At 45.4% G+C, this 71,316-nt stretch overlaps 1 protein-coding gene across 4 annotated transcripts; it reads right to left on the bottom strand.

Moving 5' to 3' along the window:
* Window positions 1–18,424: 18,424 nt before the first annotated feature.
* On the bottom strand, window positions 18,425–42,789 carry ATCAY (ATCAY kinesin light chain interacting caytaxin). 4 transcript variants are annotated; one of them, XM_032203464.1, is made up of 13 exons: window positions 42,420–42,789; window positions 40,379–40,508; window positions 35,664–35,728; window positions 35,091–35,312; window positions 34,107–34,292; window positions 33,325–33,427; window positions 32,659–32,790; window positions 32,184–32,270; window positions 31,598–31,696; window positions 31,290–31,325; window positions 23,755–23,790; window positions 22,894–22,929; window positions 18,425–22,289 (listed from the first exon to the last, which is right to left on the bottom strand). In XM_032203464.1, the coding sequence occupies exons 2-13, from the start codon at window positions 40,453–40,455 to the stop codon at window positions 22,280–22,282; spliced, it is 1,089 nt and encodes a 362-aa protein (XP_032059355.1). In that variant the 5' UTR covers window positions 40,456–40,508; window positions 42,420–42,789; the 3' UTR covers window positions 18,425–22,279. The 4 variants fall into 4 exon arrangements, with proteins under 4 accessions (XP_032059355.1, XP_032059356.1, XP_032059359.1 ...); XM_032203465.1 differs by having other exon boundaries at window positions 22,894–22,926; XM_032203468.1 differs by lacking the exon at window positions 42,420–42,789 and adding an exon at window positions 37,868–37,939 and having other exon boundaries at window positions 40,379–40,417.
* Window positions 42,790–71,316: the final 28,527 nt, after the last annotated feature.

The following is a 71,316-nucleotide window of genomic DNA, read 5'->3' as shown; positions in this document are numbered from 1 at the left end:
CTAGTAGCTGGTAGGGTGCCATGTTTTAGATTAGGACGAGAAGAGGGCTGATAACATGCTGACATGATGGGTCCTGTCATATTGTGGGAAAGCATCCGAGATGGAAAGCTGCTGTATGGAGTCCTACACGACCAGTTGCAGAAGCTGCTGAGGGAGAAGGTGAATCGAGTCAGTTCGCAGAAGTGAAAGCCATCCAGCCATCCAGCTGTCTTTAGATATTGCTGAATGAGAGAAGTGGCCAGTCCTCTATCTCTACACTGATTCATGGATGGTAGCAAATGCCCTGTGGGGGTGGTTACAGCAATGGAAGTAGAACAACTGGCAGCGCAGGGGCAAACCCATCTGGGCTGCTGCATTGTGGCAAGATATTGCTGCCTGGGTGGAGAACCTGTTTGTAAAGGTACACCACATAGATGCTCTTGTGCCCAAGAATTGGCCTACTGAAGAATATCAAAACAACCAGCAGGTGGATCAGGCTGCTAAGATTGAAGTGGTCAGGTGGACCTGGACTGGCAACATAAATGTGAATTCTTTATAGCTCAATGGGCCCATAACACCTCAGGCCATCAAGGTGGAGATGCAACATACAGATGGGCTCGTGATGGAGGGGTGGACCTGACCATGGACACTATAGCACAGGTTATTCATGATTGTGAAACATGTGCTGCAATCAAGCAAGCCAAACAGTCAAAGCCTCTTTGGTATGGAGGATGATGGCTGAAATATAAATAAGGAGAGGCCTGGCAGATTGATTAAATCACACTCCCTCAAACCCACAGCGGCAAGCGCCACATACTTAGAATGTCAGAAGAAACCAACAGATGGCTGGAAACATATCCTGTGCCTCATGCGACTGCCCAGAACACTATCCTGGGCCTTGAAAAGCAACTCCTATGGCGACATGGCACCCCAGAAAGCATTGAGTCAGACAATGGGACTCATTTCCAAAACAACCTTATAGACACTTGGGCCAAAGAACATGGTATTGAGTGGGTGTATCACATCCCTTATCATGCACCAGCCTCCGAGAAAGTTGAACGATACAATGGACTGTTAAAGACTTAAAAGATCTTGTTAAAGATCCGAGTTTAGGATCCAGAAAGAAAAAACCTCACTTGGAGGAAGCCAAAACTGTTGCAGAAGCATGCCAAGGTGAGAAGACAAGGGTAGCTACCAGGCATACACCTATCTCTAAAATTGGTGTCTTAAACTTCTCGTGCCTTCTCAAAGCTGGTGAAGGGTCTGGAACACAAGTCTTATGAGGAGTGGTTGAGGGAACTGGGGTTGTTTAGTCTATGACTAGTGATAAGACAAGAGGGAATGGCCTCAAGTTGTACCGTGGAAGTTCAGGTTGAAAATTTGGAGACATTTTTCTCAGCAAGAGTGGTCAGGCATTGGAAAGCATTGCCTAGGGAGGTGGTGGAGTCACCATCCCTCGGGGGATGTTTAAGGAAAGGCTGGATGTGTTACTTAAGGACATGGTTTAGTGGATCATATTGGTGTTAGGGGGATGTTTGGACCAGATGATCTTGGAGGTCTTTTCCAACCTTAAATATTCTCTGATTCTATGATTACAGGCAGCTCTACCATATGCATCCACTGGACAGAGCAGAGAGCCCTCTGTCTCTGCAGAGTCCTGACCAAGGCATTAGATGAACATGGGAGAGACACATTTATCCAAGAGAGATGAGTGGGATTGGCAGCACCCGTGCAGAGTTCCCTCCAGACCCTGACTGGCAAGACCAATTTGGGATAAAAGTCTCAGAAAGAATTTGTGTCTCTGACAGCCGTTCAGGAGCAGTCAGTCAGCCATCATGTGCTGTCTCTCTCCTCTGGTATGAACTGAAATGGCTGCACAGTGAAAGCTGCCACATCTTGTGGCATATTGTGACCCACAGTGCTGCTAGGCAACTGCCACATCCCACTGCAGGGCTGACTGCTGCAGGTTCAGTCACCCTCAAGCCAGAGCTGGCCCCAGCCCAGACCTGCTACTCCCAACAGAGTCCTGGGGCACCAGCTCATGTGGGCTCGAACTGGATGGTCTTTAAGATCCCTTCCAACACAAGACCACTGTCTGACTCTATTCTTTCTGGGGTGCCATGTCGCCATAGGACTTGCTTTTCAAGGCCCAAGATAGTGTTCCAGGCAGTGGCATGAGGCACAGGATAAGTTTCCAGTCATCTGGTGGTTGCTTCTACCATTGTAAGTACATGGCGCTTGCCATTGCAGGTTTGAGGGAGTGTGATGTAATCAATCTGCCATGATTGCTATATACCATAGATTAAAATGGTGATTAATTAGAATGTATTGCAAAGAGTGTAACCTGAGCATGATATAAATGGTATGGAATAAGGGGTGGATATATGTCCTGGTTTCAGTTAGGACAGGGTTAATTTTCCTCCTAGTAGCTGGTAGGGTGCTATGTTTTGGATTAGGATGAGAAGAGGGCTGATAACATGCTGACATTTTAATTGTTGAAGAGCAATGCTTACACCAAGCCAAGGATGTTTCAGCTTCTCGCTCTGTCCTGCCAGTGGGCAGGCTGTGGTTGCAGCAGGAGCTAGGAGAGGACAGACCCGGGACAGCTGACCCAAACTGGCCAAAGGGGTGTTCCATACCACCTGACATCATGCTAAACAATATATAGGGGTGGCTAGCCTGGGGGGAGGGCCAGGCTGCTCGGGGTTAGGCTGGGCATCAGTCAGCAGGTGGTGAGCAATTGCATTGTGCATCACTTGTTTCGTACACATTATTAGTAGTAGTACTATTATCATCATTATTGCTATTATTATTATTATTGTTATTAATATTTCCTGTCTTAATAAAATGTCTTTATCTCAACTCACTGGCTTCACTTTCCCATTTCTCTCCCCCATCCCAGAGAGGGAGGGAGGAGGGTGAGTGAACGGCTGTGTGGTGTTTAGCTGTCAGCCAGGTTAAACCACAACACCATCCTATGAGCGAGGCACCACACAAGGAAAATGGGGTGGGGTGCTGATGTCTGACAAAAGCAAAGAAACCAAAAAAACAAAGAGGAGGATTCAAACTAACAAAACTAGTAGGATTGAAGGAAAGACCAACGAAAGAAAACATCCTAATGAAAACAAACAAACAAACACAACCAAATCAAACAAACAAAAAATGGCTATTCCATTGTTGCAGGGTTAGGAACCTACACCGATAGACACAAATATACTAGAGCAACAGCCTTGGAGGAGTCTGAGGCAGCAACCTGAGATTTCACCTCTGTTCAGAACATGCCAAGAAGAAAGGCTCCATGACGTATTTGGAAAGAGCCATACGGGGCAAACAGGACCAGACTTCAACAGATGGAGAAAAAAATGGGAACCTCCGTGCAATTTCAGCTAATCCATGAGAGTTACAGGACATGCAGAGACACACAGGTAACAAATAGCAAAAGGCAGTAACTAGAAAAGAGACATAAGCTTCAATCCTGTACGAATCTGCACTTTCTAAGCAGGATTTCAGCTTCTGATCAGAAATTGCAAACTAACCTCCAGAAGAGCCAAAAATCCTCAGTTAGCACAGCTTTGATGCAAGCTAATAATATACAAAACATAATAATTAAGTGATTCCTATCAGTGTAGCTTGCAATAAAGAAGGAAGCCAACCTGACAGTGAGAATTCTAATCCATGCAAGAGTTTGTTCAACCACCCTCCCTCCATGCTTTCTCTAAGGTCTCTACTCACTTTTGCCACATGCTTCATGCTATCTAGTTGTTCGTTAAGGTCTTGCGTCACATTTAGTATACGAATACACTGACTGTTGTTGGCCAAGTTCAAGTATCCACACACTCCATTTTCATGCAACATTAACAAATCAAATGTCACTCTGTTTTGTAGTGCCACGTTCAATATGCCCTGTAGCTGCATGTTGAATTCTTCCAACCCAACCCAAGTTGCACTGGCCAGTGCTTCAGTCTGCCCAGTGAGGTTATACGACAACCTTTGATCCTGGAATGCTGTGACCTCAGGTGTGAAAATTGATTCCAGGGCCCATCCAACTCCAGTCCCTGTCTAGGGTTATTGCCAAGGGTCTTTGGATTCCCTTTTGCTTAGTCCCCAAGGAGCTTGGTGGGATTTCCCTTTTCTAAGCAGAATGTGTAAGGGACAGGCAATGACAGAAAAAAGAGGGATATGTTTACACCAATAAGCTAAAACTCCCCGAACTTGTGTAGATCCTTTGTGCTAGAGGGACTCTGCCTCTTCTCTCTGTTTTCCAGATTCCCATTAAAGATACACTCCGTCCCTTTCCAAGTAAAAGCAAATTGAGCCTTATCATGTTCCTGGGGCAGAATCATGAAAAACATACCTTTAAGGTCTGAAGTTGCCATCCATGGGTGTGATGCTCCCTGAATTTGTGTTACCAATTCCGTAATATTTGGTGGAGTGGCAGTTTAAGGTGCGGTATTGGCATTCAGTCACCTACAATCAATCGTAAGCTGCCATTGTCCATTTCTCTTTTTTACTGGCCAGACAGGAGAATTATAAGGGGAATGTGTGTGAGTGATAATACCTTTTTTTTCCAAGTCTGATACCACCTTTTCAATACCCAAATGTGCAGCTGCTGGCAGGGGGTACTGCCTCATATTAGTAATTTTTGATGGGGAAAAAGGCATAGACATCTGTAATAAATCTGTAGATTTAGGCTCATCCTCTTCAAAGCATGTTATTTTCCCCATCACCTCACCCACCAAAACTCCAGACTGGCCCATCAGGGAGTTTCCATGTTTTACTGTACAACAAATCAAACCCTAAAATATTGGTATTAGTAGCAACACTTCAGCATGGGTCAGCATGGGTCAATTTCTTTTCACCTAGTAGCCACAAGGTGATTTTTGCTGTAGGACATTCCTTTATGACTCCATCAATCCCTGTATGCTTTACCTTCTATATAAATGCTCTGATGTTTCATTAGTAACTACTGACATCTGTGCCCCTAAGTCAATAAGGAAACCTACAGAAATCTTCTTTGGTCCTATCGGGATGGCAATGACAGATTTGTAGTGTTTATCAAAGAGCCATCATGTAACTAACACCCACCGAGCAGGGTGACTCACCACCCTGCACAGGGATGCAAGCTCTTTGTCTGGGTATTCATTAAATCAATTAGATCCTGCTGCAGGGCTGAAGGTATGGGTTTAATTGGAATTGATCTATTTTCCTTCACCTGACTTCTCCCTATCGAATCAATTCTTTGGCTTAGCGATTATACCAGAGTTCGGAGGTTGTACCATACAGTAGCTGTCGTGGTACTTCCAAAACCAAGGCTCTACACCCCAGGTCATTCTATTCCTTGTAGAATTTTGGTATGAACTCTGGCTTGGGCTCAGTGGTATGGAGCTGGCCAACCCACTGGGGAGGTTTGGGTGGTTTCCCAGTGGTCGATTCCAACCCAACCCATACAACACCCATGATCTCTTGCACAAATTCACTCCAGGTAGTTACAGAGACCTGCTTCAGTGGGAGCTGTGCAGCATCCAGGGCAGCATTCGTAGCACAGGCCACAGATAAGGGGAGTTAACATTGCCTGATCAATCAGGGCTAGCTTTGGGGATCTCTGTAACACATCCTTCTCCTGCTTTGCTTGTATGCAGGCTGGTTTTTGAACAGACGCAGCCAAATCGGAGAACCCTGAGGTCTTAATAACAAGGGGATCTCCTCTTTCTTGTGGATCTATGCCACTGACCCACTGGGCAGCTCATGCAGTCAAGGAATAATTTTGATCACTCAGTGCAGTGGTTAAAACCATTCCAGGGTCCCAATAGTCTCCATTCTGTTCCTCACTTAAGAGGATTCAGTCCCCCCTCCAAGAAGGAGACTTACCACACGTATTCCATCTCAGATTCCTCTGAGTGCCTAGAATACTTTTCCTGCAACTTTGCTAATTCAGCCAGAGACCATAGGATGGTTCATATTGTAGTATGAAGAATGTCATCTCCTTCATTTGCAGTTTTGGTTTTGACTAACGGTTGTATAGGTACAGGTTCTGGGGTACTATGGGGTAATCTCCCACCAGTTCATTGTTATCATTACTATACCAGATGTCTCCACCCCATGTCTTGGGATTTGCACTCTGTATTACTTTGCAGATTTGTTTAGCAGAGACCAAGGATGGCACCTGATTGAGTAAGAGATCTATTTTTTCCTGTAGTTATCTTTCTCACCTTTCAGCTGAGGCCAGCAGCATTTCAAGTTCCATAACTTCTGTCCCTACTCTCTTGTTTTTCCTTTTCAAAGGCCAACAATGCTTTCAGCATCTTTAATCAGATTATTTAATTTCCTTCTTCATGCAAGATAAGCAAACTCCCAATACTGCACAAACAGTTCCTTTGCCTTTACCCTTCCAAAAATTTTGCTCACTTCTATGTTATTTTATCTTCTCTATCGCTTTGACCGCAACTTTCCAAAACTTTTGTGCCCATTCTGTTCCTACTTTGGGTGGTGCACACTGGTATTTTTACAGCAGTTTAACCAAGTCAATCCTGCAGACTACACTAATTTAACTTTCAGGTTAAAGGGGACTTATCCAGAGTCCAGAGTTTGCCTGTGTCAGAACTCTGCTAAGGGCTTTCACCAAGACAGTTTCAGAAAGTTGAATGTGTTTATAATCCAATTTTTGCCTTTTTCAGAGCTCCGCTAAGGACTTTCACTGAGACAGTTTCATAAAGTTGAATGTATTTCCTAAGGCAGCAGATATAACAGGTTTGGAATTGCTGTTGATAAATACACTTACTGCAGTAACACTACTACGATAATAGTGCTAGCAAAATGCTATCCCAGGTGTCCAAAAGGAGAAGGTTCAGAGCTTACCAAGGACGTATCCCTGTCACGGTGGAGAAGTGAAGTGAAGGCACCAGTCAGGTACCACCCTCCAAAGCTGGCCAAAGGTCTCGGGTGCCTAGCCTGAAGGGGACTGTGGACTCAATCTCAATCTCTCTCTGGAAGTGGCCAAAAAAATTCACAAAGTATGCCTGGGAGGAGGCATGGGTAGCTACTGCACATGCACCTCATTCCCATTTTCGACAAAATTCACCTAGCATCCCAAGCCGGCAAGATGCTTTTGACCAGAACTAAGGCAGGTATGCCATAGTTTGAACTTAGTTTGAACTTTTTCCTAAGTACAAACTGCTTTCAGGAAAGGCAGCTCCTGGGCATACAGCAAGCTCCAAAATTGTCTACAGTTCTTGGAGACCTCCCCTAGAGGTATCCAAGTTTAGCATCCACAAACAAAAAACATATCATGGAGGAAGACAAAATTTTGGAAAGGCATGCCAAGTTGAGAAGGCAAGGGTAGCTACCAGGCATACACCTCTCTCTAAAATTGGCCCAGCTTCTCGTGTCTCTACTGTGAAGGGCTTTGCAGCTGGTACCCAGAACTAAATGTCTCTCAGGAAGAATCCCCAACATTTGCAGAAGCTTCCCTGGAGTAGGCAATGGTAGCTCCCAGGCCTGCAGCTCCCTCCAAAGTAGGACCAAAATACTTAGGGACCTAACCCGCAGGGGTCTTCAGCTGCCACTGACAAGCAACTCTCTCTTTGGAGCTAGCCAGAAATGCTTGCAAAACATGATCTGCTAAGGGAAGTGAAGGCACCAGTCAGATACCGCCCTCCAAAGCTGGCCAAAGGTCTCGGGTGCCTAGCCTGAAGAGGACTGCGGACTCAATCTCAATCTCTCTCTGGAAGTGGCCAAAAAATTTCACAAAGTATGCCTGGAAAGCAAATTCTTGGGGACCTACCCAAGCAATAACGGACATTAGAATCTGTTCAAGGATTTTTGAAACAACAAGGATGCCATGACTTTCTTCAGCTGAGCAAACCTAGCAACCAGAATGACTACGAGAAGTTCCCAGTATTCCCATATCACCCAACTGAGGAAATAAAAAATATTGTTGCCAGCAGCTGTCTTCAAAGACAGGATCTACATGACTGCTAATCACAAGGGGGTCATTTTCTTGCAGGTGGGGTTGTTTTTTTGCAGTTGTTTTTTCTGAGTGCTTTTGACCAATAATCTTGTGTGAGACACTATCCGCCCCTGTTAAATTTGCTATAAAAGTCAGGCTATTCAGGTAATAAAGGGAGAGCATGATCTGACTATACTGGTGTCTGTCATGTTTTTGGCCGTTCTTCCTGGAACAAATGGCGCCCAATCACGGTGAGACCCGATGAGACACGGAGAGACACAGAGAGATGCGGGACGTAGAGAGACGTGGAACGTGGAGAGATGCAGAGAGACCCAGAGAGACTAGGAACAGGGATGCAATAACACGCGGGACACAGAGAGACTCGGAGCACAGACCCGGACGGACACGGACAGACACGGTGAGACGCAGAGTAGTGTCGCGGTGAGACACAGAATAGTGACGTGAAGAGATGCGGGACATCGGGGGCTGAGTTTCTACGGGAGATCAGAGGCACCAGTGAAAATGGCAGAAGAGCACCGCTGTGATGCGAGTTGGCACACAGCAGAGGTGTGGACATCATGACCCTGTAATAAATGGCTCAGTCTTCAAAATAGGACTATAATCAAAGTTTACAATTTATTAAAGGAATAGAGGTAAGCAAACAGCGCTGGGTGTGCTGGGAGTCTCTGCTCCACCAAGATACACACCAGTTACATCAAGTAGCTGATTTTTATGCTCCTAGGCTAATACATATTCATTACTACTTCTAAAAAAAAAACGGGGTTATAATTAGTTTCCGGAATCCAAACCCTCCTACTGGAGCATGTGTATTAGTCTCCAGTGGTCCCTCTGGGGGTCTCTCATGCTGAAGGCTCATAGTCTTCCTCCCTCTTGTCCTTCTCCTTTGTCCAACTTGGCTGTATGTCAGAGACTTGTGCAACGTCCCCTGCAAGCTTTGTCTTTTACTTGTTCTTCAGCTCTCCCCGTCTCCTTAATCTCCTGGCCAGATATCAGAGACTTGCATAGTGTCCCATGCAATGGTCATAATAGTTAGCAGTTATTCTGAACCCCCCCCCAGTATCAAAGACTTCAAGGAAAAGCCTACAAATACATTTCCCTTCAAGCCCTCTATTGACACAAAATGCTAAAACATTCCTTTGCAGAATACAAGAATTATATACATTAACTACTCTGTTTTTCTTAGACTTGTGGTTATACAAGGGTATGTAAGACAGAAGGTCACATTCATCATACCATGCAGCCCTAGCATTGTTCCATACTGACACGAATCAGATGAAAATATCTCACAACCCTGCAGCTCGTCCAATGTAACCATGGAGGAGGAAGCAGCTATCAAGCTTCTCTCTAGTATTCTCTCTAAGAGAGGTGTATCTTGCAACGTAAAAAAGATCAAATTCTTGGTGCACTGGGCTCAGAAGGAGGGTTTTCTGAAGGAAATCCCTCTAACGTTTAGCCCAGATGAGTGGCGACACGTAGGAGGTCGCTTATGGGGTAATGCCATCTCAAGTGGAAAGCTGGATAAAGATGTAAGTGCAACCTGGCGCACAGTGATTAATGCGCTGTGCGGTATGAAAGCCGAACAGCAGCTGGTGATGGCAGAGGTGCAAGCTTTGTCAATACCATTTGGGACTGACAGAACACTGAGTGCAAAATCTGAGACCTCAGGAACGCAGCTGACACGATTCTTTTCGTCGGTTCCTGCAGCCACCCCGGTTCAGGGTATGACCTCTTCAATAACAGAATCAGTGGCAGAAATAACTAAGGGACTATCGGAACAGAGTGCTGATGGGGAGTGGGAGTTGCCCTCCCCACCCCCCGCACTGGAAAATCTTGTTGAAGCTGTGCTGCCAGCATCCGTGCCACTGCCAGGCAGCAATAAATCGACTCGGGATGCTTCGCCTATGAAAGGTGCAGCAGCAGCTTCCAAGAATCAACCTTCAGTGGAGGAGCTGTTCCAAGAACTGTTAGAGAAATTGGAGAACTTAAAAATTGAGGATTCGGAGGAGCTTCCTCTCTCATCTGCCCCACCAGAGCTGACTCCCTCATTATCCGCCGCTACAACACTGTCGGCACCAATGAGGGACAGGTGGTCCGGCGTCATACGTGATGCCATCGTAGGACATTGGAATGTTACATCTTTGGCCTGCCCTATTATTATCGACCCCGTGCAAGGCACCAGGTCATGGTAGCCGCATGACTGAAAGCTTTTACAAGCTCGAAAAATGGTTACGGACTACGGTTTACAATCCCAGGCGACTCAACAGATAATTCAGTGCATTTTCCAGGCAGACCTAATGTGTCCACTTAACTGTCAAAACTTGGCTCGTTTATTGTTAACTCCTTCCCAATTGTTATTGTTTGAAAGGGAATGGTTGTGGTTGGCACAGGTAGAAGCGGGTCGACTGTGTCAACCGGGGGACCCTCTGTATGCGATTACTGCAGAGATGTTAATGGGGATGGCTCCTTATCTCAATACCCAGGTTCAGCTGCAGTTCCCTGCGATTATTCACCAAACAGCTGCACAGCTTGCACTGAGGGCTCTTCTTAGTCTTGCAGGGGAAAAGAAAGCACCTCCATTTGCATCAGTTCAAGAAGCCCATGGGGAACCATATGCTAAATTTATCAATTGATTGTGGGCAGCAATCACTGATCATCCTGATCTAACAGTGGAGTCTAAATGGAGTATGTTTAAAATGCTTGTGTTTGACAACGCAAACGCAAAAACTCAAAACATCTTAGCCACACTGCCGAGAACCGCACCCGTAGAAGAGATGTTGGAAAGAGTAGAAAGAGTTGATCAGTCCAGGCAAGCAGCTGTGGTGGCACAGGCTGTAATAACAGCCATTGATGATCCCTTAACTGCTATACCGACGCAAAACAATGGGGCACCCCTAAGGCGTACCACCCCCCCAAAATAAGGTAATATGTTATAGATGTGGGAAACCTGGTCATATGAAAAACCAGTGTATGACTTCTGTCTGGTGTGACAATTGCCAATCTAACACGCATACTACAGTGCTTTGCAGGTGTGAGGGAAACTCCAAAAGGAGCGTGAACAGGCATGCAAGGACAAGAGTAGCTGCAGTTCAGACAGAGAGGGCAGATTTCTCGACAAAAATGCTCCAGCCACCAGAGGAAGCCTCGAAGTGGATTTGGCAACAGCAATAAGCATAACGCTCCCCAATAAGTCTGTGGTAGTAATTCCGACAGGAATCAAGGGGCCACTATCAAATACACTATTAGGCAGCTTGTTATTAGGGAGATCATCTGTGGGACTTAAGGGATTAATTGTTATTCCAGGAATTATTGACTTTGATCACGTAGGGGAAATCAGAGTTATGGCATACATGATCAACCTGCCATTATTTATCCCAAAGGGTACCAAAATAGCCCAACTTATTGCACTAAGAAACTGTCAACCATGTGCAGGAGCACAGGTAAACCCAGAGGGAGGTTTTGGTTCCACGGACCAGGTGGTGTGTTTTACCAGATCCTTGACCTCCCGACCTATGATGAATGTGGTATTATCGCTAGGATTACAAAAAAATATTGTCATGTGTATGATTGATTCCAGGGCGGATGTTACTATCTGCAGCTCATTGGTATGGCCAAAACATTGGCCTTTAATATGTCCAGGTGCTGGGATTACAGGCATAGGTGGCAGCTTGGCAACATATCTCAGAGCACAAGTCGTGACATTAAATTTAGAGGGAAAAACGGCCTCTATTAAGGTGTATGTGATGGCACTACCTGCAAGCCTTCAAATGCTTATTGGGATGGATGTCCTTTCTCAGCTCGGGGTGATGATCACTACTGAAGGATTTTCCTTAGTGGTCACTGCTGAGCAACCGACCACCCTGGCTTTGACATGGCATTCTGATCAACCTGTCTGGGTGGAGCAGTGGCCATTAACAACAGAGAGGTTGCAACAGGCAGAGAAACTAGTTCAAGAACAGTTACGGGCCATCCATAACTCCTTGGAATACGCCTATTTTCATAATTCGCAAAAAATCAGGGAAGTGGCGACTCCTGCAAGATCTAAGGAAAGTAAATGATCAAATGCAAGCTATGGGAGCCTTACAGCCTGGCTTGCCATCCCCAGCCATGCTTCCTGAAAATTGGTCCCTACTGATTATAGACTTAAAAGATTGCTTCTTTACGATTCTGCTAGCAGATAAGGACTGCCAAAGGTTTGCTTTTACAGTACTGTCCATTAACAAACAGACCCTGGCAAAGCACTATGAACGGCTAGTGCTTCTGCAGGGGATGAAGAATTCCCCTACACTATGTCAATTATATGTAGCCTGGGCATTAGAACCAATTCGGGCGACATGATGTGATGTAATTATTTACCATGATATGGATGACATATTTGGTAGGCCAGAATGCTTCCAGGATTCAGATCTAAAGTTTATTCAGGATACATTGGAAGCAAAAGGGCTGAAGATAGCTCCAGAGAAAGTTCCACGGAAACGGCCATGGCTATACTTAGGATGGAAAATATCAGACTGTACCATTCATCCACAGAAAGTTGATATATTTATGGCGTTACATAATTTAACAGATGTACAAACATTCCTGGGTAATATTCAGTGGGTTCGGCATATTGTGGGGATTACTAATGACGATTAGCTATATTATTACCTTTATTGCAGGGCAGGAGTGCAGAGCAAGAGATTACACTAATAAATGAGCAACGGCAGGCTCTTTCACAAATAGCTTCTAAGGTTACAGCTGGTGCTGTTTGCAGACGTACAGCAGAAGTTGCACTCTCCTTACTAGTAACCAATCATGTGTCTCATCCACTTGGTCAGTGGCAAAAAGAAAAGGGGGAGAGTAAGGGACGCCAAAGACAGAAACAATATCAAGAGGATGCCACTGACATTAACTGGAAATAGGAATGGCATAAATGAAACAAGTGATAGCAACGGTGGAATGATAGGGCAGCATTTTCGAGTCCTAGAATGGATTTTCCTACCGATTCAGCCAAAAACGAGTGTTCAAACACAGGCAGAAGCTATTGCAGAGTTAGTACGTAAGGGTCGCTCTCAGAGTATTGAGATCAGTGGGCAGGAACCAGGAGATATTGGTCTGCCGATGACTCAGGATCATTTGGAATGGTGTTTACAGCAATCCATACCACTACATGAAGCAGTGTTAGGTTACCCAGGATTGGTACATTCCCAGACTCCAAAGGGGCCTCTCTGGCAAGTTATAAGATCATATAAATGGCAGGTAGTACCACGGCTTTCATCCCAACCAGTGGTGGGTCACACTGTATACACTGATGCAGGTACAGCAAGTAGGAAGGCTGCGTGTGTGTAGTATGAGAACAGAAGCTGGGAAAAATACTTAATGCCGGGGAGACAGGGGATTCATTACAAACATAAGAATTGTCTGCAGTTGTTTGGGCTTGTCAATGCTGTATGCATGTGCCGATTAATATTATCTTAGGCTCTCTGTATGTTGTCAACGTGGTAAAACGGATAGAGGATGCCTTGATAAGGTCAACTAAGAGGGACAGATTATTTCTGCAGCTGCGAGATGCCATTCAGGGGAGAACTGCACCTTACTGTGTTATCCATATATGTAGCCATCAGTTCTCAATTGGGTTAGCAGAAGGTAATTCACAAGCAGACAACTTGGTGAGTATAGTCACAGCGGGGCCTGAGACTGATTTTGCATGTGCATGAGTGTTGCACGAAATGTTCCATCAGAATGCAAAGGGTGTTCAGAGAATGTTTGGACTTACTTGGATACAGGCAAAAGGAATAGTAAGAGCGTGCCCTTCCTGTAGTCATCATGGACCAGGGTTAGGTTTGGGTATTAATCCACAGGGTGTTAAGGCACTTGAGATATGGCAAATGGATGTAACGCATGTAACGGAATTTGGTACTAAAAGATATGTGCATGTGAGTATTGATACTTCTTCAAGATTCATGTGGGCAACAGCGCAGGGCAGAGAAAAAGCACTCCATGTTTGTAGACATCTGACGGTGTGTTTTGCCATTATCGGAGCGCCACAGCAGATCAAGATGGACAATGGTCCAGCGTATGTTAGCAAAAAGGTTAGAAAATTTATGAAAATGTGGGGAGTAAAGCATATCACAGGTATTCCATATTCTCCCATGGGCCAAGCGATTGTCAAACGATCACATCAGGTTTTAAAGGAACAATTAGTGAGATTAAAAGAAATCAAGAACATCGATAAGCGATTGTCCAAGGCATCGTTTGTCTTGAATCACTTATGTTTGACTGGTGACCAAGAAGACCCTCCTGTGAGTATTCATTTTCAAACAATAAACAGAGCAGCACCAACTGTGTTACCACAAATGAGTGAATTACCGAGATCCTGCAATCCCACTCAAAATATGAGAGGTACATATGAGGTACACGACTGAGTACTGAAAAATCTTAAGACTAGGCAGCACCGAAGTCAACTGAGAAGGGAGGATGAGTGTCTCTGGATGTTCACGTAACAGAAAGGAAACTCAGATTTTAGCCCTAAGCAACTATTTTTAGAGACAGGCTGGGAACTGGTTCTTTTCAAGCCAGGGACCATTTCAGCATCCTCAAAGCTAAAGAAACAGTTGACTGCTGTGTCAAATCATGTGCCTGGTGAAAAAGATCTGGGGACCAGATCTGGGGACCAAGGCATCTGGGGGCTCAGTGGGAGTTGGCGCACGGGGTCCATCGAAGGGTCTGTGGCCTCAGTGGGAGTCCATGCATGGTTCCACCACAGGTTCTGGGGTCTCAGAGGGATGTGGCGCCTGGGGTCTGCCATGGGGTACAGGGGCTTGGCGGGAGTCAGTGCCTGGGGTCTGCTGAAGGGCCCAGGGCCTCAGCTGGAGTCAGCGCCCGGGGTCTGCTCCCGGGTCCTGAGGCTCAGCGGGAGTCGAAGTCTGGGGTCTGCCACGGGGTCTGAGGCCTCAGCAAGAGTTGGTGCCCTGGGTCCACAGCGTGGCCTGGGGACTTGGTGGAGAGTCTGCACACAGTGTCCACAGAAGGCTCTGGGGCCTTGGCAGGAGTCGGCACCCAGAGTCCACCGTGGGGTTCAGGGCTTGGCAGGAATCTGTGCCCAAGGTCAATTGCGGGGTCTGGGGCCTCAGCGGGAGTTGTCGCCTGGGATCCACCACAGTGTTCCGGTTAGGGTTACTTTTAGGGATGTTTGGAAAGAGAGAAGGTGCAGAGTCCTGTTGTATATGGGCCTGTGTAAGGGCTCCCCAAGGGAGTTCAGGTGTACCCAAAGGCTTCCCTTGGGAGCACTTTTTGATGGGAGAAAGTGGCACCATACATGTTTTTTAGGGTCTAACTAAGGTTCGGCTTATTCTTTTGCTTAAGTTACATTTAGCATTCTTTAGAAATAGAGAAGGTGCAGAGTCCTCTTCTGTGTAGGGTTGCGAAAGGCTCCCCAGGTGAGTTCAGGTGTACCCAAAGGCTTCCCTTGGGAGCACTTTTTGATGGGAGAAAATGATGCCATACGTGTTTTTTAGGGTCCTAATTACACTTAGGTTTAGGGTTATGTTTAGGGTTGTTTGGAACAAGAGAAGGCGCAGAGTTGTGTTGCATGTGGGGTTGCGTAAAGGCTCCCAAAGGGAGTTCAGGTGTACCCAAAGGCTTCCCTTGGGAGCACTTTTTGATGGGAGAAACTGGCGCCATACATGTTTTTTAGGGTCTTAATTAATGTTCGGCTTAGTGTTCCTGTTAGGGTTACGTTTAGGGTTGTTTGGAAAGAGAGAAGGTGCAGAGTCCTGTAGCATGTGGGGTTGTGTAAAGGCTCTCCAAGGGTGTTCAGGTGTACTCAAAGGCTTTTGCTTTCCTTTGGCCATCTCAGAATTTTTCTGTTGCTGCCACACATAGCTTATTGTAGGATAGCTGTGCTGAGTCAGTCTCTGGAGTTGCCCCTTCTCCCTGTTGCCCATAAGCCACTACACTGACCTTGAAAATTTAGCCTACACGTGTTATTCCAAGGTGGTTAAGATTAGGGGAGAGACATCCTGAGCAGGGAGTAAATTCTGAGTCAATTAATCTGCTGCAAAGGCATTTTACATTGAAATTTAATTCCCTTGGAGTTTTACTGATGTGACTAACGTGTTTCTAAGGCTATTTATACAGATCACTTATTCTCATTACCAGTCTTTTTCTTTTTTTTTTTTTTTAAGTTGGTTAAAACTTGGTCACACACATAGTGCCCATATTTAAATTTTCAGTGTTGAGTGACTGCCTCAGTCTAATGGGTTTTGATAAGACATTGCTAAAATGACTCAGGTGCTTGATATAATAAATTTACCCCAAATTCATTGTTTTCATTAAAGATATATACAATTTATTTTTAGTTTACTGCAGACAAAAAAAAAAAAATGCTTAAAATTAGTCATACTTGAAAAGCTACACTAAAAAAAATAACATTGTAAAGCTGACATTGCGTTTAGACCTAGGTGCCTAGGGGGCTACGTGGCCTGTGTGAAAGAATATTTTTCATTTATCATGTAATAAAAAACTACATTGCAATGCACAAACAGAAAGAGTTGATAGCTTTTAAATTCTTTAAATAAATTCTAAGAAATATTCCTTAAAATAGGTTCTTGTGGCTGTAATCATTTCTAAGAGGCTATATTTGATATTTAGAACAAAGTTCACAATGGTAGAATTATTAATCATTAATCTTTATCGATTTGATGACAGAATGACAAATTAATAACAATCAAAACAAAATAAATGAGGAAATATAAATTTTGAAGGCTTTAAAAATGGAAAAAAATGTTGAAATTGAATATATTATGCAAGAAAAATGACTGTCCTTTGTCTGATGTAAGGAGTAAGCCAGACTTGGGAAAATGTAGGTTGGAGGAGGATGGGGGGACATTGAGAACAGAATCAAGTTTATTTTCATGCAGTGTTGTTTGCTTGCAATAACAGTAAGAAACAATGTCTTTACATTCAAGCCCAGTGAGTCTTTAACTCCAATGCTCTCACAATTTGGTTTCCTCAAAGCAATATTCTGAGCACTTATTAGCAATATTGTTTAATTTCTACCAGTGATTTATCCTTTTCTTCCATTCCAGATACAAAATCTTATTCTTACAGCTCATATTGGACATTAACTTTTATCTAAAAATTGATTAAAATTTTAAAATTGATAATTTTCCATTTGGGCTGTTACATGAATGAATAAAAAGAATAAGCAACCAATTTAAAATGAACTTGAACTGGAATGTAGTGGCTTTCCTGCTTCAAACCTGTTCTTAAAACTCAGCTCTTCAGCTAGCATTCCCTTCTTAATCTCCATTCTTATGCTACTCAGTGAAACTGACTGCTTTTGATCATACTGAATTGTTAAACAAAAGATCAAGTAAGCAAAGACTCAAACATTCTCAGAAGTTAACCTAAGGTAACAAGTTGAACGATCAAAGTACTAAACTTCTGTGTGCTAAAAAAAAAAAGGAGGGAATGGTTGATCACTTTCTTTCTCTTTGACTTGTATTATCACTTCATTTTCTTCCCCTAGGGTATGATTCATTTATCCGTGCCATGTAAAATATATGTGCATGGTGTGAGGCTAGATATTTAGCTGAAAGGCATCACCACGGAGTGACATCCAGTCCTGACAGATGAAATCATCTCTCTTTCTCTTTTCATCAGCTGTAGAGGGAACATAAAACTAAAATTTAGACTCCATATTTAATTTTTAGTTTAATAAAATTAGGTGAAATGAATCTCATGCATACTGTTGAGATTAATTGTTTGGAGATAATTCTGATTCTTTTGAGTTGAGAACCTTATTCTCTTATCTGTGGTGCATCATAATTCAACAATGGCAAACACCTCAGAACAGTCTATGCAGTAATTAGTGCTTTGCTTAGTATTGCTTCATTCAGGAACCTCAGTCACTTTAAAGTGAAGAACAGATACGTAATGCACGTGTGGGAGACCAGATTTTCATGTGGGTAGCAGTGTAGTTTACGACTCTTAACAACAGAAGAGATTTCAGGACAGAGAAGGGTACATATTTTTGCTTAAGTGTTAGTCTCTTTTTAATTGAATATCCATGGATTCTTACAGAACCATACAAAGCAAAAAATAATACATATTTAACAGCAATCTATGTCTTCTAACATAAACCATCTAATTACAAACACTTTAGAAAAATGACAGTTCACACATTTTTACGTGTAGGTTTGGGTTAAAAGGTCCCACTACAAAGGAAAAAAAACTGAGATAGATTATCTTATATTGCCATGGTGACTTTTTAAAATTCACTTTATCAGTAGCATGCTGTATTTTTGACTGTCAGTAAATATGGAATTACAAAAGAGAGAACATGTGCTTTTGTTTTACAGCAATTTTGCCTGTATTTTTCATCTGCTGCCAGGCCAATCTGAGTTAAATGCCACCAGCATTTTATTAACTCTTTCCTTTTTTAATTCCTAGATATGTAAAATAAATAATGTGTTGCTTTTAAAACCATTACCACTTAGGTTTTCTCATACACATGTATATATATCTGGAACCAAATAATCTTTGGAAAAAGTAGATGGAAAAATTGCAATGAGGTATACTCTAACCACTCACATTTCTACAGTACTGTACATAAGAAATTATATTAACTATCCAACTTGAATATAGAGAGCAGCATCTCAGTTTTATTTCCTATGTCTTCCTTGTGAATCAAAATGAAAATTATTGGTCAATTCCAAAACTTGGTGATTTGTAAATATGCCAAAGTGGTTTGACTGTATAAATATGATGGTTGCTGCATAATATATTGAAAAGTGCTCACATTTCAGAAGGCTAGACTGACCTCTGTTACTACCTTAAAGAGATGGGAAGGTATTTCCTAGTCTGTTATTAATATAGGAAGGAATCTGATTTTTCTTTCTGTAGGTTGATGCTGGGAGGATGCTGAAATTGTTATTAATTAGACTGTGAATAAGAATACAATGATTTTTGTGAATATGCCATCATAGGGATAAAATCAATTTTCTACAGCTAAAATATTGCTATATATGGATTCACTATTAGAACTAAGTAAATCTCATGAAAGGTAAAATCCAAGGCAAGAAAAATGTTGATAATACCTGCTGTTTGATATAATACAGTGCATTAATTAGTCAAAATATTTATCCTTCAGAGATGTTTTTATGAGACAGAAACAACGTCTGGTCTACATTTGGAACATTGACTAGTATACCAATGTTGCAATTTATTTCATTTTATTTTTTAGACATACGACTGGCAAAAGTCCTAATGTAAATGCACTTGTAAATGCACTTTCACTAGCAAAATTTTTTGCTGGTACAGCATATTTTCTTTGAAGATCTTTTATAAAATGCATCTGATTTTGCTTGTAGCCCATGCTAGTCTATCAGACTCAAACTTAGATATCTTGCTGCATGATCAGTAAAGGGACACTGCCAACATGATCACTGTGTTTCTTTCAAAGAATTTGCAGCTACTTTGGTTTCAAGTAGCATCCGAAATCACTGTCTGAAATAAGTTAATGATGCTTTTCTTTGTTGCTATAAAAACACACTTTTTACTTTTAGCTATATTTTATCAATCATGGGTTCAAAGTTCTTTTCTATGTTGAAAAAACTTATAGCCATACAGGAATAAAAATAATTTCATATTCATAAAGGTTTTTTAAAAATTAAAACATAGTGCATACTATTTAGAGTGCCCTATCAGAAAGTGCACTTTTTGAAAAATTATTTCAAAGAAGTTACAAATTGACTTTTGTATTCAAAATCCTACCTTCATAGGAGTTATACAATTATAAAATTATAATGAAATCAGTGATATGTACATTTTCACAAGTGAACTATTAACCTTGGCCTGAAGGAATTACTTGAGCAAATAGGAAGTTACATCTCCAGGTCTTATTATTCTGTAGTTTGTTTGTTTGTTTGTTAAATGTAGACACAGTGTCTTTTCTTTGGAAAGGAAAAAAAAAATCTTCTGGTATAGTTACTGCCCAGGATCAAGAAGTAGTCTGTTTCTTCAGGTCCCGATGCTAAATCTAATCTGGATTTCTTATTCTCCATGTCCACATGTTCCATAACAGCAGTATTTTCTATTATGTTGTGAACATTTTTCACTGAAGTGTTCAGAAACTAAAGATGCAAAAAAGATTTTGAGTTGTACTTTGAAACACTATTAAATGTCCTACTAATTTTGTTCACTATATAATTGTAGATTCCCTTTTCAGTGTCCAATTGCATGGCATTCTTTTTTGGAAAGCATAGCAATTGCATTTTGTCTAAATGCATAAAAACAGTCTCAAAAGGAAAATCTAGCTTTAAGTATTACCAATGGGAGATAGTGAATTCACATACTCTGTGCTACAAAGAGATCTGTGATTATTTATAGTCTGAGCTAAAATTTGTTTGATCAGAATAGACCTTTCTTCATTTTTTGTTTGAGTTTGTTGAGTCCATCTGACAGACTCTATGAAAAAGGCTGCCCAGCTTTGCAGATCAATTTAACATATGAAGATTTCAAAATTTCTGACTCCTACTTCTGTCTTGAAATGTATGTCTGCTGTCTGGAAGGCTTACTACAGAATGTTTTTTGATGGGCATAAAACATAAACTCAAAAAGTGCTGTTTTTTCCTTGTAGCGTGGAATTCACATTGCCAATAATGGGCTCATAATAAAATTTCTAGAAAACCTTGTCAGTTGATGCTTGTTTGGTGCTTATTATAAACATGCCAGTGAAACAAAATATCAAGTTTTCATCTTCAGCATCAAGGGGTAATGTTAAGGGTGCAGTTCTCTCTTTTTCATGTAAAGGCCTGTTTGGTAAATACATCTATGACCGAAGAATATGAGAAAAAAAACATACATGTACATTAAATGAGAAGTAAAGTTAGCAAACATATTTGGTGCTTCTTTGTAGCATTCAGGAAAATAAAGATCTCATCTGCAACAGTATTATGCACTGAGAAGAAAAAAGACAATTTTTAGGAATACAGAGAAGCCATCACTATGTTGAAGAAAATCTTGCTTTGCCAGAATTGTCCTCTGGGGGATTTCACAGCAGAGTGAAGTTAATTTTAAATAGCCATGGATTGAGGTTGCCAGCCTGAAATATTCTTTAAGTGGTGAAACCCGCAGATAATTCTTCATCTTCATTTGTCTGCAAGGGGTAGATATGACAGATTATGTATGCTGGCTTTGATGAAATCAGGAGTTTCCAAATGATTTTGCCAGTTGGTTGTTTCCTAAATTTTCTTCTCTCTTTGGTTAAAGAATCCTCATGGGTCCAAACAACAATTTTCAGAGTCTCAATATCACATCTGCATCTCTTGGATAACTGAGAAGCTAACCCAGATACAATGTCCTGCAGCATTCTCCCCCCAGGTTTTTCCCAGGCATGTATATTAATAGATGAGACCCTCATTACCCAGGGACAGAAAGTAGGAAATTTCAAACGTTTAGCAGCTTGACTCTGCAATAGGAGGTATTAATACTGAATGATTGTCCGATGTCATGAAATCAATATAAAGACAAGGCATGAAAGACTTCCCTGTCTATAAGGCTCCTTCTTAAAACCTTTTAGCATGTGTGCATTGACTTTAGCAGATGCTCATAAAAAGGTTCTGCCATATGGGACCCTTTTTAAAATTACCAGTGCCTTGCAAACCGAGACAGAACAAATAAGAAAAATCATGGCATTTACTCATAGGAAAGGTTCACTATGAGTTAATCAGAGGAACTGTCAATAGATTAACTGAGGAGGTCAAGGCTGGAAGAAATGTATAGACCAGAGCACTTGGGATTTACAGGAAGAAACATACAGTGAATAGAGGAAGGAAGAAAATGTACTTTTTTCATTTCCTGCATTAGGTATTTCCTGGGGCAATGGCTGTTGTAACACCTGTGCAGAGGAAACTGGGTGTACAGTTTAAAGAAAAATGTCTCAGTGCTGGCCAGCAGCAAGTTAAGGGAAGGGTTTATAATTTAAACAAAAAATGTTTCTTTTTCATGCTGATAGCTAATGGGCTACAGGATGCCCTTAACTTACTTACAGGAAATATGTTACCTATTTGCACTACTTAGAGCTCTCCACAGACCATTGTTGAACACGCTGGAACCTGACCTGAAAAGTGCTATTCTCTGCTTTGTTTATTTATTCTTTCTTCTTGTTGTTTAAAGCAAAATGTTTCCAAAATTTTGAAGAACTTGGCATCTTGGAGATGGGGGAGGCACGCTCCATGATCTTTCAGAACTCAGAATAAGATGATGACAAGGTCTTATACCAAAAGGTCATTTACATAGGTGACTGCCAGACTGCATCATTCTTCTGCTCCATTTGTTCAACTGTCCTTTGATTCATGACATACTGTGAAGGAACAGAAATAGAGAGTTATTTTTAGAAAGTAAATTGCAGTAAAAATTTTCTTATCCCCATAATATCTAAAAATATGAGTATGTTTGGATGTAAGCCTCTACCAAATACTATCAGGGCCAAAGATAAAGCCATTCATAGCTTTAATGGGCACTCATCTTCTCTGACTATATAGGACCATGAAGAAGTTACTGTAGGGTAATGGAAGGCAGCTCTGCAGTAACTTCCCGTGCACACATGTTTATCGTGTAGCAAATGCCAGGTAATTTACTCCTTTTATTGAGAGGCAACTTTCCCCAAGTGACTGCGTAGTAGTTGCAGTTCTGACAAGTCAGTGCTTTGGGGCAAGCTGCAGTCTGTGGTTGTGGTTGCAACTGCAACCACATTGCAGTGGGGGTGAAGGTGTTAACAGCTTCCCGATTTGTACACGTCTGCTGCAAAATGGATGATGCCTCTGTTGTGTTTGGTAAATGGCACTGGGCTAAAGAGGTCTTGTGTTTAGCTCAGTCTTGCCTTTCCTGTTAAAGCATTACAAATGCAACGGAATCCATCCCATAGCAGAGACAAGACAAATAAAAGAGTGAGGTACTAGTCAAACCTGGTTTCTTGATCCTCTGCAGAGGGCACAGTCCTGCTTGGAAGAAAACCATCAAAGCAGTAAGTGAATCTCCACTACAAATTTATCATCCTGTCTTTTGGTCCTGAGGTCCCATGTGGTTCTTTGGAACAATTCAGATTGCTCAAATGGACCCTGGCAAATTTGATCAAAGCTCCTGCTGCTCTGCGAAGAGAACAGCAGAAATATCCACCGTTCCCCCTCAGGAGCTAGTTAGACAGAATAACGAAGACAGGCTATGTCAACAGCAGAGCCAAAATCAAGCCAAATTATCCTGGCATGGCATTTTGACAGTGTTTTCCAAACCTTCCTAGTATTTTCCTTCCCATCTAATGTTACAGTCTTGTATCTAGCCTTTATGTACACCCAAGATGTGCTTGACAGCGATATTTGGCCCTCTGCATTGCTCCAATGCGCAAATGCAAAAACTGAGTGTCAGGAAAATGTTCTACAGTGCTGCTGGCTCTGTTCCATGACCCAGTGGATTTGCCAGCTTTATGGAGGTTAAAAGCAGAGTCAGGAATCCATTCACATAAATAAAGGTCAATAACTAAGTAACAAAACAAAAGTAGGGCTCTCTGTGATCACAGAAGTGATGGCACAGTGAGATCCTAGGGAAAAGAGGGTTTATCAATTCCCAAGTACTTCAGAAATACCCTGTTGGGTCCAAACATCTCCTGAGAGTGGAGAGCCTGGCTCTCCAGAAGGTGCTGCCAAGCAGTAAGACCATTCTTGTGACAAAAGATTGTTCCAGGTATTTTGTAAGTGAAGGATATGAAATATATCCTTAGGATATGAAATATATCCTAATATGTTTCATATAAAATAAAAAAGAATAGTTACCTTTCCTTTTCAGCCATGTCTTGTTTGTCTTCTGCCCTGCAAAAACAAATTACATTTGAAGCCTATCATCTAGGGTTTAGCAGCGTGAAAGAGTGGAGTATCTACGGCCTTTGTAGGGAGATAGCTGGAACTCAGAGTTTCACATCTGATCAGAAATGTCTGCATTAGCTTCTCCACAGAATCATCTAGGTTGGAAGAGACCTCCAAGATCACCTAGTCCAACCTCTGACCTAACACTAACCAGTCCTCCACTAAACTTTTTGCCGAGGTGATCGGCTCCGGGACAGACGCGTTCTGCAGCACAGCGGGGGATCGGGCCAGGCAGGGCTAATTTTTCCGGCATCGAGCCTATTTGAGGGAGCCGCCAGGACCCGGCAGCCCTCGTGAGGGAGGCTGACGAGGCGTAGGCGGAGCCAGCAGCGCCCCCTCCCCGGCCGTTCAAAAGCTGCCCCTAGGGAGCGCAAGCTACCAGGAGCGCGCCAGGACGGGCAAACAGGGCGTGGCGTGGCAGTTCGCGCAGGCAGAGCGAGCAGGAAGGGCAAAGCGCTCCCCGCGCCCATACGAACACCTCCTTAACGACAGCCGTTAGCTAGGTGATAATGGTCTCCACCAGGCACGGTGCGCTCTCCAGGAAGTCGGTACACACCCAGACCGACTACCCGTTAAAAAATGCAGCAGTTCAGGTCACCGGATGCAAGGAGTGTCTGAGCCTGTTCCTGCCATCGGCGGGAGGCAGAGAAACTGCGTGCGTGAGGTGCGAGCAGGTGGATGACCTGGTCCGCATGGTGGAGGAGCTCAAGGAGGAGGTGGAGAGGTTGAGGGATATCAGGGAGTGTGAGAGGGAGATAGACTTGTGGAGTAACTCCCTGCAGGGCCTCAAGGAGAGGTATCGAGGTGAGACACCCCAAATGGGGGTGGACCCCCTGCTCTGTCGCCATCGGGCAGAGGGAGGGGATCTGGGAGTTGAGGAGGAATGGAAACAGGTCCCTGCTCAACATCGCAGGCGATGCCCTCCCCTTCCGGCCCCACCTTGCCAGGTGCCCTTACGCAACAGGTTTGAGGCCCTGGAGCTCGAGAGACCGGTGGGTGAGGATGAGGTAGCAAGTGTTCCCAGGAGGATGCCTAGGGCGAGGAGGTCAACTCCACGCCTCAGGACTGCCTCCACCAAGACAGAAAGAAGGGTTATTGTTGTGGGAGACTCTCTTCTTAGGGGAACAGAGGGCCCTATTTGTTGGCCTGACCCTACCCGTGGGGAAGTCTGCTGCCTCCCTGGGGCCAGGGTCAGGGACGTTGCCAGGAAGCTTCCCAACCTGGTTCGCCCCTCTGACTATTATCCTCTTTTGATAGTCCAGGCAGGTAGTGACGACATCGAAGAGAGAAGCCTGAAGGCTATCAAACAAGACTTTAGGGGGCTGGGACGGTTAGTGGATGGAGCAGGAGTGCAGGTGGTGTTTTCATCCATCCCTACGGTGGCAGGGAGGGGTACAGAGAGGACACGGAAAGCCCACCTGTTAAACACGTGGCTCCGGGGCTGGTGCCAACGCAGAAATCTTGGGTTTTTCGATCATGGGGCACTTTACTCGGCACCCGTCCTGATGGCCACAGACGGGATCCTTTTAGGGAAAAAAGGATCCTAGGCCAGGAGCTGGTAGGGCTCATTGAGAGGGCTTTAAACTAGGTAAGAAGGGGGATGGGGCTGAAGCAAGGATTGTTGGAGCTGAGCCAAGGGGAACAATAGCAAGGTCGGGGGATAAGGCAATGGCCCAGCTGAAGTGCATCTACACCAATGCATGCAGCATGGGTAACAAACAGGAGGAGCTGGAAGCCATCGTGCAGCAGGCAGGCTACGACTTCGTTGCCATCACGGAGACGTGGTGGGACCAGTCTCATGACTGGAGTGCTGCAATGACTGGCTATAAGCTCTTCAGAAGGGGTGGTGGTGTGGCTCTCTATATTAGAGAGTCTTCCGATGTTGTAGAACTCGAGACTGGGAATGACAAGGTCGAGTCCCTTTGGGTTAGGATCAGCAGGGACAACAAGGCTAGCGTCCTGGTCGGGATCTGTTATAGACCGCCAAACCAGGATGAGGAGACAGATGAGGAGTTCTACAGGCAGCTGACAGAAGTTGTGAAATCTTCAGTGCTTGTGCTCGTGGGGGACTTCAACTTCCCTGACATATTCTGGAAGCACAACACAGCCCAGAGAAAGCAGTCTAGGAGGTTTCTGGAGAGCGTGGAAGACAGCTTCTTGACGCAGCTGGTTAGTGAACCTACCAGGGGTGGTGCCCCGCTAGACCTCCTCTTCACAAACAGAGAAGGACTGGTGATTGTCGGGAGCTGTCTTGGGCAGAGTGAACACGAAATGGTGGAGTTCACTATTCTTGGCGAGGCCAGGAAGGGGACCAGTAAAACCGCTGTACTGGAATTCCGGAGGGCTGACTTTGTGCTGCTGAGGACACTGGTTGGTAGAGTCCCTTGGGAGGCAGTTCTGAAGGGCAGAGGAGTCCAGGAAGGCTGGGCGCTCTTCAAGAGGGAAATCTTAATGGTGCAGGAATGGTCTGTCCCCACGTGCCCAAAGACGAGCTGGCGGGGAAGAAGACCAGCCTGGCTGAACAGAGAATTGTGGCTTGATCTTAGGAGAAAAAAGAGGGTTTATAATCTTTGGAAAAGTGGGCAGGCCACTAGGGAGGACTATAAGGATGTAGCGAGGCTGTGCAGGGACAAAATTAGAAAGGCCAAAGCTCATCTGGAGCTCAATCTGGCTACTGCCGTTAAAGATAACAAAAAATGTTTTTATAAATACATCAACACAAAAAGGAGGACTAATGAGAATCTCCATCCTTTACTGGATGCGGGGGGAAACTTAGTTACAAGAGATGAGGAAAAGGCGGAGGTGCTCAATGCCTTCTTTGCCTCAGTCTTTAGCGGCAATACCGGTTGTTCTCTGGATACCCAGTACCCTGAGCTGGTGGAAGGGGATGGGGAGCAGGATGTGGCCCTCACTATCCACAAAGAACTGGTTGGTGACCTGCTATGGCACTTGGATGTGCACAAGTCGATGGGGCCGGATGGGATCCACCCAAGGGTACCGAGAGAACTGGCAGAGGAGCTGGCCAAGCCACTGTCCATCATTTATCAACAGTCCTGGCTATCGGGAGAGGTCCCAGTTGATTGACGGCTAGCAAACATGACGCCCATCTACAGGAAGGGCTGGAGGACTGACCTGGGAAACTACAGGCCTGTCAGTTTGACCTCAGTGCCAGGGAAGCTCATGGAGCAGATTCTCTTGAGAGTCATCACGCAGCACTTGCAGGGCAAGCAGGCGATCAGGCCCAGTCAGCATGGCTTTATGAAAGGCAGATCCTGCTTGACGAACCTGATCTCCTTCTGTGACAAAGTGACGCGCTGGGTGGATGAGGGAAAGGCTGTGGATGTGGTCTACCTTGACTTCAGCAAGGCTTTTGACACCGTCTCACACAGCATTCTCCTCAAGAAACTGGCTGCTCTTGGCTTGGACTGGCACACGCTTTGTTGGGTTAGAAACTGGCTGGATAGCCGGGCCCAAAGAGTCGTGGTGAATGGAGCCAAGTCCAGTTGGAGGCCAGTCACTAGTGGCGTCCCCCAGGGCTCGGTGCTGGGGCCGGTCCTCTTTAATATCTTCATCAATGATCTGGATGAGGGCATTGAGTGCACCCTCAGTAAGTTTGCAGATGACACCAAGCTAGGAGCATGTGTCAATCTGCTTGAGGGTAGGAAGGCTCTGCAAGAGGATCTGGATAAGCTGCACCGATGGGCTGAGGTCAACTGCATGGAGTTTAACAAGGCCAAGTGCCGGGTCCTGCACCTGGGGTGCAATAACCCCAAGCGGAACTACAGGCTGGGAGATGAGTGGTTGGAGAGCTGCCAGGCAGAGAAGGACCTGGGAGTGATGGTTGATAGTCGGCTGAATATGAGCCAGCAGTGTGCTCAGGTGGCCAAGAAGGCCAACAGCATCCTGGCTTGCATAAGAAACAGTGTGACCAGCAGGGCTAGGGAGGTGATCATCCCCCTGTACTCGGCTCTGGTGAGGCCACGCCTCGAGTACTGTGTTCAGTTTTGGGCCCCTCGCTACAAGAAGGACATTGAGGTGCTTGAGCGGGTGCAGAGAAGGGCAACGAAGCTGGTGAGGGGCCTGGAGAACAAGTCCTACGAGGAGCGGCTGAGGGAGCTGGGCTTGTTCAGCCTGGAGAAAAGGAGGCTCAGGGGCGACCTTATTGCTCTCTACAGATACCTTAAAGGAGGCTGTAGAGAGGTGGGGGTTGGTCTGTTCTCCCACGTGGCTGGTGACAGGACGAGGGGGAATGGGCTTAAGTTGTGCCAGGGGAGTTTTAGGTTGGATCTTAGGAAGAACTTCTTTACCAAAAGGGTTGTTAGACATTGGAACAGGCTGCCCAGGGAAGTGGTGGAGTCACCATCCCTGGAAGTCTTTAAAAGACGTTTAGATGTAGAGCTTAGGGATATGGTTTAGTGGGGACTGTTAGTGTTAGGTCAGAGGTTGGACTCAATGATCTTGAGGTCTCTTCCAACCTAGAAATTCTGTGATTCTGTGATTTAAACCACATCACTAGCAGGTTTGCTGGGTCTACCCTCTGGCCCTTCTTGTACATCATGTTTGCTAGCCGCCAGTTGACTGGGACCTCTCCTGATAGCCAGGACTGCCAATAAATGATGGAAAGCGGCTTGGCCAGCTCCTCCACCAGTTCTCTCAGTACCCTTGGGTGGATCCCATCCAGCCCTGTCAACTTGCGTATATCCAAGTGCTGTAGCAGGTTGCCAACCATTTCCTCATAGATTATGAGAGCCACATTCTGTTCCCCATCCCCCTCCACCAGCTCAGGGTACTGAGTATCCAGAGAACAACTGGTCTTGCCGCTAAAGACTGAGGCAAAGAAGGCATTAAGCACCTCCGCCTTTTCCTCATCTCCTGTCACTAGGTTTCCCCCCACGTCCAGTAAAGGATGGAGATTCTCATTAGTCCTCCTTTTCATGTTAATGTATTTATAAGAACATTTTCTGTTATCTTTAACAGCAGTAGCCAGATTGAGCTCCAGATGAGCTTTGGCCTTTCTAATTTTGTTCCTGCACATCCTTACAACATTCTTATAGTCCTCCTGAGTGGCCCGCCCTCTTTTCCAAAGATCATAAACCCTCTTTTTTTTCTATGCTCTAGCCTCAACTCTCTGTTCAGCCAGGCCGGTCTTCTGTGCTGACTTGTCTTTGGGCACGTGGGGACAGACCACTCCTAAGCCATTAAGATTTCCTTCTTGAAGAGTACCCAGCCCTACCATAGAAACATAGAATATCCCGAGTTGGAAGGGACCCATAAGGATCATCAAGTCCAACTCCTGGCACTGCACAGGTCTACCTAAAATTTTAGACCACGTGACTAAGTGCACAGTCCAATCGCTTCTTAAATTCAGATAGGCTTGGTGTGGTGACTACTTTACTGGGGAGCCTGTTCCAGTGTGCGACCTCCTTCTCAGTGAAGAACCTTTTCCTGTGTCCAGCCTAAACTTCCCCTGCCTCAGCTTAACACGGTTCCCACCGGTCCTATCACTGGTGATTACGAAGAATAGGTCACCTGCCTCTCCACCTCCCCTCACGAGGAAGTTGTAGACCACAATGAGGTCTCCACTCAGCCTCCTCTTCTCCAGGCTGAACAGGCCCAGTGACCTCAGCCGCTCCTCATATTTTCCCCTCTAGGCCCTTCACCATCTTTGTCGCCCTCCTCTGGACACTCTCCAACAATTTAACATCCTTTTTGTACTGGGGTGCCCAGACCTGCACACAGTACTTGAGGTGTGGCCGCACCAGTGCAGAGTAGAGCAGGACGATGTCGTGCTTGATGCATCCCAAGATACGGTTGGCTCTCCTGGCTGCCAGGGCATACTGCTGGCTCATATTCAACTTGCTCTCAACCACAACCCCCAGATCGGAGCCTTCTTGGACTCCTCTGCCCTTCAGAGCTGCCTTGTCCCTGTAATATGCAGCCTTAATAATTATAACGCTCTTGGTATACTCCTGTTGGTCCCATAAGGTGGTAGCTGAATGATTTTGGCTGGGTGACTTGTTTTTCAGCAGCTAATGCTGAACTGAATGGAATCCCCCAAACTGGCATCTCACATTCAATTCAGCAGCTTAAGGATGGTGAATTGAATGTGAGATGCCAGTTTGGGGGACTCCATCTGGATGATGTAGTTACCAAACCACTTTTTGTCATAATTGAAAAGTCATGGCAGTCAAGAGTGAAGTTCCCAGTAACTGGAAAAAGGGAAACAGCTATTTTAAAAAGGGTAGAAAGGAAGACCCTGAGAACTACAGGCTGGTGATCCTCACCTCCATGCCTGAGAAAGATCATGGAATGAATCCTCCTTGAAACTGTGCTAAGGCACGGGAAGATGACTCAAGACAGCCAACATAGCTTCACCAAGGGGAAATTGTGCCAGACCAAGCTAGTAGCCTTTTATGTTGGTGTGACTACATCAGTGGACAAGGGAAGAACTGATGTCATCTACCCAGACTTCTGTAAGGCTTTTGACATGCTTTCATGAAACATTCTTGTCTCTAAAGTGGAGAAAGATGGAACTGAAAGGTGGACAACTTGGTGGATTAGGAATTGGCAGGATGGCAGCATCCAAAGAGTTGTGGTCAATGACTCAACGTGTAGGTGGAGATCAGAGACAAGTGGTATACGTCAGGGGTCTGTATCAGAACTGGTGCTGTTTAATATGACATAAAGAGCAGAATCAAGTCACCCTCAGCAAGTTTGTGGATGACACTGAACTGAGTGGAGGAACTGACACAAGAGAATGAATGGATACCATCCAGAGAGACCTGGATGGTCTTGTGAAATGGGGCCCACGTGAACCTCATGCACATCAACAAGGCTGTGTTCAAGGTGCTGCACCTGGGACAGGGCAATTGCAAACATCTGCACAGACTGAGGGATGAATATCTGGAGAGCATGTAGTGACAGGACAAGGGGTAGTGGTTTTAAACTAAAAGACGGTAGGTTTAAATTAGATATGAAGAAAAAATTCTTCTGTCTAAGGGCAGTGAGGCCCTGGCACAAGCTGCCCAGAGGTGTTGTGGGTGTCCCATTCCTGGCAGTGCCCAAGGCCTGGCTGGATGGGGTTGGGGGCAGCCTGGGCTGATGAAGGGGTTGTGCCTATGGCAGGGGTGGGACTGGGTGGGCTTTGAGGTCCCTTCCAACCCAAACTATTTGATGATTCTCTGAGCCCATGATGTGGACTCATGGAGTTAAGAGGAACAATTCTATGGATAAATAACCTTTTAATCAAGCTTTTTCTTCCTCCTATAGCTTTTTCTTATTTTGAGAAAATAAATAGAAAATAAATGTAGACTGTGTGGAATAGGCTAGGAGGAACACAGGATTGACTGGTTATAATGCATAAATAACCATGTGAGAAAGCAAAAAGGCAACAATATTCTGACAAAACAAACCAACCCTCCTTCCACCCAATAAATTAATTTTACCTTTCCTTTCTGGCCTTGATCCTCTCTTCTTCATATCTGCAATGAACAGGAAACATTATTTAAATGTTACCCAGCCAAAACTGTTCTCTTTCAATAAAATGCAGTGTTTGCTCTAAATATGACAGAAACTGCAAGTTAGCAGTTTGCAGGCTTTTGCTTGGCACAAGTGTATGACTCAGATATGGTGTGCCCCAGGATCTGTGTTTTCTGTGCATGGATTTTGATTCAATATAATATTCTGCTACACAGGATTTTTGTCCTGGGCCTGCTGAGATCTATATGTGTTCCAGGGTCCCTGTGATACTTACTGTAAGACACAGTCTGGAATCTGTACATGCTCCATTGGGATAAGCTGCTCCAATTCCTCCAAGCTGTGAACATACTGGATCTTACTGATAAACTTCACACTGGCAAAGAAAGGGAAAGAGTGTGCGCTTGAGGCCTTGCTTTGATTTCCTCTCCGTAGGAAGTCAGACTTTTCCTGATGGGAACAGGGAGTTTTGCATCTCTGTATCCTCTGCAGTCTTAGTGCACTTATATCCTGCCAGTGCTAATATGCTGATGACTAAAAACTATGGTGAGATACTACATCACTGTACCTCTCAATATATGCAGTGTGTTTTACAGGAGAGGCCCAGGACCACCATTCCTGCACTTCCCAGTAAATTTGGTCTCTTTCAGTGTTCTTTATACACTACCCACTGGGACAAAGTCTGCTCTGTATCCAGATCACCATACTGTTTCCTAAAACCATCTTTAGAGTTGTCCTTGGAAGTATTAGACACAGGACAAGTGATGAAGTTTCACCGTGGTCCCTACTATTTAAAAGATCTGATTAAAGAGGTCAAATTTCCATTCCAAAACCAGCTGAGTATGGGAATACATTATATTTACCTGATGAAGGGCCTTGATATAGCCAGCACTGTCCGGATGAACCATGAAGGATGCACAATTATCAAGGCTTTGAGGTTTTTACGCAGCCTGTGGAAAAGTCATGGGACAGAAAGTCAAACTTGAATTATCTTTTCTTAAACTCACCTGTAATCTGTCTGGGCTCTGAGGGCAAACTTAGGCTTTAATAATGCTCAGCAGCCACACCTCGGGGTCTCCAGCCGAAAGCCCTGACCTATTTAAGCTCAGGGCTGGGCAGTTGCAGGAGTACTGCTTTCCTTGCTTGAGTGCTGTATTAGTCAGATGTCTGTGAAGGGAGCATGTCAGGGAGAAGAGGAGATGAAGTCAGAGAGCTGTGACAGAGGAAGAAATTATAGATTCTGGAACTGGTGGGAAAGGCTTAGAGAAAGCAGTGGAAGAAATGTGGAAAGAGGATAGAGAAGAAAAAAAAAAGAGGCAATACCAATAGGATTCTCACCTTCTGTCTATCATTTGATAGCATTTCTTTAGCCAGCCAAGGCCTGGCATCCTCCTCCGGGGTGTTGCTCCATTTAGGTACACAATCATGTAGTCCTCAGCCACCAGCAGCTCCAGACTACTGATCACATATCTGTTGGGTGATCAGAAGCAATGGGGACATAAGACTCGGAAAAAGTACCTTGACGTTTCTTAAGGTGTCTTTCTATGAACCCCAAAGTACTCCAAGTCTTTTCTTTGTACACCTTATAATATGTTTCAAGCTCTCTTGGCATCTCTGCAGAATGCAGAGGGTATTTCTCAGGGTTTGCCTACACTTGTTAGCGTAGAGTGTATATTGATGGACCAATTCCTGCACCATTTTTCTGTAGTAGTATCTGCAGGCTGTTCAGCATTGTATACATATGGTCTAGCCTGATTGTGAGTCCACTGCTGGCATAATTAACACCAAATATTTGAATGCTTTGGCTTATTAGACTTGTTTGTGAATGCGGTGGACAGTGATGTTCACTCCAGTTTGCAGCTGCACACTAGAGATATTTGGCCTGGATTCAAACTCTTTCCAGCTGAGGTTTCTGATGCAATGGGTACATGGAAACTAGTTCCCCAGGACCCAAGTTACCTTCCTTGCCCTCCTCTCCCTCATAGACCTTGACCAGACACTTACAAGAAGAGGTTCTCCATTATGTAGTGGTAATCATCCAGGTTACTGTCTGGGAGATAGCAGGCAGCAAAGACAATGATGGCATTGAGACCTTCTCCATAATATCCTGGGAAAGAAAGACAGGTAGCATCAGTGACTCTTTCCAGTGGGGGACACGAGAGTTCATGCAAAAATGCAAAGATGCATTGCTAAGTGTGGGCCTGTACTGCTTTTTGTGCCTCTCTTCTGCTCTAGGCAAGTATTTGTCCCTTTCTACGTACCTTTTTCAAAACTGGATTTGCTTCTTTTCCTGGTTTTGCCAGTAACATGTACGTGGGGTTCAGAGAAGGAATATATGTGTGTCAAAGCACAGAGCTAAGAGTTTTGCCCTGGGTCTTTGTTTGCCTATGATCAAATTTCAGAAACGGTCACCAACTGTGGGCATCTTAGCCTTTAGATATGCATCCAGAGACAGGTCAGATGCTAATTTATGGAGGGATTAAGCAGCTGCAGTCACTTCAGCATTGGCAATGTAGCTGCAGCATTAGCCTGCAGCTGAAGAAGAGGCTCAAGGTATATTTGTGCTCACTCAGAGCCAGTCTTATTATTGAGTTTGTTTATTGAAACCTTGCTATTGTGGCTATCTCTCCTTTAGCATAAGCAGGGTGCTTTTTGTGCTTATCTGCCACATAGAAGTATGAAAGGAATAGCAGATTTTCCCTAAAGACAGCCAAAACTGTCAGGTCATCCCTTCCAGCTTGACAAAGATACTGCAAGAAATCCACCTGGCTAGGATTAGGCCTCACCTCCATGTGTCACCACTCTCATGTAAGGTTTGATCATCTGGAGGTCAATACGGTGCTCCTGCTCTCCAATGATGACTGTCCTCCAGAGCCGTCCATTGGTAGCACTCCCATCTTCTGTCCCACCATCCCCAAAGAGATCTGCACTGTCCCCAGGCATGTTCTTGGCTGTAGCTACAGGAGTGTCATCTGGAAAAAGGACAATATTTCTGCCACTAATAATGTGTATGAAGAGGCTCTGCGATAGCTTTGGTGTTCAGTAACATCCACAGACAGGATGATCTCTTTCATGTGCTGTTTTGATTTGTGTATGTTTATGGATCTCAATTTTTTTCAATTGTCAAATTGTAATAGAAATAAGTTTAACATCTCACGCCTGCAGTCACAGGTAGTTCACAGGACTTTTTGCTGGATCTTCCTTCAGATCCATTTATACTGACTGAAGAGGGCACTACCTATATCAGGGGATCTCTTCTGATCTGCTACCAGAGCTGCTTGAGTGAGTCCTTCTTAGCACAATTCAGTCAAAATCATCCAGGTTAGCAAAGACCAGGTTATTCAAGTTGTTTAAACCAATCTGGTTTGGTTTGAGCATTCACATGACAGCTCAGCCTGCAGAGCTGAGTAGGTAACACCTTCCAGCCTGGGGTTGTGGCCCAGGTACTGCTGGAAGGGAATGTATGTACAGAGCCTTACGCTTTATCCTGAATTGTGGTTAGACTGGTGTTTGATTGAACTATTTCTGCCCACACTGTCCACTGGTGGAAATGTTGAGAGAGCACTCCTGGACTGTTGCTGGTGTCTTGGTGGGGCAGATATTGTACGGAAGATGGGCTGTGGTTGTATGTGCTGTGCTTTGCTGCTGGGGAAGTCAGTCCACAGCTGCTGATGATAAGTGTTATCAGAAGTGGTTAAAATCAGTGTTAAAAAAAAAAAAAAAAAAAAGCCCTAGCCCCTGTAGAAGTCCACCCAAAGTTATCCTTTTACCTTCCCATTCCAGTTCATTCCCATTTCCCAGGAATTCAAGGGAATCTGTTTCATCAGGAGTTTCAATGTCATCCACATTAATATCCAAGTCATCTGGTGTGTCCAGGAAGTCATCGGAGAGAATGGAGCCTTCACTCTGGTCCAGGGAAATGTTGATTTCAGGTGCAACAAGTGTCTTCCGTTTACGATGCGACCCATTAAAGTTTAAAGTATTTGGGGGAGCTGGAGTTAAAAGGAAAATAACTGACAGATTGTCCTTGTACTGTATCCTTAGTGCAAGAGATGGTGGTTTCCTTATTTTTATTTCAGGATATGGTCTTGGAAGCTAAGGGTGGTGGGCAGTATCTAACACATGCAGGTATGGCTGGATAAAAGTGCCTACACTTCCAAGATCCCTATTTCCTCCCCCAGCCTCTTGCAAAAGATTAGCAAATTCAGATCTCTGTGGCTTCTTCTTCCATATTAGAGTTTTTGTGGAGACTCCAAGGGAACTGAGTTTTGCCCTAACTGCATGCTGTCACTCCCTTAGGCTTGTTTTCCTTTGAACTCCTGATAAGGCAGGCTGGTACTTACAGGATGTATTCTCATCTTCTGTAGGGCTGCCCAGTGACTCCATTCCTGTCTCTTCTGGGAGAGGTCTGCAGGCAAGCCAAGGTGTGGATGTAAAAGATGGGAAACAAGTGATATTTAGAAGAAAGTCACACGTGACAGACATGAGAGAAGTGAGGATGTCAGGGAAAAACATACAACTCTATGTGTGCGTTTCATTTTTCCTTTTGTCTGTGAGCATCAGCCCGGTGATAACGTCAGATTTACCCAGGAGCAACCCAATAGCTGTGCTTTCTTACTGGAGAACAGTGCAATCCCAAGAAATTTCCAAACTATCCCCCCAGTATGTCTCTTATCCTGCCATTCAACCAAAAGTCTGGAAAATCTAGCCAGTGACACTGGAACAAATACTGTCCTTGGGGAAAAAAAAAAAAAGAAAAAGAAAAAAAAATTGGAAACACCCTCCTTTTCTCCATATTATCCCCATTTTGATCTCCATCAAAAAGTTGAGAGGCAGTGCCAAACTCTAGGGCTCCTCATCAAGAATACCAGTGAACATCTGCAGCTCGTACTTTGATACTGAACCCTGCATAGTGTAGGCAATGCAGTGGGCTGTAAAATCTGCATTTGGCTGTTTACAAGCTCAGAACGGAATGCTCTGATCTCAGTAGCAGGTGAGCTAGCAGAGATGGTTAGAAAAGGAGCATTTGCCACTGTCCACCAATGTTTTCTAAACAGTGCATCCTGCCTTTAGGCACTGGCCATGGCTGAAGTGGAGAAATGTTTTTTTCAAAGCACCCTCCACAACCACCTCTTGTGAAAGGCCGTTGCCTCCTTAATCTGTCATGACTTTGCTCTTTTAGTTGTTTTCTTGGTGTTCAAGGCAAGAATTCTAAACCTTAGGTGTGATCACAGAATCATTCCCCCATCCTCACCTCAGTCCCCACTTGGCAATAGATGACAGTGATACCCAAACCCTACTGAGGTCTGGAAGCAGATTCATTCTGAGCTAAGATCCAGGTATGAGCACTCAAACCAGTATCTTGGATCCAAAGGCTGACCCACTGCTCTCTTCCTTGGGCTCCATGTCAGAGGCCAGGATTTTCGTCTTCATCCCCTTGGTATAAATCACCATGACAGTAGCTGGAGGCTTAGAAATGTCAACTGAATTAAAAGTTTGGCTTTCCTTTACAGGTGTTAATGCCAGATCTCACTATGTGGCTGTTGCCCTTTGCAAACTGTTAAGTTGCTCCCAGCTCATAGGGGTAAGTGAAGTAAGAATCTGCCCCCAGTTCTGTTGTGAGTAACCCTAGCTGGCAGTACTGAACAGCACACTGCCCACCCTGAGCTGGACACTTTTCTCGTTAATTTGAGCTATAATTTGTGCCTTTCCCTGGCATTAGCTAGGGGAGGCAGTTTGAAACTTTCCACACACCATGACCAAATCCCACCAACCCCATGACATGTCATGATGTCAACAGACGGTTTAAAAAACAAACAAAAAAAGCAACCTTCTAAGCTATCCTTGTTTTACCTGCCAATTGCTGAAAGCTTCCCCACAACAGGGAAACTGGCCAGGCATTCAGGTATAAAATCCTGGGTTCTGGGATGGCCCTGGGGTGAAACATGGAGGAAAACCCACCAGTTTTAAGGCAGTAAAGTAAGAATTGGGATGGGACCACAGGGTTGCCTTCTAGCAGCTGCTGGTGTTAGTCTGACCATGACAGCGAGAGATCTGATAGGGACTGGTATCTCTGAGTTGGCAGAAGGATGCTGTTTGGCTCTGCCCTACAAAGGCTTCTCTTTGTGCAGCCCTAACACCAGAGCTACCAGCCAAATGAAACCACATATATATTTAGATTAAGGGATAATCCTCTCCGAGCTGGTTGTTGTATATTTATGAGAGCTAGAGACCTGATCAAACGTGCTTGGTCCTTGCTCATTTGGGCAGCCCCCTGTATTCCTGAGCAGTCAGAACCAAGGGCCTTCTGCCCCCCTCCAGCCTCTCCTCCTGCCTTTTGCTTTCACCTTGAACAGAGCCTGTCTGATTCTTTATCTGGCTGTGAGCTGGTGCCTGGCACAACTTCGTGATACAGCATCAAAAGGAGGGGGGGAAGGCCCAGCTGTACCCAAGTTTGTGCTGCAGTGAGGCACTCTGCTCTATGATTTTAAGATTTATTAAAGAGAAGCAATTCAAAAGTCTGAGGCAAAGAAAAGGTCTTTCTTACCTTCCCAAAGGAAACTTGAATCACTACCTCCCAGTCTCCCGTGTAAATCTTCCTTCCCACACGCAGCTAGACCTAGATGCCAAATTTTCTGAATGAAGCTGCTTTTCTAAGGGTTAGGTGCCACCATTTTTCTCTCTGCTGATAGTGTGATGCCCAGCTTTCCTGTATCTCAGGCCCCAACCAGCCCAAGCCTTCTCTGACTGTAATCTGATAGATGTGTGACGGAGTGAGCATGCTCCTGCACCCCCCCCCTGCTGCAACGCTACAGCATCATTGCAGGAGGACACTTGCACAAACAGCTGAGACAGACTGTCAGCAAGAGACTCAGCCTTCAGGGAGCAGCAGGAAGGGGGGGCCCTTTCCTCTCTGCTTCCTCGCTGCTTGATTTCTCTAGGAGATGTCTCAGTGTGTTGGCTTTACACACTTGCAGCAGAAAAAGGCAGAAGTTTGTTCTGCAAAGGAGCTTCTTGGGGAGGGATGGGAATGTCCCCTTGTGTTCTTAATAAGAAGATGAGTTCAGTTCTTCAGCCAAGATCTTTGTCTGGGGTATATATTTTTTGTAGCAAGATTGGTTAATCACAGATAAGCAAAAATAGCTATGCAGCAAATCATCTGGTAGAGAACTACTGTCCCACATGCAGTAGCCTCTGTCCTGTTATTTTAATGCTTCTAGGGGGGAATTAATTGATTTTTTTTATTTTTTTTTATTTTTTAATGCAAGTGAAACACAGCTGGTATTAGTGGATATTTGGGTTGTATTTCACTTGCATCATTCCTGATTTAATCCTTCTGCAGCAGTCTAGTAGCAGGCTGTGGAGCTAGTTCTCTGGGCTTTGGCCTTGTCCCTGCCACTGACTTGCTGCCCAGCCATGGTCACATTACTTTGCCTCTCCCTGGGCTGTGTTTGCCAGTCAGGAGTGATGATGCCCATGTTACGTGGGCACGGGGGCTCTGCAGAGCCCCCTTGAAGGTTTGACTGTTGCTAGGGTACGTTTGCTGGTTGCACGGCAAGTGCGAAACAGCCTGACTCCTGCTCCAGCATACTGCATGGGTGTCCAGGTGCTAGGCCAGCTTTATCCCCAGATTTTCTAGGGAGCATTGGGTGTATAATTTATTTCTATACCTTACTTCCCATTCCACTCAACTAAAAGCTTGTCAGCGCAACACTCTAAAGGAGCTTTATGTTGGCAGAGGTCTGTCAGCCCAAAGCTTTGGCTAGCCCTGCTTTCAGAGGAAAGAAAAATCTGCACTAGAAACCCAAGGCTTGGCTGAGCACTCTTCTGGGACCAGTGGAAGGACAAGTGATGTCCTAGGAGCCGGGTGCTGGGCTGGCAGACAGAGGTGCTTAGATTAGCACTGCAGCTGGGCCTGGGGTAAACAGAGCTAAGCTCATCCACCGGTGCCAAGGGACACAGGAGACCCTTTCTAGTATGGCAAGGGTTTGTGTGCGCCTACCCACATAGCACACTGAGCCACTGTCCTGCAAACACGGGGACCCTGTGGGTTGCTGTGGGGGATTCAGCTGCAGCTGGGATGGGGTGAAACAGCTCTGAAAAGCCCCTCAACTTCCCAGGCCCCTGTGCGCCTGGGGCTGGCTGTGCAGGCTGCAGCAAGGCTTGGTGTTGTCTGCACTGTGTGCCTCAGCAAGCTGCTGCTGGGTGATGGGCTTTAGTCCTGGATGTCTGGGGCAATACTTGAGTGGCTGCATGGAGTTAAGAGCTCACTAAGCTTACAAAGATTTTTGTCAGTTCTCTGTGCAGTTAATAAGGTGTCTGTGAAGTTGAAAGTTGTCACCCTGGCACCTTTTCTTGCCCACACATCATTTCCTGCAAGGTTTGCAACCACTGTTGCGACCAGTGCTCTATTGTCTCAGGCCTGAGAAGAGCAAAAACCAGGTTGCCCATGTGGGTGGAACAGTCTATATCTACCCTGTCCTGGAACAGGTAATTATTTCGGGACTGAGAAGCTGTCCAGGGAGAAGGGAGAAGGAAAAGAGCAGTGTTATGCTCATTTATTCATTCATCCAAGCAGCTGGCCCATGGTAGGGTAAGATACTGCCACTCAGCGTGTCAGTGCCAGTGGTCATTGTATCCCAGTGACTTTGGGTCCTGTGGCAAAGCATTGTTGCTTCATTTGGGGAGACATTGCTTTATGCAGAGACTGAGATCCAATAGCCTCTCCTTCCATCCATCCATCCCTATAGGTATGTATTTATCCTTGTTAATCTCTCTCTGTCCTCTGCACCCTGTTCCTTACCCTCCTTGGCATGCTTACAGAGTGCTGCCAGAAACCACCTAAACTTTTCTAATCATTGAAAGTAGCCTTGCTGCAGAAGCCCTGCTTTCTGGCCAGAGTCATTCTACTGGAGTCAAGGTTTCTGTTGCCTTTGGGGCTGGTAGGAGGGACCAGAATGCTCCATGCTTTGCTGGTTTCTTACAGGAAGAAATAAAGCTTTCCCTGTATTGTCTTGATTTTTTTTTAATTTTTTTTTTTTTTTTTCAGGGAACGAACCTGGGGAAGTCCTCATCTTGCCATTCCTCCTTCACATCCACATTCTCCATCCGCAGAGTGGCTTCTGTGGTTCCCATTGTGCTCAGAGATGGTCTGGATGCACAGTGTTTTCCTCGAGGAAGGGCTCAGGCTGGAAAATGTAAGGCAGAAGGGCTGGCACTGAGCATCACTACAGGGGAGAATCTAATCCAAGCAGGTTCAGAGCAGGTATGCTAATACCAATCTCGACAGAGAAGCAGTGAGATAGCTGCTTGTTGCACAAAAGGGATAAGACAAGAACATGGAGGTTTGTGGCTTCTTGACACATTTTGGACAAGAAAAGAGGAGGTGAGGCTGGCCTTGAATCAAAGCAACAGGTATATCTCTGAACTGTTGTGGTCTTAGCTCTTCTCCCTGTAAATAAATACCTTCTGGGCTGACACCCTCCTATTTTCCCTTACTACCTTTCTTGCCATAGTAATCTCAACATTAACCTACACCTCTGCTGAGGGAAATTAAGTGTGGCTTAAAGGGAAGAGAAGAGCTCCTCCCAGGCTGTTTTCAGGTTGGTGATGCAGTAGCACCATTTTCCATTTTGCTGGCTTGAACAGAAGCTAATGGCTCAGGTTTTGCAAAGAAATTCCCGAATGCTGCTGCCTGATCTGTGCTCCATCCCCATGCTTGTCCCTGTACCAAGAGAGAAATGGGAGAGGGTGAGGAGGCCTTCACAGGGTTGTTGAATGTCCTTTCACACACCTGAAGAGTTCGCTCTCTATCTTGCTCTCAGGTAAAAAAATAAATAAATAAATAAAAAATAAATAAGAATTTGAAAAAAAAAAAAAACCTGGAGCACCTCAGATGGAGGCAAGGCAGATGTGCTGTTCCCAGGCCAGGGTTTCATCTGCACTGGTAAGAGCAGGAGAGATTCAGATCCAGGGGCCTTGTTCTCACATATACTAACACCCTGGTAGCGCCAGGGGCCCTTTAGACTACAAATATTGTTGCCTGCATGAGAAGATTCCTACACTGCCAGCCAGCAAAAATCAGACTTTTCTACCTATTTCCCAGGGACTACATCTGTGTTTGGTGTTTAAGTGCAACCCCTTACAAAGTCCAGCTGAGGGAATGGGACCGGTCCTTGCAGAACCAGCTCCAGTTGGCAAGAGCAGAAATGGTTCTCTCAGCTGGCTACTGCTGCAGATGTGCTCAGTAGTACCTGAGCCCAAAGGGGACAAGGGCAGGCCTTATCTTATACAGAACATGATCAGGTGAAATCAGCGCAAATGGTGGGCACAGCATTAACCTGTCTGCTGCAGCACAATTTTGAATGTTCTTCCTGAGCTCAGCCCTTGTGCTGTATATGTATCCAGGCATGGGCTGGGCAGTAATGTATATTTTTAGAGTAACAGGTCTGGAGTGATTTCCAAAGTGGATGGAGCTACTCTGTCCCCTGTGTCAGGAAAATCGTCATCTAGCAGAATTTGATCCATTGCTATAAGGCTCTTCTAGAGAGCCAGTGCTTTTTCTGCTTCCTTGGAGGCTTGTATTTAAAGAGGGTGTCACTGGTAATGAACTGGGGAAAAGTAAATCTGCCTGTGTGTATCTACTTTGAAGGAATTAAGTTGTGTAGAGGCCTGAGTAAATCAGGCATCCATCTTTATTACAGGCACTGACAGAGATAGGAATCAGAGCAAAGAGCTATCTGTGAGGGTTGCAGGGCTTTCTCGCTGACCAGCATCTCTGAGCCTTTCCTCACAGGGTGCACATTTTGTATTCTGGCCTTAACCACCACGCCTGGTTGCATGCAATGCCCATGACATGTCATACGTGTCCCCGTTTTTATATACCAACTTGCAGGCAAGGGAGATACCTTGGGGCTCAGAGAGACTCCACCTTCCCTCCCTGTTCCCCATAGCTGTCATCTGCTTTCCACTAGCCCTTGAAAGCGTCATGGAGGGAGAAAGAGAAGAAGAAATTGAAACGAGCCCCAGGGTGGAGCCTGATGTTTCTTAATATCAGACATTGCCTGGCAGTATGGAAGCCCAGATGACGCAGTACTCACCGATGCTTGTGGCTAACGAAGAACAAAGAAGATCCTGCCTGTATCCCAGCTGCGCATTCTTCCCAGTGCAGTCGGGCTGCTCAGGAGATTCAGTGCCTGGATCTGGATGCAGACGTGTGGTGCTTTCTCAGTGAATGACTGTGTGGTTGCATCTAGTTCTGCCTTTCTCGCAGGAGACAGTGCTTTGTGATGTGGATTTCACTTGGAGGGAATTGGGAGCTGTTATTTGTATTCTTCCGTGGTGATCGCTTTCTCAGCTGCCTCTCTCCCTTCCTATTTCACTATTTTCCTCTTGCAGCTGGCTAAGCATCAGCTCTCTTAAGTCAGCTAATTGCACTGCTTTTGTGTGTGAGGAGGATGGTGGTAGTGATGGGGGCGGGCGGGGGGGGGGATGGAGGGGGTGGTTTATGGGAGGATGGGTGGAGAGAAGAGCTGAAAGCACCCCCTCTCGGTGCCACCTCTCCTCCAATTGGCTGAGAGGTACCAAATATCTCCCATCACTCTTGCTTGGGATGAATGATGCTGCCAGGGACTAAGCACACCACCTCCTTGCTGTTTTCAGTGGAAGTGAGAGATGCCCCTCATTCTACAGGATCTGTTCCCTGAGAAGCCATGGAGCCGGCAAGGGACGGGTAGGAAGAGGAGGGCTTTTTAATGCAGTGCATCATTCCCTGAGAAAGAAAAACGTGGTTTGAGCATGTGTTAGAATGCAAGGGAGCTTGTCTGTATCAGTGTTAAAGGTCCGTCTTGCCTGGCACATACAGAGCTGATCTGTACTTAAAACTCAGGCACAGGTCTCACTTCTGGTGCCAAGTACTGTACAAATAGATCTGAGTTGTTCCTATTCCGGGGCTTCAGCTCCTGTTACTTGCTTCCAGGATGTCAGTAACAGCATTAGCCTGAGGCCTTTGCAAGTTTCTTTGCAAGTATAAATTTTTAAAGTGAATGAAGTAGCAGTATTTTTCAGAGGTTCTGATTTCTGCCTTCTGATTCTTGGGCTCCAGCAAACAGCATTACTTCCAGTTCAGGCCAAATACTCAACCCAGCTTCTGTTAGAGGCCCTGGTGTTAGCTTGATGATGTCTACTGTCAAAAATCCCCTTCAGGCTTGCACAGAGCAGACAACTTGCTTGGTGCTGTACTAAGATGAAGGTAGGTCATCTTTGTCTTTAGTGGTGATCCCCCAGTGAAGGAAATAAAATGTTTTTTCTTCTGAGTCTTAGCAGAAATGCTCTGAGAGAGGCTATTTCTTCTATTATATCAATAGATAGAGCAGGGCTGTGAACTCTACATTTGCCTGCTGCACTAGGATTTTCTTATTACCACCTCTTAAAGATGCATTTGATTTTTTGGAGGGCTGTTCCATGGACAGAGGGACTGCAATGATCTAGAGAGCAGGCCAGGGTGGGGAGATGAAGGAATGGGATATGGTGGAAGCAGGATTCTACTTATTGCACCTCTTTTTTTCTGTTGCAATAAGAATAGGAGTCTTATGGTCGTCTTGGCTCCCATGAAGTAGCAGTATGATGCTGGGGGGCTCTACCAGCACTTTTGGTCAACACTGGCAAGGTCAGCAGGCTGAGGAGAAGGGCTGATGTGCTATGTTGCTGGCTAAGTTACATCATCATGAGGCCCTGCTCTGGAGAAGCCCTACTCTCCTTAGATGCCCACCTAGGAAATGCCTCTCCCATCACCTCAGCCATTTCATTCTTCTGTAACCACATGTACCTGCTAGGTGCTCCCATCCTCACCTGTTGGGAACTGGAACCTTGGGTTCATCAGCAGGGAGGCAGGCCTTACACAAGTGGCATAGCTCCATGCTGACATTGCTTTCTTAGGATCAGCAGCTCCTACAGGACGAGATGCTGAGGGCAATATTTCCTCAGTGGTAGCTAAGCACTAGCAGCTTGTAGCCATGTGCATCTACCAGCCATGTGTCTGGTGGATCCTGGATCATACCTCAGAGGAATGGTGGGGTATCCCTAATTAACATCTCGCTGGGCATCTCTGTGGTCCAGGATACACAAGATTCTCAGCGATGCTTTAGAGAGGCATTATATTTCTTTAAGGCTTAAGAAGCAGCCAGAAGATCAATGGTGAGTGAAAGAGATGCCAGAAAGTCTGTAACACCTGACAGCTGCAAAGTTGCTTATCAAAGTCAGCAGGCTAAGTTTAATATTTGCATTTTACCTTCACTTTTATATGAGAAATGCTATCCTCCATGTTTTCCGAGACAGTTTAAACCTAATAGCATACATATACATAATATAACCCTGTATGAATGCCATCTACTGGCTGTGGTCCTTGGACTTGGAGCAAGTGTACTGCTTCTAAATGTGAGAAACAAAATTGTGTTTTTGTAGTAGAGAATTACTTTTCTGTATTCCAAGGTAGTTGTGTAGTCATAATAAGGAGAAACGCTAAGTAGATAAGTGGACAGTAGAAGGCCTCACTGTTTCAAAATAAGTTAGAAGCTTGAGAAAAACAGGATGAGTAGTGTGAGAAAAGTAAAACAAAGATCACAAGTTCTCAAAACATGAGAAAGGAGAAATTAAAGGGTTGGGGAAAACCCTTTAAAGGGGGGAAAAAAAAAAAAAAAAGTGTACATATATGGTATAGAGAAGCATTGTGAACCTGTAGTATTCAGACAGTGAGGAAACAGGGGAGGTGATCAGGCATCAGGTAATAGGGAATAAAAGGTTAGGATTTGTTTACTAAAATGCTCTCCTGATTGACAGGACACCCACCATTGCAATCACAAATAGAATAGCTTCACAGAAGATCCTGTCTGAAGAAAATTATTTGAGATTTTTCTTGCATAAACCCTACCAGGCACTGCTTGTATGTTGCTGAGCTGATTCACAGCATGAAGGGTTGAGTTAGTCCATCTCCACTTGCCAGCCCAAATGTTTTTTTCGGAGTACGTTTTGTTTTGGTATACTGATACATAAAAAGTGAACACTTCACTGAACTAATTTTCCAGCACTGCAATTCCTCCAAGAACTTTCCTGTGCCTCCAACTGCCAAGCACAACTCCTGCAGAGTTCCACTGACTTGGAGGAGGCAAGGGAATGCATTGTGTGGGATCAGGACCTTCCCTATACTGTTTGTATTTTTCTCCAGAGCACCTTTTTTTTTTTTTTTTTTTTTTTTATCCTGCTCTAGTCCCTCTAGTGTTTCCATATGCTACTCTCACCTAGAATAGCAGGTTTTTAAGTTACTTGGTAGCTTTTTTCACTTCTGTCAGCTGATGGGGACTTTGTAGTCCTGCCTGTCACCAGCAGTCCAGAGGCTCTAGCTGACTTTCTTAAATGTGTGAGCCTATAATATAAATTATTGGCATTTTCGAAACTGCTGATATTATCGCTATTACAGCAAATCCAGCTGTTTCTCTACACTGATGGAAATCGAACACTGAGAAACCTCAGACTTTCTGCGAAGTTTTGGAGTCGGCCACAGGAGGGCAGTGGAACCAGCCCAACCTGCAAAGAAATCTGTCTCTTCTGGCTGAAATACGACATACACAAAGCAGACTGTAGAGGTCACTTTGCACCAGGAGATGGCTGGGTCTGAGGCGTGAAAGTGTCCCGCTGGCTTTCCCCAAGAGGAAAACAGTCGGTAAGTTTGACCCCTAGATAAGTTCGATGGCTCACTAAAAACGGGCTGAGATCCTTTTCCAAAAGCCACTATTGAAAAGATCCTGCCACTGCCCCGAGGTGAGGTTCTGCTGGAAGAAAACAGACGAGAGATGCTCACTCTGTTCTTCTAATGACAGCCAAACTCAAAACTGCCCCAAATGCAAGGGGCTGCTTTGGACAAGCTGCTGGAGCTGAGAGCTCAGTGCTGTGTGTGCACCGCAGTGCTGTGGATTTCTCATGTGTATGTGCATTTGTGTGTGTGTGCACATTCTAGGAATCTTATAAAAATTAAGGGCACTTTAAATGTTTTTCTTATTGGCCGGGACATTAAAATATTTGAGTCCAGCTGAACAACACCAGAGATGGATTGCGGTTCAGGCCTTGGTGATGAAAGGGGTCCGAGATTTCCGTACTCATAGATCTCTTTCTCCATTTACACTCCCATCTCCTGACCCCAACAGGTGGAGTTGACCAGAGACTCTGACAGTCCAAAAGCCCAGATGTGAAACATCCATAGGATGTTTACTCTTCTTTCCACGTCTTTTTAACAAATTTGGACGCTTCCCAAAATTTCAAGAAGTCACTGGCTTTTTATTAAACCTGCAGTGTGGCAATGACTGAGGTGATGGTGCCCAGCTTAGCACTGAGCAAATTCCCTGATGCAAAGCTGGTAGGAGCCCATCTGAGCTGTGACTGCTGCTGTGATGAGCAAGGCTGTTTGTGACACTGTGTCTGCCTGTCTGTTTTCCCTACCAGCTTTAGTACTGAGTGACCACTTTCAGTTCAAGCTGTCAGTGGGCTCAAACTCATGGGGATATCAGACTCTTATGTGAGGTGGCCGGGAAAATAATGTGAGCCCCTAATGAATTATATAGTCCAGCATGAGCTCTTCTTCTTCAAATTAAGATCCAGTGAATCTACGCAGGAAAAGGACATTTTGAATACCCAGCTATGGGAGAAGCTTTCCAGAGTTTACACCTTATGAGGCACCAGAGAACCCAAGCAGGATGTGTAAAGTCCAGAGAAATCCAGCTTGCTCAAACTGCTTAAGGAATGGCTGATTCTAAATGCCTGTGGGTTTCTCTTTTACAAATCTGCCTTCTATTTTTCTCCCTTGCAGTTCAGGCAGAGGTTACAGGTTTTCTCTTCATTTACGAGGGTAAGAAATGCATATTTTATTTTAAACAGTCAATTATAGTATCTCAGGAACTGGAACTTAAAAATATCATGAAGCTCTGTGTGACTCTCAAACTTGGCAGGGCTGGTGATGCCACAACTTGCAGTGGTTCAATGGGCCTGGTGTATGTCTGTGAATCTTCAGAGAGGTGACTGCAGGACCTGGATACTTCCCTATGCAGTTTGTGATAAAATGAGAAGGATTAAGCCTGGAAGGCACCTCCAGACATCACCTAATACAACCCTCTTCTCAAAGCAGGATCAGTTAGAGGGTTGCTCAGGGCTATGTCTAGCTGGGTTTTGATTATCTCCAAGAGACTCCACAGCTTCTCTGCACAACCTGTTCCAGGGTTTGGCTACCCTACAGTAAAAATAATAATTTTTCTCTTCTATTTAAAAGGAATTGTATTTCAATTCATGGACATTGCCTCTTGTCCATTTACTGGGCACCACTGAGAAAAGTCTGGCTCCAATCACTTTAAGTTAGCCTGGCTGAAATTAAGATGAAACATTTGTTTGTAGGAAAAATAAAAAGTTATTTTGGTTCCTTTGACATTATTTACAACTTTGGTTCAAGTTTGAAATGAAAAAATAAAGAGTATTTTCGGGATGAAAAACTGCAGGCTTTGTTTAAGATATGCTTGAAATTAAACTCTTTAAATTTTTATTGCACTGTGACATTTGAAATTTGCCTGCCTTTAATTAAAAAGGAGGGGACCACAAGTGCCTTCAAACATGCATTTGAAAACAGAGAAATGCCTTATTTTGGGGAGAACAAAATGTTTTCATTGTCTTCACTTAAAGAAAAAAAAATATATAGTTTTGCTGTAACTAATAGAAAGGTTTCATTTTGGGTTGACCTAAAGAGAAAATGTTTTCCTCTTTCTAATTTCTTTTGATTTTTAAAGGATAGACCAGCTATTTGCATGTCTAAGCTTCACCTCTAGGAATCTAAGAAGAGGAACAGGGGAAGGAGGCCTCCGCTGGGATCTGGCAGGTTTCTGAAATGGGAGGTTGGATAGGACTTCGTTCTGTTGAACAACAGTTGTCACAGATCTGAAATCTCCTTTGCAAATTTGCTTATTTTTTTTTAGCTATGCCTTTTGTGGGGTGTTTCAACTGGGTGTGGGAGCATTGTGTGAGGATCAAGCTGGTTTATTGTGGTGCAGGGTGTGATCGATTGTTTTGGGATGGAGGTGCTTCCATGATGGGTCTCAGCAGGAAGGTCTTGGAGGACTACTCAGTAGGAAGAGGGATCAGGAGTGAAAGAGAAGGTGAACAGAGGATGGCATGTGTGCAGCTGGATCCTTAGACAGCTAGAGGCCTCCCTTACAGTCGATGGGTTTCATAAATCTTGCTTCCTGCAACAGCTAAAAGATGTTCAGCGATTCCTTACTGGGAGGCCAGAGGGGTGAACTGGAAGCACCCAGGGTGCTGGTATGGTAACAAAGCAGAACTATCAGGTTCTGCCCCTGTCTAGGGCCCATCAAGGTAATTTCTGTTAAAGGCAAAACAGACTGGCTGGGACTGGGGTGGGCTTGGATGTGTGTAGGACAGCTCAATCTCACCGTGAGCAGTGCTGCCAGGCATGGCTGTACTCTGCACTTGCTGCTGCTGAGATCAGCTCAGTCTTGGGAGAGCTGATAGAATAAATATGTGGAAACCCCTACACCCTCACCTTGCAGTGTCTTCCAGTTTTTCTTGGGAGGTTTGTCTTCTCCATTTTAGGTTTTTATAGGACAATTGCTGCAGTTTCCAGTCTGGAGACAACAGTGCTCAAAGCTGTTGGCAGCAAAAGCCTGTTTGGGCAGTGGTGTGAAATAAGTGAGTGAGGCTGTGATGCACATCCCACCGCCCTGAGGATCTATGCCTGTTCCCATTGCATCAGGCCCTTTGCTTCAGGGCTTTTCGTGTTTGGAAGGGCCAGGTACCATTAGTGTTTTGGACTGCGCTGGACCAGAGCATGTTGAGTGCAGCTTTTAGAGCAGCAGAAGCCTCTGCCTCTCCTCCTAACTGCTTCCTTCTGCACTCTGCATTCTTCAGAACAATGGTGCTGCTGTGCACTCTCACAGAAGTCGGATCTGTGGGTCCAGATGGATGAGCAAGCATGAATCCTAGTAGCTGTAAAGGACATGGAGAATGCAGTGTGAAGGAACAATCCATTCAGGTGGGCACCATCTGCATCAATAAGGTCACACATTTCCCAGTCTCAAAGGAAAAAGAAAGTGCCCAAATGTCTCTGGGAAAAAAAAAAAAAAAAAAAAAGCATTATGATTTCCAATTGAGACTGCTGGCAGTACCTTTCATCCTCTCCTATGAAGCGACATCCAATGTATTGAGCAACATTACTGGGCCATCATGGGGTTGCAGTGGGAATTGGCACCCATGGGTCCCACCAGCCTCCTATGAAGGAAGAGGCAACATGGAAAAAGAGAGAGGGGAGGCTGGTTCTTCCCCAGCTGCAGGTTTTCTTTCTGAAGGCAGTGCCCTGTGGTGGAGTGCAGCCTGGGCTGTTTCAGTCAGAGGTTACACACGTTTGCTCCAAGGAGGCTGCTAGGTTACAGGGCCCCAAGGACTCAGCTGGAAGGAGCTGTAGCATAGGCAGAGGCAGCTGTAAGGAAAGCATGGCCCAAACCCAGCATCACTGGGTTTTGCTGACAGGCCCCATCACTTCATGTGGCTATTGAACCTCTCTGGAGAGGCTTTAGGGGGCAAATCCAGCAGAGCTAGTGCTGCTTGGGAAAAGGGAAAGATGGAGAGAGTTGCACCAGATATTTGTGGCATAGAATGAAGAGAGCCCTGACAGAAAGGCTGGCATTTTCCTACTCAAATCATGTTGGTATTTTTAAGGCATTTAAATGAGAAAATGGTGTTTATTACACAGTGGTTTTCATGAGTAAACCATGAAGGCAAGCATCCTGTGCTCGCTCACTGACATGGTGGGTTCTTGCAACCTTCTGCAGAGAGCCAGGCTGCCTCATTCCTGCCAGTTGGCACTTGGTCCTTGTGCAAGAGATGAGAGCATCACCATTGGACCGTCATCCCTCCTGGAGAAGCACCTATGGTTCTTGCCACATGTAGTTTCCCTGCATGGAAAAGGCTTTCAGCCTGGCATTAGTGTGATGAATCACAGCCCAAAGCAAGCCAGGCTGCTCCCTGCAGTGGAGCAACTCCAGCAGGGCCAAACTAGGGCTGCAGCTTTTTGCAAACCTGCTCATGGCAGAGGAAGCAGCATGTGTGCCTGGGCTCCAGTGCCTGAGCATGTCAAGATGTTGTGTGTGACAGGACATTCATTAGTCTTATATAAATACTTGTCACGTTGGAATGGGCTTTGTGAGACAAGCGCATTTGTGATGGGGATGGAGTGTGGGGAAACAGAGAACTTGACTGGCAGGTTGGTTATGCTCCCTGACAATCTGAGGGCTTCTGGCTACCTCCCAAAAGCTCTCTGGGGCAGCAGCCCCAGGTCAATCCTCTTCCTAGGCTCTGCACCAGGGTAAAAACTCATTGTCTTCCACTGCAGTGCCATTCTGCAAACTCCAGCACCAGGGGAACATATTTGGGGATAGAAATTAGATGCTGTAGAAGGATGAAAGTGGATGAGGTTATTTCATCCCCCATTCTCCAACCTAAGGTCTGAACCCTTAGTTCAGGTCCATCACAAAGGACAAAAGTATCTGGGAGATTATGGCCCTGGTGTGTGTGCTGCTGTTAAGCTCAACAAAATGGTTGGTGGTAAGAGGGCATCGTGTGGATGGACCTTGCTGGACTTGTGTAGGTCTCATAAAATGCAAAATTTTACTCACATCCTCTGCCCTGATTATTAGCTGCAAATCCTTCCTCCTCTGTTTGCCTGCTTGTCTCCCTGAGTACAAAAACATCATGCAGAAAGGTGTAAACAGTGCTGTCCAGTGACCTGCTTTATTTTGTTTTGTTTTGTTTTTATTTTTATTTTTATTTTATTTTTTGTTTTATTTAGCTGAACTGTGGCTGGCCCTGCCTTGGGGATTGGACTGTTTAGTGTTGAAGTAGCTATGATTCAAAGCACCCTGGGCCTTAGCTGCATTCACACCTGTTTGGCTGTGTGGGATCTTCTTAAACTGAGTGCATCAGGCTGCAGTTTTTGGAAGTTCCTTGCTGGTTTTAGTTTCTCTGGGATGAATCTGTCCCTTCTAGATTATGTTCATTTCCCAGTGCCTTGCAAGAGAGGGAAACAGCATCTGATGGCCCAGACAGCTGCTCAAAGGTTGTACGGTCAGGAGAACAGAGGCAGCAATGCTGTCTGACCTTGCTGACAGGCAAGGAAGTCCTCCAGAGCTGGAGAGAGCAATGTTAACAGACATTGCTGGATCTCAACCCCGCAACCTTGTTGTCAAAGGAGTCTGTGGATGCTAAAATTTTACATAGATTTAAGAGGACACTGGGCAATTGCATGCAATTGAAATTGCTGAGTACTAAGTATATCTGGCTCAAGAGTTCCTCTGATTTGGAAACAGCTGGAGACTGAGAGGGGACTTGCAGTAATATCATATGTGCTTGTCTTATTCTCATATTTCTCTGGGCATCTTACTGCTAGAGAGAAGCAAACTGAGCCCTTGGCCTGACCTGGTGGGGCTGTTTGTGTGAGGACCTTGTCTCTTGACTCTTGTTTACAAGGTCATTTTTGGCTGTTTTGGCAATGCTTTGAACTACCTCTCCAGGGAGCTGATGTTGGACTCTTCTCCTGGCCAAGCTGGGAACCAGTGAAACCATTTCTTAGAGCTGCTCTAGATGAACTGGGAGCCTAAGCTGTTTCCATCTCAGCACAGCATGAGAAGAGAAGTATGACTTGATCCTGCTCAGGTACAGGAGGGATAAAGGGAGATGGATGGCTGAGGTGACGCTTCCTCCTGCTCTGATTCATTTATCTTCAAGGCTTCTCTTACGCTCCTTCAAACTCTGTCCCTCCCTTTCCCTGTATAGTGCCCTCACTATTCTGCTTCTCTCCTTCCTGCATCCTCCTTCCAGCTTCATTCTGCCCCATTCTTATCCTTTGATTGGATGTGTGAAAAAGATCCCAGCCTGCCAGCAAAGATACAAAAAACTAGAGCTTGGCAGTAACGGGAGTTGTTGAGGAGGGGAAAATGAAGCAAACAAGTAAATGGGCCATGAAGACCAACATCACTCAAGAACGCAGCATTTTAAATCTGGTGATGGGCTAATATCTGTAGTGACAGCTCCATGGAGGCTTTTCTCCTCTGCTTTAAAATAGAAGATTGGTTTATTTATTTGTGTGTGCGTGAGTGTGTTCTGCAGTAAATCTCACAATCAGAACTGCTTAGCAGTAGAGGAATGTCATGGGTCAGTGGCAGAGAAAACTGATCAATCCTTTTTCAGGATGTAAGTTGATTCAAATGGATGGGTTGGTGTGATTCATGCAGAGGTTTTTAATCTGTTTAGAATTATCTCCCCAGCCTTGCCCATCCAAAAGAAGCTGCAAGTGATGGACTTTCAGGGTGAGCTTCATGGCATGTCTGCTGAGGAAGGCTTTGCACCTGTCTGGTTCTTGGATCCATCCCCACTTCAAAGCAGGTGAACTCTCTTTCACCAGACATCTCACAGTGAAAAGGAATGGCAGAATGGGGCAGAGGTTGTCTTTCATTTGATCTTGATGTAGTTCATCAATGCCAGCTACATCCATACTTGGATTTTGTGTGGATTAGCATTAAGGTAAAATGCACAGCAGCTCATCTTGGGTGTCTCGTTGGGAGGTTTAGCTGGAAATAAAAGCATAACCTCTTCCACCCAGGAAGGCAATGCCTTCTGTTTGCAAGTCCAAGTGCTAGTTCTGCCGCAGTCCTGTAATAGCCAGGCTTAGTAGGGCCTGTCCTGGAACCTGGGAGAGGCTGTTCCCTTGCCATAGCCATTGAGGGAGCTGCCTTCTATTTTCAGGTTGTATTTTACTGTGAACAAATTCATTTCACCATGCAGGGATATGTTCTTGTGCCAATGTTTGGCCTTAGCTTTGTCAGCTTTTGTCCCTTCCTAGCAAGGAACTGATGGGAATGAAGACATTTGGATAGGGGGAACCAGGGAATACACCCTGGATGAAATCAGGGGGGGCATGGCCTTATCCTGATGCTTCCAGGACAACAGCTGTGGAATAGTCATTGGTGCTGTGTATTTTTTGAAGGCTTGAGTCTAGAACAGTGGGGCTTGATTGTTTACCATGGGAAAAGAATCAGACACTGTGTTGGAGAAGAGCTAGTATGGGAGATTGCTTCTGAAGGACTTGGATTTTTGTTCTTGTTGGGAAGCTGTTGATGTGAACTACTTGAAAACACCTGGTACAAAGTGAATGATTTCCCTTGGAGATGCTTAAACTCCTATTGAATTTGGAGCCCATAGAGAAAGCAGTTAACTCTTGTATTTTATTATCTAATAATAAACATTTATTGTTGCTGTTATTCACAAATGGGTGCATTAGTACAGCAAGTCCTCAAGTGGTGACAGGAGCATAATAAATTTTGCTACCGGTTCATGCCCTGTTCAGTGGAGAGCATTTTTTGCTTTTGGATTCCCAAGCTGTTGACAGCTGACATCTAGGTACAGGCTGCCCCAGTGAAACACCCTGTGACCTTGACATTCACATGTGAAGGGTTAATAAGGGCTTTGCTTTGCCTCCACATTCACATCTGCTGATTAATTCCAGCCAGGTGTCTATGGTTCAGGTCTTAAAACAACAATTGCCAAAGTGTCTGGGAACACTTCTTTAGGTTTCACTCTGCAATTCCAAGTATGGATAAATATTTGCACCTCTGTGGCTGCAAGACACCCTTGAGATATGAAGGCAATTACTGTAGGAGTTCTTTACAAGACAAAAAGACTGATTTGCTGGGGAGCAGTGGTGGTTCAGAGGCAGACAGGACTTGTGGGCTCTATTTGCAGTTCTTTCTGGGTGGTCTTGGGGAAGGTCATGGGGCAGTTGGGTTTGGGTGCTGGAGGGATTGTCATTCTACAGCACCTCTAAGGGAATTCAAACATGCTTCCACCTCCCACTGATTTTTGGCTTTATATTTTCTGGGCCATGGTTCCCCCCCGTGATCTATTTTACATGGGAGAATGAGGAGGAGAAATGCAGACATGGAATCCACAAGCATGTGCAAAGCCTTGAGACACTTCAAGGAAAGACCCTGAATGGCTTAAAGATCCTGGAAAATACGTTTAATTTTGGTGATTTCCTGTTTCCATCTAGGAGTAGTTCAATAGTTGTAGTATTCTGATTCTTTCCATTGAAGAAATCAGTGCTTTGTGGGGATCCAATCCTGCAACTCTTAATTTCTGGCTTTCAACAGCATGCTATTCTGTAACATGTTCAAGGGTAAAAGAAAAAAATAGTGTCTGCCTTCTGATGAGGGCAATTCTGCTTATCTGCATCTCACTGGATATCTGGGGACCTCAAATTATATGCTCTTCTAAATATGTTTATGATGGCCCTGCTGTTGCACCTCTGACCATTTTTGACATGTCTTTTTTTCTGGGTTTTGGTTTGGTGAGGAGATTTAGATCAGATATGAGGAAAAACTTTCTCTCAAAGAGTGGCCAGGCACTAGAATGGCCTGCCAGGGAGGTGGTGGAGTCACCATCCCTCGTGGTGTTCAAGAAGCACCTGGACAAGGTGCTATGAGATATGATTTAGTAGCTTAGTGGGTAGTATTGGTGATAGGAGGACGGTTGGACTAGATGATTTTGTAGGTCCTTTCCAACCCTGTGTTTCTATGACACAAAGGAACCACTCTATGGCAATTCTATGACAATTCTATGACATAAAGGAAATTGCATTGTTACTTTGGGCTTAAGCCATTTGGGCTGAATCAATGTCTTGCTCTGGCCAGCAATACATGTAACCCTCCTGAACTGGAGTGTAAATTAAAACTCACCTCCGACATTGTCATTGACTGAATTCAGAGACATATATGGGCTACAGAATCTTTATTATTTAGCCAAGTAAATGGCTTCTCAAGAGAGCTCTTTCCCCCAGCGTTTGATGGAATTGCTTTGTACCTTGCTATTCATACTGCTGAGGAGTCTGTGATGTATTAAAGTTATTGTAATAACTTCATGGGCATTTCCACATTCAAGTGATCATAATAATGCTCATAAAGTACACTCCAGCATGAAGCATTTATGAATTATTCTACTTAAGGTGGAAAAAGAAAAGGAAAATAAATATATATATATATATAAAAAAAAAAAAAGGAAGAAGAAAAGACCTGGGCTGAATTAATAACTCTGAAAGAACCATAAATTTAGAGGAATCATATTGCAGAGGGTTATTTTGTGTGTGCAATAAATGGAACGTTTATGGCGTTAGTACATAAATTTGGTTTGAATGTTTTTGAAGCAAAGACCTTTGAAATAACTTTTAACTTTTTTCCTTTCGTTTTAATGTTGCCTTAAAGAGAAACACCAGGGATTTTGGTGCTATGTACAAGGGCAAGCAAAGAAGAAGGTTAAAAAGAGCACAGTTAACTCGGCCTCTTGTCTTCAGTGATGACCTGAAGCAGGTGAGGAGCATGAAGGTGAACAGGAGGCTGCTCCTGGGGCCCTAAGGGAGATGGTCAGCCCTGGGAGGCTAGCTTCCTCTGAGCTACACTGGGGTTTGGTGGCCACATGTCTCCCATTCACTGCTATGGCAATAAATATATGTGGTCCCAAACCCCTTGCTAGTAATCACCTTGTCTGGAGGCAGTTCTGGAAGCCATTCACACGCTGCAATGAGACAGACAGCTGTGAGATTTGTCTTCCCTCATTTCCCAACTTGATGGCAATGGTTTTACAGGGAGATGAAGGGGAGAGAGCTGCAGGGAAGGGGGCAGGGAGGCAGCATGCAAGGAGTAGGCTCCCCAGGGAAGTGGTCACTGCACCGAGCCTGTCTGAATTTAAGAAGAGATTGGACTGTGAACTTAGGCACATGGTCTGAACTTTTGGGTAGACCTGTGCGGTGTCAAAGAGTTGGACTTGATGATCCTTAAGGGTCCCTTCCAACTCAGGATATTCTATGATTCTATGATTCTATGAGTAAGCATTCCTGCCATACATCAGGATTAATGCCAGGCTTGTGTTTATCCTGAATTGGAAAGGAGGCAGATTCTGCCCTTGAGCAAACTGGGGCTAAAGCATTTGCCACATCCCTTGAGAGATGATCGCATGTGATGGGGAAGACTTTACACCTCCAATCACCTCCTTCCTACAGAAGAGGTGGGAGAGTGGACCTGTTTTAGGACATGGCTCTCTGGGATGCCATTGACAGTTCTTAGCACATGAGAGCAGAGACAACCTCCTCCATCCAGTCCTTTCCTGAGTCCCTGGAGCTTGCGAGGGGTAGAGAGGGAGCTGGAGCTGCCAGGAAACATATCTGATTCAAGCAGCAAGAATGCAGACACCATCGCTCCTTCTTTTTTTTTTTTTTTTTTTTTTTTGGTTGGTTGGTTTGGTTCATTTTGGTTTTGGCTTTTGTGTTGGTTTTTTTTTTTTTTGCTCCTGTGCTAATTACCAGGATTAGGCATTGTGACCTGAAGCAAAGCCCCAGCTCGTACATCCTCACTGCTGGCAGGACCTGGAGGGGTTTTTGCCCTCTATCAAACTGAGTAATCAAACCCCCTCAAACACATTTTTAACTGGGTAACTGAAGGCTGTAACTTTCCTTCTGGGGACATCTGCCATGGGCTTGTGCAGGCAGTAGGGAGACGCTGGCTCCCATTCCCTGGTGTGAGTGACGCCAACCAGCAGCCATGACTTCTTCAGCCTGGAAGCACTTAGGACTCTGGGCCTCTGCTAGAGACATGGCACCCACATGGGAGTGATTTGGGGAGATGCCTGCAAAGCTCTGCCAGCCTACGGCCAGAGCTGGCAAAGTTGGTGACTGCATAGCAGCTGTGGGGTACTGGTGTGCTGTCCTCTCCCTGTTAAAGCATCACAGGTGAGGAGCAATTAATGACTGAATAGTTGTGAGACTGTGCTAGAAATCATGGGATTTCAACTGAATCTGCTAAAATAAATTACCTGGGTGTGGAGGCAACTTGTCTCCTTGCTTTGAACTCATGAGTTGTGCAAGCTGCAAGTTCAAAAGGAAAGGACCACAATGTCCTTGCCCCATCCTGGCTCCCCTTGCCCAACCAGCCCATTCTCCTCTCTGCTCCCTGGTCCCCACAACAGCTTCTCAGTCTCTCACTGGGGCAGAGCCAGGGTCCTACCAGGACCTTCCCTCAAGGCAAGATGGAAGAGAGACATCCTGTGCTGAGAGAGTGGGGAGACACTTGTCTTGATCTGCAACAGAAGGATATTACCAGAAATCCTGCAATACTTGGTTTCTATCTCTGCCAAGATGGTTATCATTTATTGTACTAACTCTAGCTGTACCTGCCATCCACATAAATGTCTAATCCTGTTTTGGAGCTAGCTACGTGCTTGGCCTCTCTACCTTGTCCTTTCTGTGCAAACTTTCCCTTCCTTTCACTCAGAGAGTGGTGAGGCACTGAAACAGGTTGCCCAGAGAGGTTGTGGGTGCCCCCTCCCTGGAGGTGTTCAAGGCCAGGTTGGATGGGACCCTGGCAAATGTGATCTAGTGGGTGACATCCATGCCTATGGCCGGGGGGCTGGAACTAGATGATCTTTAAGGTCCCTTCCAACCCAAGCCATTTCATAATTCTATGATTCCAGATGACTGGGCTGTGCTAGAAATCCATGTTCCAATCAAAAAACCTGTAGAGAGGTTTCTTGGATGGCTGGGTAGGAGACTTTGCAACGGAAGCCTGTTATGACACTGGTGCAGGGCAGATGCTGCAGCTTTCTGTGTCCTGACAGCACAGGCTGTATGTGAATGTGCCTTCCCTCAGCTGCTGGCCAAGCCCCTGTGGGCTGAGGCGAGTGATGATGAATGCCTGTTTTTCTGAAGATACTGGCACAATGATGGATTTGCAGGTAGAGATTACATCTCTGACTTAGAATATTGAGGAAATAGAGAGAAACGGAGAAACTGATTAAAGAGATGGATGTAGTTTTGATGGAAAAGCTGTTACCCCCCTTCATGGGCTGGTTTTCTCTGATGTTGGAAAAGTGTCAAGACCTGAGGATGTCCCTGTCCCTGAATCTCCTTGTCTCCCTGCTGAGAGCCAGAGGGTGCCAGACTTACGGACACATTACTGCAAAGGCATGCCAACAGCAGCAAGTCTGACATCTCCAGCATCTGTAACAGGACAGAAAGCAACCCTAACTTTAAAGAAATTAAGAGACTGAAAGAAGAGATCCTTGTTAATTAGCATTTTACTAGTCTAAGTGCTGAAAAACCTCCAAACTATGGCTGTTTTGTGTGCAGGATCTGCAACTTCCCATTAAGCCTGTGCGGTTTCTCACTGTAACAGTGATGCCTGATGGACTGCCCTGCTGGGAGGCAGAAAAATCCTAAATGAAAGTCTTCAATAGCTAATTGCAAAGGGTGCCCTGCTTTGTTTCCTGTCTTAGAGGAAGCAGGAAGCTACTGCATAAATATTTGTTCAGGGTTGTTTAGCACAGCAAGGCGTTTTTCACAGGCAATGTGCATTTCTGAACTGTTTTGTACATTCAGGATGCAAAGCACAGCAAACCAAAGGACAGCTGATAATTAGAGGGCACTTTTCTTATTGACCCTGGCTGGAATCAGATCTGTAGTATGCCTTTGAGTGGTTTTAGGGAGGCTCTGAAGCTGCAGTTCTCTGTTCAGCCACCATCTAGGGTGGTTTCTGCAGCCCTTGCAGTGGCTGCTCCACACCTGCATGGGTGTAAAGTTCACTTCTCAAGCCCATAAATTTAAATAGCTCAGGAGACAGCTGGAGTCTAATCCAAAGCAGTAGGACAGTGTGAAATAGCTTCCTGGCGTGCCTTCCTGCTATGCTGGATGTAGATCTGAGGTATTCTGCACAGGGCAGGTTGCCGGCAGCAAACAGGATCCCACATCCTGGAGGATCCAGGGGTTGTCTGTACATGTAGGTCTCTGCTCAGATGGCGAATGTTCCTTTCTGCTACTGCCACACAGGACACTGGGCACCAGAGGGACTTGTGCCTCTCTGCACCCTTGGAAGCCTCCTTTGCTGGTCACTGGCACCTAGAGCCAAGAGAAGGTTGTGCTGCCTGGATGAAATTTTGGGAGGGGATGTTATGGGGTGGCTGGGAGAATATAGTTTGCTCCCTGTAGTTGTCATCACGTCCCTTTGGTCCATTTGTCCCTGGGTCTCCAAGCAAGCAAAGTGCCAGGATCAGCTGGGGCCAGCCTGAGAAAAGGAGAATGCTAATGTAAAACCCATCAGCTGCACTGAGGCACATAAATACCTTTCTCTGTCCCCTCCAGGCTGGATTAACAGGTCTTTTCCTTTTATTCTTGTAGGAAAATGTTACTCCCCCTGCATTTGTTTCAGAGCTGAGTCCTGGTTCAGACATGTTCCCTGTGGGAACTATGGTGGGAAAGAGCCATGAAACATCAGACATTAGATGTTCAATGTGCACGGATGATACATGAGGATATCACTCCCTGGGGGCTGCAAAGAGACACCTGAGCAGAGAAATGAAGATGTAACAAGCCAAAGGCCCCCTTCAGACCCTAAGCCCCAGAGTGCTCGGTGTGCCCTAGCATGTGGGGCTGGTTCCTGCCTCACTCAGACCTGTTCCTGCCAGTAGATCTCAAGGCCCCAGGGGAGTCCCTGCCAAGAATCCCAGCCCTGACTGTGAATTTTGAGTGCTTTGAGGGGTGAGGCAGTGTTTGCATTTCAGGGAAGCGGGATCTGTGTCGAGATGGGGTTTCCAGACACATCTCTGAGGTAGCTGGGTATCGCCAGAAACAGTCTCTTTCAATAGCACTGCTGTGCGTTCACTTAGCTGATGTGTTTATCCATTGATCTTCCAGATCAATGGCCTCCCAGAGGCCTTTCCACTTAACATTTTAAAGGACCTTGTAATGTGTAGCCTGAAACTGATGGGTTTTGGGGGAATTAACCTGTTGTCCAATCCCTTAACTGGACTGTGACCTCGAGAACAGCCTGAAAAATTGTACATGAGCTTGCAGCACACACTTGCAGCCCAGAAAGCCAGTGGTACCCTGGGCTGCATCAAAAGCAGCATGGGCAGCAGGGCAAAGGAGATAATTCTCCCTCTCTACTCTTCCCTCATGAGACCCCACCTGCAGTGCTGTGTTCAACTCTGGGCTACCCTGAACAAGAAAGACATGGACCTGTTCAAGCAGGTCCAGAGGATGGCCACAAAGGTGACTGAAAGGCTGGAGCACCTCTCCTACAACTCTCATACAAAGAAGGGCTGGGAGAGTTAGGGATGTTCAGCCTGGAGAAGTGAAGGCTCCAGGGAGACATTATTGCAGTGTTTCGATAATTAAAGGGGGCCTATAAGAAAGATGGAGAGAGAGTTTTTAAAAGGGCATATAGTGACAGGACAAGGGGTAATTGTTTTAAACTGAAAGAGGGTAGATTTGGATTAGAGATAAGGAAGAAATTATTCATTATAAGGGTGGCGAGACCCTGGCCCTGGCTGCCCAGAGGAGCCGTGGGTGCCCCATCCCTGCCAGTGCCCAAGTCCAGGCTGGATGGGGCTGGGGGCAGCATGGGCTGGCAGGAGGGATCATGCCCATGGCAGGGGGTGGAACCAGATGAGCTTTAAGTTCCTTTCAACCCAAACCATGATATGATTCTAAGTTAGAATTTTTTACATAAAGCAAGGCTGGACCGACCCTGCTGTGAATCCTGCATGGATTCACTAATAAGAAGAACAAAAATAAACATAAGGCAAGTTGATTCTTTATTGCTGCTGTTGGATAAGGTTTAGCTTGGAAGACTTTTTAACCTTAAAACAGAGATCTTCAGATCTGGGCTAAATTATGCTTCCATGGGCTGTCATTATAACATAAAAAGAGCAGGTTAGTTTAAAATTTTTGAACAATTGCCCAGATTAAGTTTGTTAAAGAATAAACCTCTGTGAGTGTTCCTGGATGCACAGAAGAAACCAGGACTAGAATGTTCTGATTTATGAGTGGGGTTGGGGATGCCCAGGAATGAGCAAGCCCTTGGGCAGCCTATACAGAAGAGCAGGAGGCTTAAAAGACCTGCTAAAATGTTTTGCAATCTGAGGATCTTGCTGCTGTACCAATTTATCTCTGATTATCAGAAATACCACAAATTCCTTCCTGATGACATGCAAGTGAGTGTGTTACTGGAAGAGCCAGCTGATGAATTCAGGTGGGAAGAATACAGAAGAAGGCCCCTTGTTTTTGAAGGAGGGTTTGTGTTCCTTTGGTTGCAGATGTAACTCATGGAGGTTTCCACAGCCTGCAGAGCTCATGATGCTGTTTTGTGCTACTGGATATATGGCCACTCAGACAGAAGGCATTTTATAGAGGTTAAATAGCATCCTTGTCTGATTGGTGATGCATTTTGCAAAATAGCCATATCCTCTGGACAGGAACAGAAAAACCCCAAACCAGTCCCAAACAACAGCCCTGTAAGCAGAACATTGTGAAGACAATGCTATTTATAACTCTTCACTCTTTGACAGTTTCAATAAAATAAAATAAAATAAAATAAATCCTGTGCTGTCTTGTTCTCCAAGTTACCCAAATTTTTATCCAACAGTAAAACCTCACTCTTTCTGAGTGAGGTTCAGGACCTGAACCTGCATAGCCCATACCCAGCAGCAGTGGATGCCAGCAGGAGAAGCACCTCGGTCATGTTTTGGGAGTGCAAACAGCAGCACGGACTGTGCAGAATCAGGCTTGGGCTGGTGCTGGGACCTCACTCTGCTCCCACTGACGTCAGGCAGGAACGCCCGGGGAGTTTGCTGGAGCTGAGTTAGAAACACCCTTGCTGGTGTGAATTAGGTTACAGCATGATCCCAGGAGAAAGAGGGAATTCATTAAACCACCACCACATGTGGAGTGAGGTTATAATTGATTTTAAGTGAGTGCAGCTGACAAGCTGAAAATATATCTTGCCCTCCAAAGAGTTTTTATTCTTTCAGCTCTGCCTTGCTGCAGCCTTCCAATACCACAGATGTACTTATAGGCAATGGTTTGATATTGGCATGAGCTTTTCCCAGTAGCGATACAGAGCAGACCGAAGCACTATCAATTATAGTAAGCTATTTAAAGAAGGATGCTGCTTTTCTATTGCTCTGCTCTTTGTGCCTGTTCCCACTCCCACTCTGTGGGAGGTAAGTGGCATTTTCCAGCTTTTGCATTAAAGATTTCTTTTCTTTTTAGTTTTGTGTTGCTTCACTGTTGGATTATTTAGGAGTAGTCTAATGAAAAACCACGCCAGCTCCAAGCAAGCAACATAAATTCAATTCCAGGACCTGCAGGATTGCCCTTTGGAGATGCTCTTCAGATGCAGATATATAGGCACATCCTAAAGTTTAACATCGGATTGCTGAATGTGCATGTCCTTGGCCAGTTTGGGTGATGTGTTTTAGCATAACCCATCTCTGATCTTAGGAAAGCCACAGTGGTTACCCTTGCTCAACTGCCACTGAGGAGCCCAACTTGCTCTGATTATGTTCTTGGATCTCTGAGCCCAATCAGCTCTTTTTTTGCTTTAGCTTTGATCCCAGCAAAGCAAGGTGGCACAACTACATCAAAACTTCAAATCTGGATGATGGTGCCAAATCTCCCTCTTCTCTGTGCTCTGGGTACCATCACATAGGTCCTTTCTTACAGGAGAGCCCAGCTAGGAGCAGGAGGCCCTTCTTGTGGCATCCCAGAGAATCCACACTGGCTTCTCTCTCCCACCACTTCCACCTGAACTGCTAGGGAGAGAGGATCTTCCTCCCCAGGATGAAAAACATGTTTTTGTGGCCACTGCAGTATTTTTTGTTGTTGCTGTTGTTTTTAAGGGTTGTGAAATACTCCCACTGAAACCTACTTGTGTGTGTTGGGTGGAGGACACGCTAAAAAGTCAAGCCAACCAAACCCATTACAATGCCCCTCCTCCTGTGACTGCCTCAGCCTCCCTGATGCTGGGGAGAATTTTCAGGTGGGATGGGTTCCCCTTGCTGTGATTTAGGGCTCATCTCCCTGTGAAGCTCTTGCTGAGCCAAGCAGGGTGCAGATCCTGCATTCTCTTTGTTATTCTGCAAAACAGCTGCTTATTTCTGCTTAATCCCTTTCCACACAGATATGCCTAAATCAGAAAAGTTTGGTGTTATGCCAGCCCATGCAAGAAGCTGTCCTGAATTATATCTCCAGGCAAATGGACTCTTGTGGGGTTTTAAAATGCTGAACACCGTCTTGGCAGAGTCTCAGTGAATAAAAGTGAGTAAAAAATTGGCCCAGCCTACAGAGGAAGGGGGATCTTGGCCCGGCTTTCTCCTAACAGTGCTGCAGCAGTGCCGTGGCAAAGGGCGTGCAGCTCTACTGAAGGAGGGAAGAAGAAAAAGTGTCCTCAGTATTTAGACTGACGAAGTAAGAGGTGTTTTTCTGAAGAGGACAGCCCCACATAGTATTTCTGTGCACTGGGCAATTGCACGTGTTTCCACTGCTGTTTGAGGTGTCTAGTGCCCAGATCCAGCCTGGGTTCTCTTCTCCTAGGGCCAGTGTCCCCTGGCAGTCAGGACAGCTTGTTTGCCCAGAAGTCGCAGGGAGGCTGGGAGAGATAAACACCTATGCAACTGATGCTGCCTGCATAAGCAGGGACCCGCTGTGTTGGGACTGCTGGGGGCTCAGCCAGGGCTAAGTCCTCAGCTGCAAGGACCATAGTGGAGCATTAGGAGGGGTCACAGCTCCATGGGGACATCAGAGACATCTCTCCAGCTTGGGGTTAAAGCTTCGAATTTGCCTTGGCCATGTGAAAGCGAGGCCAAACCTGGCCTGACTCAGTTCCTAGATGGGTGACTATTTGAAACAGCCACCCGGGTACTATGTTATCCCTGTGGAGAACATCAGTCTGTAGCAATTTGGATCTGCAGCTGCAGATACAGTTGAAACTTTAAAGAGTTTGGCAGTAAGGTGACACTTTAAATAAATCTTTTTTTTTTTTTTTTTTTTTTCCTTTCCTCCCTCCCTTCCTGTCTTCCTTTCTTTCACAGGTCAAGAACCTCATGAATTTCCCTCAATAAAACAAATGTACAACAAAATCAGAGCTTTGGGTTACCTCATTGAAGCAGAGTTGTTGAAGGCTGACCATGAGCTGTGGTAGAGCAACCAGCATGCAAATGGCTCTGCTGCAGAGCAGGATCCCCACAAGGCAGCATGGCCTGTTGGAGCTGATGGAGGAGAACTCCTCAACATGTCAGTACTGGTTTGGGTGGCTGCCAGGGCAGGGCTGGGAGAAGGAGGGCTGGGGAACCACAGGTGTCATGGATAGGATTGCAGACGTCAGATCTGGGGAGAAGTGTACACATGTGCAACAACCAGCAGATTCATGTGCATGCATGCATTTGTACCAGAGTGGGTAGCCTGTCTCCAACCTTGTATATACACACTCCTTGAACACAAGAGTGAATGCACACTTGCCTGTACACACACAAAGCAACCCCTCCAGGCACAAGCGCCCTGTTCATCCCTGTCTGGTCCCAGTTGCATTTTTCCACCTTCCCCTTTGCACAGTCTCACAGACATGTCTATGTCTGTTAGCTGGGCTGGGAATCCATAGTCCAATTGCAGTCCTGTCAAGCCTTTGCCTCTGGAGGGTCCTGGAGGGGAAAGTTTGGAGGAAATAAGACTGGAAGGCCTTTCTAGCAGTGAGGGCTAAGTGCTGGCAGCAGGAGAGGAAACATGGAAGGAAGTGAGTCTCTGCTAGGGAAGTAAGTCTCTGCTTACTTCCAGCAGTACTGAAATATCAGGAGGATACCTGTGTCAGCTGTAGACATGGCACCATGCCCTGCTGCCCTGACCCTACTGATTTCCTCCAAAATGGCCCTCCTAGCTGCTGGAGTTTTACAGCCCCCCAACCTTTCCCAAGGGAAAACAACCATGTGCAGACATTTTCTGGCCATCTCTTGTACTTCCAGGAGGGATGTCTTTGCCTGGCAAGTGTTTGACATCATGCAGAGGGGATGCTTGTATATCCAGGATGTTCCAGAACTCAGACCCAATGCAGGCACCAAAAATAAGAGAAGACAAAAATAATTTCAAATAAAGCTTGACTTTTAAAAGCAATAAATAACCTTGAGCAGATGCTGGCTTGCTCTTAATCTAATTATCTATCAGCAGGCCTGTGCAGTGTTGGGAGGAAAGACACACCAACCCCATCTTGTTGGAAAATGGGGCTTCAGCTTCTTCTGGCTTTTGGATTCCAACTGTGCCCCAAATTCAGCAGAGCTACAGAAACATGATGTCTGCAGGCAGGTCAGAAGCATGGGTGAGCTCCCTATCCAAGGGCATGCTCGACAACCTGAGGGCACTGGTAGTGACCTGCCTCATGCATGGTTCAAAGCACTTGGATGGTGACATTTAGCTATAAAGTATAAGGTCTTGAATTTCTTTGGCCCAAAGCTGCTGCAATGTTTTCTTTTGGAGGTCTGTGGTGCAGGCTCTTGGGGAAGAGCCTCCTACAGTCCAGCATGCTTATTTTACAGCCTCTTTCCCTGTCCAGAGTATTGTAGGGCTTTGCGTCCTGGCCAGGACGTGACTTATGGGGTGCCACAGCCTTTGGGGTACCCCAAAGGCAGAGCAAGCTGGACCGTCTGCCTGTCCACCCCACTGTGCCTGAGGAGAAACCTCTCGGGAGGTGGATGAACAGAGCAGGCTTTGGTCTCCTTACAGCAGACCAGCAGGCTTTGGTCTACTTCAGGCTATTTGGCCACCTGGCCATGTGGACTTGCTGTGAGAGGCTCAACTAAGCTTCACTGTCAGAATTCCAAGCAAGTGGCCACTGTTGGGTCTCATGTCTCAGCATCCCTGGACAGCAGTGGGAAAGCTGACAGAAGGCAAGCCCTATCCACTCACTGCAATGGCCGTTAAAGTATTTCTGGAGGAGTGCCCTTTCCAGAGTATATTGTTGGCAACCACGCACTAATTCTCTTTTCATAAACAAAGCAAAGGAGATAAAAGCAGCAGTCTCGTCTGCCTCTGCCTTCTCCCTCTAGCACAGCGCCTCATGCCCTTGCACACCCAGTCCTGCATCTGGAGCTCATTGTGCGCAGCTGCTGGGAGGAGGCAGATGGGAACCAGCTGAGTCTCCCTTCACGCTGCCGCCAGGTCCAAGTATGGTCCTCATGAGGGAATGTGTGAACAGGGCCCCACTTGGGCCAGGGACCTTGGTTCAGATTGATGGTGGTAGCTGAAGCATTGAAAAGCTGGGTGGTTCAGTCAACCTGTAAGCAGAAAAGCAAACGCAATGCACTGCCAAGGTGGCTGCAGTCTATTTGTAATAGCCAGAACAGCCTCAGATTTGCTCTGTCCCATTCCTCCCTCTCAACCAGCAGTGGCCAATTGTTCATAAACATCCTGTCTGGGAGATCTTCTTGTGTGTACCCTGACTTTTGTCTTATCCCTAATGCAAACCTGTCATGGGCAACATGACCAGGGTGTTTCTCTCAGACCCTGCAATGATGTGGTCAATTTGGGAGCTGAAACCTTAAGTTTTGGTTTTGGGAAGTTATTAGAAAGGCTGATTTGAACCCTTTTTGCAGTCAAGGGTCATTGCAGTTGGATATCTCCACACAGGAAGATTTTGGGGGGGGGGGCGGGGGAACATACAACCACAATGGAAATATTTGCATTTTTCCCTTTGTAAGAGAAACATTTTCCACTTGGGGATTGGAAGTCACTTCTGTTTAGAAACTTGAGGGCAGTATAGTACAATGTGAAAATAAACAGCAAAGTAGCCCAAGTCACTGCAGCCCAAAACGAAACATTGCCAAATAAATGAAACAGAGCCTCCTGATTGGCCCAAGAGAACTGGAATAAACACCTTAGCTGATCCCAGGCTCCACCAAAGCTTTTTCAGGGCATCTCCCAGGGGATTCTGCCACTGTTTCGGGGCATGATATTTTGGGGGGAGTGGGAACACCCATGGTAGTCACTTGGACTTGTCAACCCTGTAGAGAAATGGTGTTTTAACCAAGTCTGAATATGAGAGATGGCAGCTGGGAGCTGGTCTCTCCTGGCATGGGAGTGTGCCTGCCCAGACCCAGCTCCCCTAACCACTCTTGCCTCATCAGGGTTTATTCTGTGTTTTCCTGACAAGCCCTAGCTAGGGTGCTGGTTTTCATTAGCTGCAGGCAGGTGGTTCACTGCCTCATTCCTTCTTCCATCCTTAGGAAAACCTCAAGGAAATAACTTGAGTCGAGCACACTCTGGGAACTCCTAAATGATCCTCTCTGCAGGAGTCAAATTATAGAGCACTGTGTCCTGGATTACTTTTTGCAATCTAAGACCTGCAGTACTTCAACTACACCTTTACTTGTTTATCTAGATTCCCTCTGAAACCAGAGATGTGTCGCTAGCATGGTCCCCATTATAATTTGATTAGTTACATTTTCAGTGAGTTGCCTATTACATTTTCTCATTCTAGTTCCTCTTTTTGCCTTTTCTTGGAAAAAACAGATATTGTGCATATGGGGGGTCATTGCCGAATCTTATTTCTTCTGGCAGCCCAAGTGTGCAGCTGAAGACCTGGATTCAACTGCAAGCAGGCTGTCACCACGGTACAGTCCAGCCTTTTCAAAGGATGCTTTGCAAGGGTGTGTCCAGTATCTGGTAAAACCCAATCTTTGTCTTCTCCATTTTAGGCTGTTATCTTATGTGTGGGTAGCTGTGACTTGTGTTTGCAACCCCACCCCACCCCCAAAACACTTGGGATCCTGACTGCACAGTGGCTAAGGTAGAGCCACTGGGTGTGAAGGAGCTTGGGGAGCTAATGTGAGCTGCACGTGCTGCAGTGGAAGAGATGGTGAGTTGGTGCTGGAGGTAACCTCTATTAACCTCTCCCACTCCAGACTGACAGTGTGTCTGCCCATAAGCCCATACGTGGTACCTGGACCTACATGCAAACCTCAACTATAAAAGGAACAACTGTGTATTTTCCCTTCCTTGCATGCTAAGTGATTTTCATCTGTTGGCTTTTCTTCCTTTCTTTTTTCTTTTTTTTTTTATTTCCATAGAACCATAGCAGACAAGTGACAAATCACCCTTAATCCACCTGAACTGCTAAATCTCTTGGTAATCCCTTCTTCAGCACATCTCCTGTGCTGCTCCCCTACAACAGACCTTCTTGGTGCCATTAATCAGTGACTCTGGCTCCTGCCTGCCTCATGGTACGTGCCTATGCAGGGAGACTCTCTCATTTATAAAACTTGGGGACCTCCCACAGTTTCCCATTCCCCATGACCTTGGCAAAGGGGTCACTGCACAGAATAAACTGGTTGAGAGGGAAGGTCCTAATATTTATATGGGAAGCCATTAGCAGGCAATATCTTATCTACCTTCTGTTTTGAAGTGGAGGCTGAGAGTGATAGCATTGGAGCTGCCTCTGAATGCCCTGACATGCTCTGTTTTACCATCCATGCTCAGCTGGGTTATAGCATGTTCTTATTGTTGCAGGAAGAGAGTGATGGGTGCAGGAGGATTTCAGAGAGGGGAAAAAAAAAAAAAAAAAAAAAAAAAAAGAGAGAGCTCAGATCCCTAAGTGCTGAATTTTAAAGCCAAACAAATGTTCCCAAATCTATCCTGATAGATAGATTTGACAATGGACAAATGTGTTTTGTCCATCTTGGACAATGTGTTTTAGCCAGCTGGTCCCTGTGTAGATGATGTCCTGTTGTACAATGAAGCAAGCCTAGCTAGAGGATGGAGTGATCTTTCCTGGTCTTAGAACATATTAACCTATGAAATAGATGTAGTCTTGTAAGCTCTCCTGAGCCTTTCCCAGATATTGAGCATAGCTTTGAATGCAGAGGTGGTCAAATGTTTTTTCCAGCAGAAACTGTCTGGGGAAAACACAGCAAGAGTGAGGGAAAACAGACATCACCACGTAGTTCACCAGTCTGAGAAAAGTTAATTCCCAGAGTCAAGGGAACGGTTGCTCCTCCTTTCCACTCTTCTGAAAGCCCAGCATGGGATGGGTTCACATGGAACAGAAAAAAAATACATTTTGTAAACCAGAAAGTTCCCTCTTGGCAGCGTTTTGATTACATATATGCATTTAAAAATCAGGCTGTCCTGCACCCATGAGGGATGTTTCTATGTTCCTTTGTAGCTTTTGTTCTAGTTTAGTATCCGGATCTGTCTATTTGGATTGTTTGTACCAAGATTGATTTCTGAGGTGTTACTATTCATAGTTGCTGAAATTCTACCCTGACACCATCACATGCTGATTATTAAATGCTGAGAAATGTAAGGTCTTGGCTCTTAACCTAGGAAAGACACTTGATGACTTCAAGGAACAGGCAGGCCGGGGACAGATCGGGGGGGAGGTGGTACACCACATGTTGGCCTGCTGCTGAACCAGGGAAGGAAGCATAAATTGTCAGAGAGAACACAAGGTTTTGCCTAAGTTACAGATGCCCATTTGCTGGATGGTCCAGATCAAACATGAGTTTATTGATGTGATAAACCAGGGCTCTGCTCATGTAACTGGGGAAGGGCCTGGTGTGGAGTAGCTGCATGGGGAAATAATCTTCATGTGGACCAAATCTGCTTCTTTGTGCACCCAGAAAGATGTTGGAGACACACAGCATGTCAGGTTCCCAAAGTTGGTGGGAAACACCCCTCATTTCCTCCCAAGAAGGATGCTGGAGCCCTTCAACACCACATGTGAACATGGCCCAGGCAAGTGGGGACACTGGCACTGGCATCTGGCATGGTTCAACTCTGAGTGCAGCACACACAGTTGTCATTTTGTTCTTCTAAAATGAAATAGTACATTCTTGGGAATGCAAACAGTTCATAACCTTCCTACACCACTCCCTGCCACTCTCCTGTAGGCTGGATCCTGTGGGTAAGGCTGTGGGCCCAGGCTCCCCCAAGGAGTTAGACCCATGCCAAAGGTGCTGCTCTCCAGAAGGAGCTGTGGTCCCAGTGAGTGTGCAAAAGTGGTGATACAATATAGGTAGGGCAAAACATGGGGCCGTCTGACAGACAGTGGTAATACACTTGGCCATCCAAGGAGGCAAGTGACTAAGGGGGTGCAGGGTTTTGGGGACTGTTGATGTTAAGGGCTGGCTGCCAACCTCATGCTTCCACCCCATTTTCTCTGCTGACACAAAAGGGCTCTGGATCAGGTATAGTTAAATTCATTCTCAGTGGCTATATCTTTTCACTCTGATGTTACCAATCTGTGCCATGAGATGGGTTTGGCCTAGATGATCAGAAACCCTTTGTTGTATGCCAACCAGGGCATGGGGTTATTATGGTGAGGCACAAAAAACATGCTCAGCATCTGAGGACCTGTTGTACATTTAGGACTGGAAGCCTCCCATCTCCCTGATCCTCCACCCTTACACTGGAAACCCACATGAGAAATTTGTCACAGTGAGAGTGCCTACTGGTACTTCTTTTATGTCTGTGCAGGCAAAAAATCTGAGGGTGATGGAGGACAGCACCAACAGTCATCGTGTTTGGACAGGACCTACACATCCTACCTGCTGAGGCCCAGCTGCATGTTTGGGACTACCACTGGAGCCACGCTGGTATTTGCTTGTTGATGATCATATCCCAATACATTTTTGTTCCTGTAAAGCCTTGAGAAAATGTTCTGCAGGAGATGTACAGGGAGCAGCTAAGAACTGCAGTTGTGAGTGGCCCAGGCAGAGTTTCCCAGTGAGATTTTGTGAAGGAATTCTGCATTCCTCCTACTGCTTTGCCCTGCTTGTACACTTTGCAGTCAGCTGAAAGTGACTGGAGCAAAGAGATGTAGTGTTGTTACCTGGTAGACTCTGCAGGAGCTTTTCAAAGGAATTGGAGGTACATGAAGACTTTTTTCCAATTGTTTTTACTGTGACCATTTAATGCCTTGTCTTAAATGCCTTGGTTCTAGCAGAGGTATATTGCTGATGTGACTGTGAGACACAGGTCATGTCCTCTTGGAGTCTCTGTCTTGGGACAAGGTGTCTGGTTGGAGAAATGCCTCCAAG

Source organism: Aythya fuligula, chromosome 26, assembly GCF_009819795.1.
Source record: "Aythya fuligula isolate bAytFul2 chromosome 26, bAytFul2.pri, whole genome shotgun sequence".
Taxonomy (NCBI): Eukaryota; Metazoa; Chordata; class Aves; order Anseriformes; family Anatidae; genus Aythya; species Aythya fuligula.
This window is presented reverse-complemented; position numbering and strand designations above follow the sequence as displayed.

What these genes read in the sequence shown, in the direction of transcription:
- ATCAY (XM_032203464.1), bottom strand. Translation starts at nt 40,455, where the DNA reads ATGGGAACCACAGAAGCCACTCTGCGGATGGAGAATGTGGATGTGAAG. An exon ending in AGAAGATGAGAATACATCCT is followed by an intron (nt 35,313 to 35,663) that starts GTAAGTACCAGC and finishes TTTTAACTCCAG; the next exon opens with CTCCCCCAAATACTTTAAAC. An exon ending in TATCAAATGATAGACAGAAG is followed by an intron (nt 32,271 to 32,658) that starts GTGAGAATCCTA and finishes ACTTTTCCACAG; the next exon opens with GCTGCGTAAAAACCTCAAAG.